Source organism: Ruditapes philippinarum, unplaced genomic scaffold, assembly GCF_026571515.1.
Source record: "Ruditapes philippinarum isolate M1 unplaced genomic scaffold, ASM2657151v2 ctg866_1_1_1_1, whole genome shotgun sequence".
Lineage (NCBI taxonomy): Eukaryota > Metazoa > Mollusca > Bivalvia > Venerida > Veneridae > Ruditapes > Ruditapes philippinarum.
In genome coordinates, this window is record NW_026855260.1 from 762122 (window position 1) to 834210 (window position 72089).

General features: G+C 30.4%; 2 protein-coding genes across 2 annotated transcripts in view; both read left to right on the forward strand.

Moving 5' to 3' along the window:
- The first annotated feature begins 5325 nt into the window (after positions 1–5325).
- LOC132742679 (gamma-aminobutyric acid type B receptor subunit 1-like) lies at positions 5326–33715 on the forward strand. The gene is made up of 18 exons (XM_060731144.1): positions 5326–5931; positions 21573–21707; positions 22338–22508; positions 23823–23924; positions 24452–24517; positions 24731–24922; positions 25242–25381; positions 25962–26067; positions 26272–26335; positions 26582–26659; positions 27179–27329; positions 27727–27859; positions 28348–28458; positions 28935–29139; positions 29689–29816; positions 30311–30439; positions 31595–31735; positions 32215–33715. The coding sequence occupies exons 1-18, from the start codon at positions 5689–5691 to the stop codon at positions 32491–32493; spliced, it is 2574 nt and encodes an 857-aa protein (XP_060587127.1). The 5' UTR covers positions 5326–5688; the 3' UTR covers positions 32494–33715.
- Positions 33716–70964: 37249 nt separating this feature from the next.
- The window catches only part of LOC132742680 (uncharacterized), an 8625-nt gene continuing 7500 nt past the window's right edge, over positions 70965–72089 (forward strand). Inside the window, exon 1 of the mRNA XM_060731145.1 lies at positions 70965–71282. The gene's annotated coding sequence lies outside the window, so the exon portion shown is untranslated. The remainder of the gene's footprint in view (positions 71283–72089) is intronic.

A 72089-nucleotide genomic window follows, 5' to 3' on the forward strand; every position in this document is an offset into this window, starting at 1 on the left:
GTTTAATATGATACTGCTTCAAATGACTTCTCGGTACGTGCGTTTTAAAATAACAACAGCTAAATGTTTCTAAAATCATTTATTTGCTTATACAATACATATTATTGATTTCAAGTAACTTCTCCTTGTTTAAACAATTTAAAGCTACAATTTTCACAATATTATAACGAAATTACATGTACTCGCAAAGTGTAAAAAAAACTATGTAATAGAAAGAGCATCGACACACGAGTCTATCTAATGTGTTTGAGGGGGGGAGCTTTTTTGTCGTCTGTATCATATACAATATTTAAAAAACGACCCGTATTTTCAAAATATGAAACCCCAGAAAACAGTGATTCATGAACGAGCATTGAATATGATATTACTATCGCTATCCCTTTCTCTGTCGTCACAATAAGTTTACTACAGAAAAACATTGAGCAAATCAATAGGCATGCTCTGGAGTGCCGCCTCCAGTTAACGCACTGTCGATGCATATGTATACGATTTAACTCAGTGTGACACGTTGTGAACGGACAGATCCCCAAATTATGATGCATTTCCGAAAAAAGAGCATTTCCGTATATCATTTCAGAATAGTGTTCATTGAGCCCTATTCAAAACAACTGTCATATTAACAGGAATATAGGTAGAACGAATTTTCTGTTATTGAATGAATATTTGCTTGTATATCGATAAAAAAATATCAACAAATTTATCTTTAAATCATTTAGTTTTTTACGTTACGATTATGCAGATGTTGCCTTCGCGAGTATTTTATTTGGAAACATGCTTTATTATGTTAATATCTAATATCCATGCTAATTAAATAATAGAGACACTTTTGATAAAACACACCCTCATACTTGCAATTAAACTGAATATGAAGTACAGTATTTGAATTTAATTCTCTTTATTGTTGCTTTAAAATCAATTTCGTCTGTATATAGCATAAAAGGTCAACGGTGACATTGCATTTTTTCGCTTGTCTTTTCTAAGCTGTTAAAGAGTAAACATTACGTTAATTGTTGTATTTAATCAACACCATCTATGAAACGCCTAACAATATTTTTTGCGTGCTTAGAAAATGTTCACATGACATTTTTAAAATTGTCACATATAATTCATTTGTCACAATTTATTTGATTTCTGCTTTGAATCATAAGTTACGCACGCTTAGCAAAATTCTTTATTTCCTCCTTATCGCCTGTCAACTAAATATCCCCGTGAGCTTATTTCAATTTGAAATGTTGCCATAATTACTTTGAAATGATATACAAGTTTTGTCAAGCGACCTTTAAGCTTATCGGAATAATGCCGATAGTCCCCTTGGTATTTTTCCTGTATTTTCTTTGTTTTTAAATTTATTATTCAATGACACCGGCAGAGAAAAACGTAAATATATAAATCCATCAATCATATTTTGTAGCTTGTATATAAAGATATTATTAGTGAGTTATTATTAAATTGTATCCATCATTTAATATAGCCATTGGGAATGTATAACTTTATCAAATCAAATTATGGAGGACATAAAAATGAAGATGATTAATATCTTTAATTTGTACTCCAGGGCTGAAAAAATTATTTTGAGTTAGAAAGAAATCAAATGACTTATACTCAAATTTTTAATATTATTTATCAACCATATTTTGCGTAAACAAGTAGAAGTCAATTGTTTTTGTAACTTATGTAGGCATCAGTGTTCCAATCTGCATACATATATTGCAGTATTTCCATTTTTCAAAGTGATCCTTTACCTTTGATTACAGTCTGTAGGCATCCATTAAAATTCACCAACAATGCATTCACAAAAATCTCAAGAGAAAACAAACGATTTATTGTTGATAAAGCAATATTACATGGATATTAGGTTTCAATAACACCATCCAACCTTATGTTGAATCAAGCTTCAAAATCCTGACGTAAAATTCCGAAATAAACAAAATCTTAAATGTCAGAAAGTATTAACATCAAGATACACGCCTTTTCTGCATAAAGAAAGAAACTCAGAATTAAACACTGAACGAAACGCACATAGAAGCAAACAAAAACATTGAGTTTGTTTCAGCAGAATACAATATCAACGCAAATAGTGATTGAATTAAGATAATAAGTACGCATCGGATAACCACTTACACTAACATTAGAAACAAAAAAGGACATGGCTGAGTTTCATTATTTGTACTTGTATGCAAAATTAAACAATATTAAGTGTATGGAAGTCTATCTGAACTAAAAATTTGATAAACGATTTTTTTTCAGAAAAAGAGGAAATGTTAATAAATCTATTATATCATTCATGATGATAAATCTATCTTTTCGTTCATAAGTAAGAAACAGAGACTACGCAAAATGAATGATTGTTCTTGCGCAAAGCTTTATAAAAATGATTAAAGGCACTTTTTGCCTCAGGAACGAATCTGTGTTATACAAATCTAGCATTCCGATAACTAGTTCCTTTAGTGTTGTAACAACTAGCAAGTGCATTTTTATCGTTTCGACAAATAATCTATGAGTTTTATGTACATTTTGTATGAAAAAATATAACTTCAGATACATTAAAATAACTATAGACCGATATATAAGTTATGAAATTTGAAATTCAGATCCATTCCGACACAACTTTAGAGACCAATATACTCAAGTGCTATAATATAAACAACCTGTTTTAATCTCAGTAAGTATATTAAACAATCTCAGGATTGAGAGATCCGATTTAATGTAAAGCATATCGATACAACAAGATAGAAGTATATTTTTTTCGATTTGTTTTCCTTGTCATGAACACTACTGCAAAAATTGTATCGATTTTTCAGAGAAAATACATTTAGTGAAAACATGGTTTAACCTTATTTATAGAATCTAAGTTGTGAACTTTGTTTCTAAACCTATCCGAAAAAAGATGGTAATGCCCTGATTGTGTCTAGACATTCTAAGCGCATTGCCTACGTTATTGGAAAAATAATCCCGAAGCACCGTAATATTATACATGTTTTGAGACTATAATTACTGCCATCAATATTGTGGAACTAAATCAATGTTTAGTCAGTCAATAAAAAAACGCAACCAGGGTTTCGGTCATAAAATATAATACAATATTATAGAGTTTCTCACTTAATTGTGAATTGTTATATCATGTGTTTGTTATGTTTATAAAGTTTGTTCCTAAGTTTTTGATTTTGATAATTTTTAAATTAAAATAGGTTTACGTTTAGATACTTTTAAATGCAAGTCATACAAAATCATTATTTAGATACAACAGTTACTTATTAGTTTTACAGTGTCTGTTCATGTTTATTAATTAAATGTAACTCTGCGCATAATTCTGGAAACACATCTAAAAACTACATTACTTGTTTGTTTGTTTTTTTTTTTTTGTTTTTTTTATTGGGTTTTACGTCACACCGACACAGTATAGGTCATTTGGCGACTTCCTAGTTTAACTGGTGGAGGAAGACCTCAGGCGCCCTTCCGCGCATAATTTCAGGCACTAACGGGCACCTGAGTAGATCCGCCAACGTTCAGTAAGCTAGCTGGATAGCTATCTCACATGAAAGAATCGGAAGTCCGTGTCGCGATTCGAACTCACAGCGGTGAGGGGCAAGTGGTTTGAAGTCAACGACCTTAACCACTCGGCCACGGACGCCCCTAAACTACAGTACTGTTGAAATGTAATAAATGAGCCATATAGGATTAATAACCGTATCATAACATAGCATCTACAGAAGCAAGAGGACACATTAAGAGTGCTTAGAGATGAAAGATGCAAGGGCTTTTATAGATACTAATACACGAACACACACAGCAGCATAAGCGCTTTTCCTGTACTACAGTATGATTTGGCATTTACTCGTTTTGTAATCAGTTTTTCGTGAACATTTTTTTTTTTGGTCACGAATTTCACGTTCTGGAGCGATTTTTACTTTGATAACTAAACTACCGAGGTCTTCAAGTCTAAACAGCGCGATTGCATCTATTGATTATTTTTCTTTCACGTTCGTGCGTTCTCAAGAATAAACGATATAAATCAAACTGTGTATGCATTTATATCTGTATTTATAATTCGTGAATAATGATTGTTTCATGTTTATGTTCAAATCACGTTTCCTATTTGGGAGACGCACGTACGACAAACTGTCACTTACGGAGATTTCTCTGCGCCAAATGACTTTACAAAACGCAATAACATTTAACGTTTACGAGAAGAACTAACGTTAGCTTTAAATTTTATCGTCACCTTGGAAATAGCTTTTGGTACATTCACATTAAAATGTGTAAAGCTTTATTTCTGATTCTCACTGTTTAAGTTTTTGAAAAACAATACTTACAAAATATTTGTTTAAAAGAGATTTGTTTATACGTATATTTCCTAAAGAACAAAATACCACCAAATTATTGCCAAATGGTTTCAATTCACTTAAGATAGCTAAATAACATTTCTTATATTTTGTTCCGGAACATTTTATTCTGTTTACGTACAAAATCTAAGTCAAAGTCCTTTTGTGTTACAACTCTTCCGAAAATCGACCATTATTCATGAAAACAAAATTCAAAACAGACAGTCTGTCGGTCTCTCCTTTTATATTAAATATGCTATCTTCAACTTTATTCTAAATTCAGAATTTAGAACCATCTAATCTTTATAATTAAGCAAGCAAATTTATCTGAATTGGACTATCTGTAATTCAATGTTACGGTAGTAAACTTTATTCTTAAAATGGCTCTACGTTTATTTTCCAAATCAATAAACAAATAACCTTTAAGTCGTAGTACAGTTATGATTCCTAGATATTTTGGTTCCTTTCGTCTTCTCATTAAATAATTGTTTAGATAATTCTAAGTGTATAATATATACAAGTAAAAATAATGGTTTAAACACATTCTTACTTGTAAAAATAAAAAAAGTCCTAAAACTAGCTTTTTTTCGAAATTAAAACACATTCGTTATCATATAAATCTTTAAAATATTAGCATTATCATTCCAATACAGGTATCCGTATAAGCCAAGCATACATTTCATTCTCAGTTATTTCAAATTTGGTAAAATCATGATGACATTTGTATGTAAACAACTTATTTCATATGTTCTTTATTAGCCTATTCTGTGCCATCTTGATCTTAAGTAAATATCCAAGTGACAAATTACCGCTCACAATTCTAGGGAAACGTAATCAAGCTGAATGCTTTTAGGGTTACAAAAATCTTTTCTAGAATTGCCCTTGTAAAGATAGAAAGGCAGAGAGCAAGAATACAATATCGACCCATAGGAATGTTCTTTGCATTAGAAAGGAGAGAATTTTCTCAATTTTAGATACACCATCATTCTGTAGAATTGGACGCTCGCTAGACGCCGCTATAGAAAATTGAATGCTGGCTGATTCCTATAGATTGATTTTCGTTTCACCGAGAATAGAACGGATATATTTTACGACGGACTTCTGTGTGATTGAATGAATATATATGTGCAGATAAGCTTTTTATGTATCTTATTTTATTTTACAGCTGTACAAATATAGTGTGTGCCGTTGGAAGTTAAATTCAATCTAGGCATTGATATGTTTGTTTCCTTTTCAAAAGTCGGAATTAGATAAATATCAAAACAAACGCGTATTTTCAAAACATTTAATATGGATTTAGAACGTTCATAGTTTAGAAAGCAAGTTACAGTTGTGCCTATTTTATAACAGAAAGAAACGGGGGAAAATGAGACTTTACACTGAAAACAGACACATTACCAAATGTATTTTATGTGTTATTTTGTTTTTCTATTACTGCGATGGCCTAAAGGATAAAAATATTACAATTGGAGGAATATTTCCAATGTCTGGAAGTTGGGCAGGTGGGCAGGGATGTTTACCCGCCGTAGAAATGGCTCTGGAAGACGTTAATTCACGGGATGATATCCTTTCGGAATATCATTTAAATATGGATTTTGACGATAGCCAGGTAAATCAATCATGGATTTTTTCCTTTAAAAATCTATATAGCCGTTATATTTGTTCTTGGACAAGACTGTTTGATGGTGAAACATAATATTAAAAGCGCCGTTCAACATTTAATCAGGATGCTTAACGTATCGACAGACGGTCATAATATCACGTTTAGGATCAATGAATGTTAAGACCCGTAACCATAGATTATACCATAGTGAAAAGTATTTTTAATATACGATTTTAACCTTTATGCCTCAGTAATTAGTTTCCCTTCCGGTGCCCCTGAAGTCCTTTTCAAACTTGCGAATGTCGAAGGAAACATCTCTGTTCTATTTAGAAGTTAAAAGTTATTAGTCATATAATATTTGCATTTTTCCATTTAGAGGTTAGAAGCTATATTTTATATAAAATTTGCATTATCATTCGCTCGCCTAAAAATATGAGGAATCCTTGACCTTTGATATTTCCTATCTCCTTTGACAGCGTTATCATTAATTTCCATACATCAATTCTAAATGAACATTCGTGCTGGATGTCTTTATTCGAAATCTAGCAACGTGAGAAAAAACATCAACTTGGTTTATTAGCATCTAATTATACCCCCTAGATACAGGGATAATGTTCTTGCTTTTGATCATTATACTGGAATTCGCGTTAATATGTAAATAATTAGATTCTCACTAAGTAAATTATGTTATTCATGTGACAACTTAGGAATGTAGTAGTTACATATGACTTTTATTCCTTTCGTAGTAGTTACATACGACATTTATTTCTTTCTAGAAACATGTCACATAAGTTACATTGAACTTTGCGAACAAAAAGAAAAAAAAGTTTTTACAATCTTAGAAATAAGACTTTTCAAATGCTGAGAAATTGCTTATTTTTAGCCGACATGTACAAGGTTTTAGTTGCATGTACATATCAGTACCAGGGCATTGACATGCACAATCAGCCGTGTCTATTAAATTATGTATTATTAATGTGTTTGTTAAAGGTGATATTTATTCTGATTAAAGTTCTCGTAAATAAGATATCCGTCAAAGTTTAAAAGTTTAACGGTCAGAGAACGGACAATGCAATATTGCAATTATACCATTTCAAATAATTTATCTTTTTATATAAGTACATACAAAACTGAAATACAATGATAACATTCCCGTTTTTAACTATAAGTACATGATTTATTTTCATTGAATGGTATGAAAATAAATAGTTCATGACTGGCGCTCGCCAAGAGTGAAATATGATAATTTTCATACCATGTTTCTGTTTATTATATACATTATCATTACAATTTGAAAGACTTTCCCTAAGAGTTTGTGTACAAGTAAAATTTGGAAGAAAGTAGTCCGGCAAGACACCAGTGAAAATACGAGAAATGTGTTTAAACTGAAGTGAAAAAAATGTTTACAGTAAAAATAAAGAAAATATAAAAATACTCATTTTATTTCATCGATATTTCTTAATATTTCATTTATAACTATAAGAAATGTGTATATTTATCCTAGTGTAAACAAAAGATAACGAGAAAGATTATTCTGTTTAAATCATAAATCAACAAGGCAGCGAATAAGAACAATACAATAAAGAAAAGGAAATGAATAGCAAAGAAAAAAGACCAGTTTTAAAATTGTCAACATGTGAGCAAAGGCCATCCAAGAGAAATATCGAACATGGCCTTCAATGACAAGTAGGCTTGATTCTGATGCAACATTTTAATTTCAAAGGAATTAATAACTGTCGTATCGTGGCCAGTTTTTGGCTTGCAGGCAAGCCATTTCATTTGGAAAACTTGTTCCGGTTAGGTGGTTTCCTGCTTACATCTGTTGGTGCATGATTGAACGGGAAACCAGATGCAATCGTGCCAATCACAACTTTTCGGCCTTTTCCGTCAGTCTTCGGATTAATGATAATAGCCGATGTAGTTCCGATTGCAATCGTAACAATTCGGGCGATTCCGTCATACTGCGGAAATCTAAGCTATTTTAGTTACTTCGGTAATCCCAGTTTGTGTATATAAATAGGATTTCTATTTTTACTTGATTTATCGGTTTAAACCGTAATAAATTATAAACGAAATTGTTCCGTTTCATTTGTTTTTCAAGACGCAAAAGTTAGTTTCTTTTATAATTGTTTTTTTGTCTGTATTAGTTTTATACAATAGAGAATGGTGACTGTAGTATTATTCCGTCTTCAAAGGGTAATCACGCATGATCGAGTTATATTTAGATCTACTGAACGCAATTCAACTTCTTGGTGAGGTAATCTAAAAATAGCCCATGCATATCATTAACCTTGCCACGATCATAGTTGATATATACATGCTTATTAATATATTGGTACCACGTAACGAAGTATTTTAGTGCATTTACTTGTCTATAAAGCAAAGGAATGATTTCGCTGCGAAAAGGGGGAAATGAGATGTGCACACTTGTTTTCCTTCAGTATCACGTTAATATTTTTACGATTGATCATTTTCTTTATTAGTTTTATACAATAGAGAATAGATTTAAATCGTTTTGACAAAAAAATATTCGGTTTTCCAAAAAAAAACAAAAAAACTAAATAAACCCTTTATGATATACAAATACCGTAATTCAAAAAAAAATGTGATAATAAATTGAAACCCCCCAAAAAAGAACAATTTTAAAGGGTTGGGATGAAGGCACAACTGTGCAAGCCTTTCCTTTTAAAAGGAAACTTTATTTAAAAGGTTATTTTTATTCGATGTAGCTTTAAAACACAGGTGTGACAGTAATCTGATGTTCTGAAAGATAAAGGATCGATTTTACATTGGATAAGGCAACGACATAACATAAAAAAAAGTTTATGATTTACCACTGGCAGTCAAAATAGAAATAAGAAATACACTCAAATGTTTGAAAACGTACAATATTTTCATGTCATAGTACATGTATATGTTGTTTTACTTACAGTGATTTTTTACCTTTTAAATCTAAAACGGTTAGTTTTGGTACAAGTTCTTTCTCTTGCAATTCCCAGGCTGCACTTTCATTCATACAATATTCTGCCTTATCAGTGTCATTGATACGTGTACGCAACTAGTGTTAATTATTAAAACCTTTCGTACACGACACAACGAAAGAAAAACACGTTCCTAGCAAATGGTCTTGTTAATGCGGAAAACATTTGTTTCAATATGTCATGATCAATTGTAGCGCAATAACGGTCCACATGGTATCACATCTCGAAATTTCCCTCTAGCAACATTGCATTACTTTTGCAATTTCGGCAAAACTCAAGAGAGATTACAACACTGCCTGACAAGCTCTAACAATAATAACCGCGGGAGAAAAAATGACAAGCTTTCCTGAATTTATTGATACAACGTTCTTATGAGTTATAAATTGTATCTTCCAATGGAATAACAGATGAATAAATTCTGTTCATTTTTAACAATCCTATATAATGTAGCATTTTATAACTGTGTTCGTTTCGGTTATAAGCAGTTGAATAAACATGATCTCTGTAAAATTCAAACCAACAGTCTTAAATAAATAAATAAATAAATAAATAAATAAATAAATAAATAAATAAATAAATCAATCAATCAATCAAAATACAATAATCAAAATAAATTGGATAAAGTAGCTGATACAACTTCAACAATATAAAAATGTTTAAATCGGTACTCGGTAAGGCAAGTGAAGTAACAGTATTCAATTGGTAAATACAATCAAATATATTGTAGTAAAAATTAATTAAAATAGATTAGGAATTTTATGTTAATATGTTTATGATATATTGTTCATTGAATCTTAAATAGTAATTAAAGGAATTAAAATGGAAACCTGAAAGGTGGCTATGCACAGTATAATGTACAATCTATCTGAAACCCCATCCCCTTAATGGCCTTAACAAAACTGGGAATTGTGATTTATTTTAGAATTTTAAACCAATGATTTTATATATAAAAAAAATTAACGATTAAGTAAGATTAAATAATGGACAATATTAATAAAGAACACAAAACGTCTAAACTATTGTGATTTTAAGAACCAATAGTTTGGAACTAATATTTCGATGATTTCATTTTGTTTTTATTTTCTGGTAATTTATAACGTCTCAGAGTGATTGAAACCTTAAATGCAAACTATCACCAAATGAACACAATCATTCTTAAATATAATGTGCTCTTACCCATCGACTTTAATTCCACATAAACCAAATAAATAAAAAAGAATGTATTGAAATTAGAATCATTACCAAATATTGCACGGTATTATAAAAATGACAGAATTCGGACTACAGTCAGGACTCATTATAACGGCACTGTTGTTTCCCAAATGATATGTCAGTATATCGAATTTGTTAGTATATTGAATTTCATCATTCATCATGTAAATGATATGATTATTCACTGGTATCTGAACATTATGTATTAGATCTATTATAAACATATATAATGAAAATATTTGTGTGTTTATGTGTTCACTTTATGATACACATTACATATCATAAAAATAATAAAACAACTTCTTTATCTAAATAGTAACAACTAAAATAGTTAAAGATTAATATGAAAATGATGAAACTTTATAAAATAAAAAGCAGTCCGTTGATGTTAAGCTGGAGGTTCTGCAATTATTTTAATTATAAAAGTCACAAGTTGGCAAGTGTGACAAAATTCAGCTGACAACACGATTGGTCTGTAATCAACTGACCAAGCTACAATACCTGCTTTTGTTCACAGCTCTATGATACGCGCGCTTGACTGACCAAGTATCAGTTTAACGGGTACTGATTGTATAGAAAATAACACGTTTGGTTTCCAATCTTATTGTGTCGGAGTTGGAATACGAATTTTCCGTTATGAAGAATTATAATAACGTTGAAAAAATGGTTCCCACTATATCACTGTCGTTATTTGAATTTGTCAGTATAATGGATTCTGATGTATTGAGTCCTGACTGTGTTTTTGAAAAGAAGCTATTTTTTGGAAATTTATATTTGTAATATGGATATTACACAAACATGCGTTTTCGCATTTGAAGAATTCATTTTGTCATCTTAATCTTGAATTTAAACCTAGACAGAATATTTTCTTACAAATTAATGTTTAACTTGTACGTGAAAACTGATCTCTAAATGAAATGTATAATTAATATCTTTTCCGCAAATCTTAATTAACAGTAGGTTTTGTTTAATCACCAATTTTAAGCTATCTCACTTATGAATGTTCAGTGCATTAGATGGTACCTGCAGTAGAACTCGTCAAACACTCCATACCTCCTGTTTAAGATGAGTTCTAAACATTGTCCGTGTGGCTCATTTATTGTAACAGCTTCATGTAATAGTCTTATGGATTTTTTAATTACGACGTGTAGCTATATCACTGTGAAACAATAATTTACTGGGAACCGGAAAAATGTATGTATAAAAGTGATTGATTTTTTGTGCCTCTTTTGTATGAGAGCACTCTTTCCAAAGTAATTTTAGTTTCCGATAATCATGGACGTTCCAATTTAGGAAAGAAAAATAATGTGACATCTAGTGACATCTAGTGTAAAGTGGTTGACAGAAATGTCTTAGGGAATGTACTGTGATATAATTATCACTTTTTAAGTTATCTCTTACCTAATAAAGCAAATATAAAAGTATGTGGTATTTGCTGAGTATTTGGTGATAGTGTCAGATTGTCCTTTATACGTAAATATTCCCAGTACTAGGGTACATTTATGCCCTTTCTTAATTTCAGATATTATACATATATAACATATTATGGATAAATCCCGAGAAACTAGCAAATGTAGTAATAGGAAGAAAAACCAACCAATGTTAAAACAGTAGTAAAAATTCAAACTATATTATTTTAAATTAATTCGAATTAGTCTCTGTTTGATAAAGACATGTAATTAACTTCTACTTTAAGACACGCGTGATAATGACTTTGATATGTCTTTCCCCTTTAGTAAACTGTTGTGTTACGGAGTGACTTATGATATTATTTTGGTAATTGAAACAGACAACGACACGTAAGATATAGCGTTAGATATAATAAAACCATGAACACATGTTTAAAGGTTATAGTCTTTAAAATTCAGTTTCAATAACTTCAATTAGACAGTGAATGTCAATATAATTTGTTTTGTTTAAGCACATCCACATTATGCTTGTGATCTTGTACGAGTAATCACTTACAAAGCCCTTGGGAGCTCTTCTGTATCATTTCCACTCGCAAATCTCTGACAGAAGTTTTATATTGCGTGTCTCTCTAGCACAACAATTACGTTACCATAATGACAAATCCTCCTAAATCCATCTTAGCACGGAAGAACCAAATCAAACTTGATTTAAAAAGAGAAGAAAAAAACGAACTATTATCATGATTATAGGACAGCAAGTTGGTCACAATCATCGTTAACCCTTTCGTTCTGTGACCTTGAGATATGCTAGTTCTTCTATGTTTGATGTTGTCTTTTATGTTTGTAAGTTACATAAGTACACAACTAAATAAGCGCACTTTCTTATAAAATAGAGAAAATAAGGATAAGAAAATAAGAATAAGAAATATAAGACTTACGATTTTCTATTATGCTACTTATGAAGTTCAAAAGGCAAACCAACAATAAATTCTGGAGAACTTATGTCCCAAAAAATGGTAAAATGGCATTTAACTGTATCTAATATTTCAGAGGATTAAGCAATAAAGAAATATTTTATTTTTAATGTTTGATTATTTGTGATTATTTGGTATTCACTATTAATGCCTTTGGACATACATCTAGCATTAACACAGCATTGACTTCACATTTGTTCTCTGTTCAAGGACAAACTGATTCATGATGTTTTGAAGCTAATATGATAATCTCTTTAAATTGTTTAACAGAGAAGTTTCAGTTTTTATTTATTTGAAAGCAAAAAATATTTCATGTTATAACAAGAATCTAAGATTAAAAACAAAACAACACCACCCAAAAGAACAATATGTATTAATTGATAACGCCCAGCAGTTGATGTTAAAACTAAATCTAAAAAGAATAATTATCTAAGACTTTAAAAGTCTTTGTGTCATACAATATTACCCTCTTAAATGAATTGAATGTATATTATAATACGGACATAATTTAATGACTTTTCGGAACACCTTTTTTTCAAGAAAAGAACAAAAAAAACCTACAACAAATAAACGTTATTTAACAGGACGTGTGCATGACGTCATGATGAAATATTGGTTTAAGTAAATATTCGTCTTATCATTTGAAAGAAGGGAGTGAAAATACTCATATTTTTTAATATTTGCTTTCCATTGTTAATTTTCCTAAACCTACACACGCCATAAGAATGCCTTAAACTTTGTTTTTTGCAGCTGAACTTATAACAGAGGTTGATAAAATCAACAATATTGCCTTTTATCACTAAATAAAAGACCGAAGTAACTTCGTTAACTAAACAATCTTTTATGATGGAGCACCACACATCTTTCAGAGTTTTGTCAAATTGTCTTTGGTTCAGAAGGACAATAGATGTATACAGGGAGAAAATGTCCGTAACTAGAGTGAATATGTACAAACTGTCAGAGATGTCAAATCAAAATGTTTGCATAATGTTCCTTCATGGAAGACAATCATAATTCATTGCACTATGCGAATTACCATAAATGAGCTTCAGGACGAAACCGTAAATACCAATAAATAAGACAAAGGACTTAAAAAAGAATGATGCATTTGCTCAAAAGCGATCATTGTTACTGCATTTTACCACTTTCTCTCACAGAAATAACTAATTAAGAGAAAAATTGTTGTTAATTAAGAAAAAAAAAGTGCAACGATTTATAATAAGAAGATGGTGAGATTTAAGATTTCAATTATGAGATTCTATTTAATGATATCAAACATCAACTGTCCTGAAAATGGTGTGTTTTTTTCCGTGTCATCTCCCAACATACGTTTTTCCTGTCTCTGATTACCCTTAACGGAAGTTTGCAATACCGTTAAGTTCTTCTAATGATAATTGCATTGAATGGTTCCTGTAAGATTTCATCACGTACACTTTGTAATATTTCAAGTCTCACTGATATGCATCTTCGCATATTTGTTATTATGTTGAAACATAAAGTATTTCATTTAAATTCTCAAAACAGCATAACCCATACCTCACATAGACGCACACATACACTTTTGTTATTTAAACATTTTTCATACTTGTTTTGTTTTCCAAATTCATTGTCTTTGTGATCTCCCTCAATTTTCTTTGCATCATAAAATTCATTATAGTTTCCTATATATTTTCGCAGAATACGAATTTTGCTACGTTTTTACTCCCTTTTGAATTCCAGTATACACTGTTTCTCGCGGTAGTAAAATCGTCATATACTATACCGAGATATTCATCTGATAGAAGTGTTTGTACGCATGATGAGATTTCTTTCTCAGGGGACAAATTGATCCGAGTTTACCCGATGCGATAAGAAAATGTGTTAATGAGGTGTTATTGACCAAGAGTGTGAACTATATCTGTAGATCCTTTATTGTAATTGGGTCAAGGACACAGTGGGTTCATTGTTTTGATAAACCTTGATTATTTATGCAACGTACACTTGCCTATCACGACTCTTGCATTAAAAATATGAAATATTGTATTCGTGAAGTCAATAACCATCTGAGACATGCATTTTAAATATAGTAAATATTCTTTTTGCCGCAAGATATTGACATAACAAAATCGTTTACAACATCTTTTTATGTTTTTTTCTTTATTTTTTTTTCTTTATCATTTTTGGGGACATATCAAATAACCCGTATTCAATGTTTATTAGAATGCTTCTGATTAGCTGTTTATTTGAGATACTATTTCATACGACATAATACATATTATAGCAGTTGTAAAATTATCTGACTAGCATAGCATTTCTCAAAATACAAACGATTGTGTATTTTCCTTTTTATATTTGAACGCTTCAAGTTCACCTTATTTGCAAAATAGTCATTTGATAATTGTTTGCTTTTCAATTATTTGTAAACTATAACTATTATACGTCTCTCCTTCCTATAAATTACACGAAAGGATGAAACAGATGACGACTTAATACTTCATTTCCCTTACCCCCATTTCTCAGGCAATATGCTAGGGTAACCAGTGCAGTTGAACACAAATTTAATTAAAATGTCAAAAGGCTATTACAAGAATTTTTTTTCTAGATTTTCTTCCACCAAAGCAGCAAATTAATTTCAAAAATACTCTTTATGTACCACTCTTACTATCTTGCGTGGAACAGTCCATCTTTTTTAGGGAAAGTTCAAATATGAAGACTTACTGAATAACGTATAATTTTGAGTGTAATTATACGGCACAACTGATGTGACCGATGACATTGGTCTGCAGTCGTCTGGTCGCATTTGTATAATTTTTTTTTTAGTTTAATAATATTTTATTGCTCTTTGAATAAAATTTAGAACATTATTTCCACAAAACAACATTTTTTAACAAAGGGCAAAAGGGTTGAACAACAAGTTCTAGCAACATTAGTAACTGTCCTTCCCTTAAGCATTATAAGAAATAGAAACGAAAACATGTTTAAACACTATACACATGAGCAATTACAAATATTAAGACGGATACAAAAACAACGTAGCAAACAGAATTCGACATCACATTTAAGAGAAAAAAAAAACAAAAAACAATTGCTTATCAATTTTTTAAATATAAAAAATAATAGTAATTTTCCTGCACTTGCAGTATGTGATGGTTTGTATGGCTGTCAAAATATGTCATTTATAAGGGGAATTAGAAGAATTAAAATTGGAACAACGATTGTTATTTTTACATGTACTTATTTCTTATTATTTAAATCTATGTGTATTTTTTATATATTTTTGAACCTCATGAAATAAAAAAGAGTTTTCCTCGACTGATAAATTTTCTTTTCCATAAAGGAGAGTACTTGTACTTAATGGATGAAAAGGGCGAGTGGAAGTGAAAAGTTGGAGTCTTTGAACACCAAAAAGTTTACAATTAAAAAAGAAATGTTCAGCATCCTCCTCGATATGGCAAAACTCACAAACAGGGGAGTGATTTCTGTACAGATCATCATTCAAATTACTACATCTATTTCTTAAACGTGCATGGTAAACAGATGTTAATCTTTCCCCAATTAAATAATATTTAGGGACAAGTGTGGGTTTGAATTTATCCATAAGTTTAGTTTTGAAAACATTTAAAGAAGGCGAGTCACGTATCTCATTATCAAGACTATTCCATGCCAAAATTGCTGAGGGTATAAATGATCTAGAAAATATTTCTGTTCGTCGTGCTATTGTTACGTAATTATCGTTAATTCTAAGGTTATATTGGCTATTTTCTGATACAAAATTTGGGAACAAAGTGTCCAGATAACTTGGAAGCTCCCCATTTTTAGCTTTATACATTATTGATAATTTTTGCATTAAACAACGATCTTCTGAAGAGACCCAACCTATTTCATGCAGAAGTCTTTCTATAGACACAGAGCGAGTCAAACCAGTTACTAAGCGCGCAGCTTCGTATTGCATTTTTTCATTTTTTTCTTTTTCATATAAGGTACAACTATCCCAAATAACACTAGCATATTCTAATAAAGGCCTCATATAGGAAATATAAATTTGATTTAATGTTGTTCTATTAAATTTGAACTTTGATAAACGCATAGAACTTAATATTTTGGACGCCGAGTTAGTTATATTATTAATACATTGTTATATGTTCATGTCAGGTTCCATCATCACTTAAGGTATGATATATTATTTGCCACCGGCAGGCTTTGGTTGCTTTTCTTTAAAACAACTCGAACGTAACGGCGAGTTGTCGTATAATCTTGACGAAAATGTAAATTGGAAACTACTATCATTTTGTAGGACTTAAAATTGGGACGAACATTTAATATGTGTTACAAAGTTTTGAATTTCTTTCATATTCTATTAAAATGAGACGGAAACAATGACCAAAAATATTTTGTTCGCTGCTATTGTTTTTCTTTCTCTAAGAGTCCCTACTTTAATCTAATAATATACGTACGTAAATCATTACTTTGCCATCCTTTGTTAAAGTTAAATCTCAAAACTTTGTTTTATTAATCAGTTGAAATTAGAGGCAGTGATAATAGTCATTTGTGCATTAATTACAAAGTTTTCTTTTTTAATTATTCGAGTTAAAACGAACAACTGTACACAATAAAACGCAAAGGAAGCACAATATAAGCTGAATGAGTATCATAAAAAAAATACTTTTATCAGTATTGATTGAATGATTGATTTATTGATTGATAAAATATTCTTATAATTATTAACGTGTCTCCATAGAAAGTGTTGTTTGCTTGTTTGTTTAGATGTTTTTATATAATTATTCAGAAGCTAGAAATTTTTTTAGCACAACAGTTCTTTTGTTGTACATTTTCTATTTCTGTTTTTTCTTTGCTAATCATTGAAAATGTCTCTGAATTAAACATTTTACCATTTTTTGATAAATGTTGATTTCTGCTAAGGCCAGTGCTATGTGGCTTGAACAGTAACTTGCTTTTGGTGGAAGAGTCCATGGACAGGCTCGATCAAACCGAACATGAATTTTCCGACGCTGATTAATCACGAAAAAATATGTAAGATTGGTAGTCGGTCAATTTCAGAGAGAGGTGGTAAAGTATCAGTACTGTAATTTTCTTTTGCAAGTGAAAGGCTACCAATCTCGAATAATTTTTGTGATCAATCAGCGTCGTTATATGAATAATCATTAGACTTAATATCCAAGTTCAGTTGTTCTAGAGAAATTTTGCCTCGCTCAGAGATCGAACAAGCGACCGCAAGGCTCCCTCTGTTGACCTTTGAGGACAGGCCGTCGCCACAGACAGAAATATCCGGTTATTGGTTAACTGCTTGTTATCTAAGCAGACCCTCTTACAAAGTACAAACACTAATCCGCGAGATAGAAGAGATGTTATTATTTATGCCACTGTTTAACAAGTGTTGTTGTTTCTAAACTTGTGTATTTGCCTTTCTTTTTATTATAGAAAATGCGATTTGGCATTGCTTTTAAATTGTCTAGCATCAAACTGTTCCCCACAGTTCGATAAACGAATTGCATTTTCATTGTAAACAATCCTAAGATTTATTTAACATTTTCTCCGTTTTAATATTGCCAAACATTGAATCGATGTTTCGTCGAGTCATAGCCTATGACAAATCAATTATGTGATGTTTTCCCAACTATTCACATTTGCTGACAGACAAATATTACTTTTGAAGGGAGAATCAGGAAACTTTATTAAAATATGTTGTTGTTTATTTGTTCAGATATATCCAATTTATATACAGCTTCAATCAAACCGTATGATACCACGATACGTTATGCAAAAATGTAAATTGTGAATTTAACGTTTTTGCTTCAATTGTGTCTCGTTGTTATGGACTTCATTTGCAACCCTTCAATCTCATAATATGTATTTCTTGTATGCAGATTTGAAAAAAAAGATTTTCCCGTGGCTTGTTACGTATTATTTTTATTGAAGTAAGCATAAGTATATACGCCTATGTTTCGATCATTAAGCACAGGCTATTCGATAGAATACCCTTAGGTTACCTTCACTAATTTTCTTTTATTCGATAGCTCTTTTTATTCAAGAAAACGCACATTAACTATGAGGCCAACAATTAAATCACTTAGACGTTTATCCTAAAATGTTAGTATATATAAGCATTACCAATCAGTAACTTCTTTATTTGGGAAACATAGAGTTTATTATTGACTGATTTCCAGACTGACCACGTTCCATACTTTATTGGTAATGCTTTTGTCAATGCTTTGGATAATCGGCGAAGTGTAAAAGATTTATGGGAAAAACACTAGGAGAACAGTTTGATTAATAGATATATCGGATGACAAAATGCAATAACATGTGATACCAATAGAGTGTGAGGCGTTAAGAAAGTAAACAATAATATCGAACGGCACAGTCCGTAGGGTGTGCCCTACTTTATGTATCAAGTTTTTATTCCAATTGAATGATAATTGAAATCTGTGAAGAACATATTTCTCGCAGCATTATATCACATATGTTGTGTCATTTGTATTATTAAAACTTCTTAATGTAAATAAAATGTATGGACAGTTATATTCTTAAAAAACTTTCTAATGGTTATACACTTTATTTTAATGTATACGATTGAACCTTTCAAAGCAGATATTTTTATTTTACATCATGCTGCAAATTTGTATCATACTGTTTTATTGATAATATTTATTAAAAAATAACAGTTTTTTTTTATTATTCCTTCCGTATTAAATGAATATGATTTCGTTTGTAAATAAAATCAAGTATCAAAATCTGTGTCCCATTTTAATGGAAAAAATGGCATTGGGTTTTAGTATTGCTTTATCTTTATTTCATTTTTTTTTTCATAATCCCCGCCCTTCTATTTCTTCTTTTTTTATTGTTTCCCTGCCAAAATGAAGAAAAGATACATTGATATATTTGTACAAGCACTTTTAGTCAGTAATTTATACTTCATACTTTAGGTTGTGATTACTTCACTCAACCTCTCCAAGAAACAATTCTTTCTACCCTGGAACTATGTCGGACGAAATTAGATTTTTTGAGATAAATGGATGACAAATGAATTGGTTAAATAATTGTCCATCTAGTACAACATGTTTCTTTAATCGAAATTTTAGATAGTGTACTCACGGATTGTCTACGGTTATGTCCAGAGATAGATTTAAACGCAATAAAGGCTATCTTTGATCAATAAATAATTATATTTCATAGTGTACGGTTTTCCTAGTGTATAATTATTTAACTTACGGGGTTTATTGTTGTACCTACTAAATTTGGAACATTATCTGTAATTAGCTTATTTTCCCGTATTGTGTTTCTAAAGTACTTGTTCTTGCTTATGTCTGTTAAGTAGCAAAATCTATTAAACAGTGTAATACAAATCATTTGGAACGTTATCAGGAAAAATTCATCTGGTTACATTTAGCGACAATGTGGATATGTATGGTTATTTCAGAATTTCTTTTATCCCCATATAGATGAAAAAAGCAGCAAATGCATTGTAAATATCACAGCATGAAATATTGAACGGTGGTACTGAATATGTATGTATAATATTTCAAAATAATAAACGTTTCTACAAGAAAATAGATATGAGATATATGTTGCAAATATAACGTTCAATTCATAATGCATATCGATAATGCCACATTTTTTTTTTCAATTTTGAAACCGCCTATTATTTTATGACATAAAAGAAAAATGAAAAAAAAAAGAAAAAACAGTTCAACGTAATTATGATTTTGGATATCAATTTTGGCATCTAGTGTTGCATATTTTTAAATTCTTAAACCATTGCGTGATTATATTACTTTCTTAAGAAAAAAATAACCTAGCGGCTTTGACAAATTTTCTCCCTAATGTCGTTTTTTATCTCTAAAATATTATCACTACGGCTAATGACATGTTCTTTTTCCCAGAGCAAAATAAAAAATCATCTTCAGATTCTTGATAGAAACCCGTTAACTTCCCTGCATTTGCTTTGGAATAATTCTTCATTAATCCTACAAAATCTCATTATTTAGAATATTTCCTAGCACAAAGTGCATTGATTTCAGATAAAAGTGTTTGCTCAGTTGCTAACTGGTCGATTTAAGACAAAATTAACAACGTTACAGGGTTCTGTAAACAAAACAGTCTTGATTCTTTTGAGACGTGTTGCTCCGTATTGCAATGTATGACTTTCAACAAGAAATAGGAATGAGAAGAAAACGCAAGTATTTTCGTTAACTTAAGGATGTATTGGTTTGTTTTGTTTTTTTCGTTTTTTGTTTTTTTTGTTGTTTTATTTTTTTTTTTTTTTTTTTTTTGGGGGGGGGGGCGTATTTTATTTTGTTTCTGTTTAATTATTGTAATCTGTCATTTAAGGGTAAGCACAAGTTTTATAGTCGACACAACCGTTTTTTCTTTCCTAATTTTAACGTGTTGATATTCTATACCAAACATTGTTCTATATTAACAAATTGCCTCATACTAAATTAAAAAAGTACACATTTCGATTTATCTTACAAGTGAACATTTCAGTAGTTTGCTTCGAAGCTCAATTACATAGTCAAAAACTCATATTCTTACATAATGATGTTAATATTTTATTACTTTTGTAACTTTGTCCCTTATAACTTATATACAAGAAATAATATATACAAGAAATAAGTTATCTTAATATAGTTTATCAACTTTGATAAAGACTGACACAGACAATATTAGACTAAGAGTGCATTTCTCTCTCAATTTATGACGACTGCTTTCCAGTCACATTTGCCATATTTTGCAATTTCATAAATCTATTTTCCAAAAAAACACTTAACTTTCGATATGCATCAGTTTTGATACTCTTGTCATCTTTTATGGGAGATCTTACTTTAATATGCACCAAGAAGGCAATGCACTTCTTTTAATCTATGGCTGACAGTTCACGTGCTGTTTTCAACATTAAATACAAGAGAACCACATTTTAATTTGTTTCAATAATCATAATTACTTTCAAACATAACACAAAGAAGAAAAGATAATAGATGCATGTACACATAAAAAGGTAAAGGAACGCTAATGATACAGGATACATTTGAAGAAAAAATATTGCTTGACGGAATGTGTATTATATATTTCAGTGTATGCCTGGTCTAGGGACGAAGGTGTTGTACGAGCTATTGTATAACCAGCCAAAGAAGGTGATTGTGTTGACTGGTTGTAGCATAGTGTCAACCTTTGTTGCACAGGCGGCAAAAATGTGGCATCTTATTGTTGTAAGTATACAATTGTACGATAAACATTCAATGCGTTGCTACTAAACTTCATATATAGGCGAGAACAAAACTCAAATTCCGTATACGAACATATTTGGATAAACATATAATATCTTTAGGAATACTTTTGAAATTTGCTATTTCCTCTTTTATTTTTTTTGTACAGATACAGACTTAAAATTCGACAACACTTACTCACAAATCAGTTTTTAAGCTAAAATGTCAGTAAAATGCACTTTTTACTTGTTTTCCCATTTTTATAAACAATTATCTTTAACTTTTTCCTTTTTAATATTTGCATTTGATAATTATATGTCAATGGATTTCATAGCATTAAATTCAATAAACATAACTGCCGGGCATTTTGCATAAAAACATATCTTATATATTTTCAAATGTTATTAAAACAACGCAATCAAACCATTTTTCAAACTTTTTAAAATATGTCCTATTGTTACAATACCTGATTATGACCATAACATTGTTCGTACTATGTACTTATAAAAAAACTGTCGAGAAAAGAAATGGAACCAATTCCAAATTAATAAATCTATAAATACTATTCACGAAGAACATATTGAAATATATTGAAAGTCACATCTTTAAAATGCCTTGTAATTATCGTTATAGCTAGCATATGGTTCCAGCTCTCCAGCGCTGTCAAACAGAGACAGATTTCCGACATTCTTCCGTACACATCCTTCCGCCACATTACATAATCCGACACGAGTCAAGATATTTCAACTCTTTGAATGGAAAAGGATTGCTACCATTCAAGAAACGCAAGAAGTGTTCACATCGGTAATATTTCCTGAGATGATATCAGTTATTTCATGATACGAATAATTTAAGTTATTGTGTGAACAAATCATGTACCTGTTTCTGAGTAGTACCATTTAAAAGATTGTGCTATGATTTGTTTAGACAGATTAATACATATTTGAGCCACGTCACGACAAAACCAACATAGTGCGTTTGAGACCAGCATGGATCCAGACCAGCCTGCGCATCCGCGAGGTCTGATCAGGACCCATGCTGTTCGCTTACCAACTCTATTACAAGTGGAGAAACAGACAGTGAACAGCATGGATCCTATTCAGACCTCGCGGATGCGCAGGCTGGTCTGGATCCATGCTGGTCGCAAACGCACTATGTTGGTTTTTGTCGTAACGCGGCTCATTTAATGTTTAAAGTTGTCTTAAAATGTTTATATTTTTAATGCGGAAGGCTAGGATAAAGCAGGTTTTCGGGGCTATATATAAATCTTATCTAGCAATGCAATTATCACAAAATTTTAATGCGATTTATTCAATACTTTAAGATACACTTTTAAACAATCGCTGTATAATTGTTTAAGATATATGCCACATTTGTGCGTTGCATACATGTAGTTCAAAGTTAATTAAACATTACTGTTACAGCAATCTGTAATATTTGACAGTTACAATGTGTTCTTTAATTGTAGAACAAAGCCGATATTATTATTCTCCCCAACTTGCAGTTTTTCACCCGTTAAAAACATAACATTACGCTTTGCGACAAATGTATTGGTGAATTGATCCAAGGAAATAACAGACTGTTAATTTATTATGTTATCAACAAAATGACATTTCCAGGAATGTGGTATAATTACCACAAAATGATATGAGACACTGAGATATTTGATCGCTTTAAAGTACATACACATGTGTTGTTTTCCTCAAAGTCAACATATCCTGGTAGTAAACACTCCAATTAGATTAATTTGAATCGATGCGAATTAAATTATCTTCGCAATATCTTATTGTTTAAGCTTAATAATCACTTTGTAGCGAACTCTTTAGCACACTTCGCTAAGCTGAACATTGAATTGAATATAACTTTTAAACATATGCTCTACATTTTATATTTACTTTTTTTTTTGGTTCATACTTTGATGCAATTGCGTTTTAAGGAATTTTCTCAAAAGGTATTAAACACAAAAACTTTATTGAATTAATTTCAAATTGTAATTTCGTCGTGGATTGTCGTCGTGATAACTGTAATTTATATGTTCTTGTTCAGATATTAACAAATTATTGACATACGTATATTATTTCATTATCATGACAAGATAATTATAATTAATCATTACAGACTGTTGAGGATCTAGAGGAACGGGTTAAAGCAGCAGGTATAGAAGTTGCTGTCCGGCAAAACTTTCTAACTGACCCTACAAACGCTGTTCGAAACCTAAAGGTATGTTGAACGAGACATATTATGCTTCAGGATTATTTTTAAATAATTTAAGAGGAGACAAACTTGTGTTTAATTATATGATGTTTGAATAATTGGACGTAAATCATACCAGATGCTCAACAACATGTTTAGGAAAGGTAGAATGTAAAACATTTTGTCACGGCAAGAAAATGTGAACACAATTTCCTTTAACTCATACGAAATACATATGTATCATTATTGTACATACTGCAAACTAGCAAAAGCAATACAGATGTTTCTCCTATGTCTCCATAAGTATGAGGATCCTAATAATAAATCTGAATATCACTTACTATGAGTTGAGAAATAGCATTATATGGACTTAATGTTCACTTGAAATAAAAGAAATCGAGATTGGAAAATAAAACAAGTTTAATTCAATAGTGCACTGTATGTAAATAGTTGAACGTTGCTAACTTTATCGATATTTGATTATTTAGATGATATCAAGAAATATAACATAAATTGAAAACATATATTCGCATTTTGATATAAACTTTTTTCAGAGACAAGATGCAAGGATCATAGTTGGTGTATTTTATGAGGATATGGCAAGACGTGTTTTCTGTCAGGTACGTTACATACATACTTTTAAACTAAGTTGGTCACAAACAAAGCCAATATAGGTCATTTGTATAGATCTTGCTGAATGTAATTGAGCACGCATTATCACTGTGTGTGTTTTTTTTATTTTAAAATGTGTGTGTGTTCTCACGTACTAATTAATTTGTTTTAAATTAAATATTATTTTGTTATGTTACTGATGTATAAAATACATTTTATAGGCATACAAGGAAAAGCTGTACGGAAAGAAATACGTTTGGTTCATAATTGGTTGGTATCCCAATAATTGGTACAAAGTGGATGATCCAAGTATTAACTGTACATCAGAGCAACTGAAAGAGGCACTTGAAGGACATATCACAACAGAAGCTGTTATTCTCCACCAGGAAAAGACGAAAACAGATACAAACATGGTATTTCCGTATACGCAATACGATTTTTATCAGTCTATACTGCATACAAATTGTAATTATAAGAACGACTGTAGGTAAATTGAAGGCATTTATAAAAACATAATATAGATAATGTTATTGTTGCTTAACTTAAGACTTGTGTTTATTTTTCACAATTACAAGTCAGACTTATATATTTACCTTCTGTTAAAATGCTTACAATAAAATCTTTAGTTAGGCTAAGGTATATACCGTTTACAAATTACACTGTGTTGACTATGAGTTTCTTGAAAATGTAAACGTTCTCTTTCTTAAGTATATGTGTTATAAATTCTATTAGACAGCCCAACAATTTAAGGAACGCTTAGACGAGAGGTTAAATGTTTCGGACACAAGCCAAGTTGGAGGTTACCCTGAAGCACCGTTGGCATATGATGCCGTATGGGCGCTTGCGATTGCTCTAAATACCACATCAGAGAGGTAAATACTTATAACAGAAAAAAAGATGTATTATGGCTGTATATCTTGTATGATTCAAACTCTCTTTGTTTTGTGAAAAGATATATATCATTGATATGACATTCATGGCCGAATGGTTAGAGGTGTGAGTTTCAAACCGCTTGCCCTTACCACTGTTGGATATTATCCTGTAATAGCCTTGGTTATTTTCAAGTGAGCTAGCTTATGATATATCGATGTTTATTTTCCAAATGTTCCTGTAAGTGCCTAAATAATGTACGGAGAGGCACCTTGAGTGCTCTTCCGCCACTTCAGTTGCAATGTCGCCACACAACCTTTTCAGTGATTGTGTAACGTAAAGCCCAACCAAAGTAAATCTCGTTGGTATAAATATGAAAACATGTACGCATTTTCTATGAAGAAAATATATTTAGTTTTATGGTTTAGGTTTAAGAATTATATGAAGTTTCTGTTTTCATTTCGAGTCTTTTTTAAGAAAAATTAACATTAATGTCTAAAAAATGACAAGGGATTATTAAAGTGTTATATGTTGCATATTCGTGACAGGCTGTTTTCGGACTTGAAACGTTTTCTTTTGCAGACTAAGAGACAGAGGTCTGAATATCGAGGACTTTAATTACTCAAACTCTGAGATTACTGACGAAATTTATTCTGCAATGAATTCAACTAAATTTGTGGGCGTATCGGTAAGAAATGAAATTTCACATATTAAACAGTCACGTGATTTAATTGTTGTTTAAATCACCCAAACGTGGAATTATTCGATACTAATATCTGATTAAAAACCCCAATTTTGAAGTTCATAAATGTTTAAAACAAATTATAATAAAAGATAACGGACTATACGAAATTCTCAGCTTTTGTTTATAATTTATTCAATACATTTTCAGGGTAACGTGGCATTTTCATCTCAAGGTGACAGAATAGCCTGGACCAAAATTGAACAGCTTATTAGTAAATATAATTTGCTTGTTTTGTATCGATAGTGCATATTCAAATTAACTTTCAATATTCAGATTGGTTATATGTTCATACTCACAAACTAGCTCTTCTTCATGCATGTGACATAATAGTCCATCTTAGTAACCTATGACGTGCTTTATTTTGATTTGACAGTCAACATACGTTAAAATGCTAACATCATGATAATTATTGACATCTTGGGAGTCTTTTTGACATTATTTATCTTTTATGTACTAGATGGGACATATTATACACTTGGATATTACGATCAAAATTCAGACAATCTCACCTGGCTGCATAAGGAAAGATGGACAGGTATATTCTTCTTCTTTGCAATTTGCTATATATATAAGACAAAATACGACACATGCTTTCAGAGCCATGCTTATTGTCATGAAAATTTTGAAACTGTATTTAAAACACATATTGAGAAATGAACAGAAAAATAAATCTACCAATTGCAAACGGCGTAAAAAGCAAATGGCGTGAAAAATAAAAACACACACAATCATACAACAACATATAGGGTCAGAAATCCAAAAATTCCCTTACTGCGTAAGTCACGTTGTAGAAATATGCACAGGCAGTCATTTTTTTTTGCAAAGAGCATGTACATTATTATTTGAATCTTGAATATTTAACTATTCTAAAATATTAGAACATTTTCTCAACTTCAATTTTCTTGAAATATTTAAACTCATCTGGAGGCATGCAAGTTTAATAATAAATAATTAAAGTAAATTATCGGTGGTCCTGAAAATAAGATTAAAAGTTGAAAAGTGCAATTAAGAAATAACAATAAACAACAGATAATCGAAACCTTTTAATTTGAAGGTGGTCATCCGCCCCCAGACCGAACAAAACAGATGCCAGTTTTAAGAGTTGTTTCCCTCGGTTTGTTTTTGTCGATGTGTGGATTGTCTACCTTTGGTATTATTGCTGGTGTTGCTTGTCTGATATTTAATATAATCAACAGTAATCGCAGGTAATTTAAAATAATATTTATCGCTTATGACCAATACGATTAAGTTAAATGTTACTCAGTAAACATAAAATCATTTTTTGTTTATCAAATATGTCATATAACTCATATAGATGCTAGTTATGACTGATGGTGTTAATCTTGTAGAAATATTTGATTTCAATAAGTCCAACCACGCTTTAGTCTTAGTGTGATACAACAATTGTCTTTTTATTAAAACAAAAATGAGCATTCAGATTTACACAGACGAGACCATCGAAATAATGATGTATTGATCGAGTGAATTACTCCGGAAGATAATATTTACAACCAAAATAAATATTATTGTTTTGTTATTATTAAAAGTAGCACTTAATCATGCCGATTGCTGTTTGACATTAATATATATTTTTTATTTTAGGTGTATCTTACATTCTCATCCAAACATGAACAGTATTGTTGTTCTCGGTTGTATACTTTGCCTTTTATGCGTCTTCCTCCTTGGTCTAGACAGTCGTTTTGTAGCAGAAGAAACATATCCTTTAATTTGCCAGGTAGCTACATCTTATAATTAACATCTTTTATATCTTGTCGAGCCATCTAATTTGTAGATTTTAGCAGCGTAAGAGCATTTTAGCTATAATTAAGTAGTTTTATTTTTGTCGACGACAAACTTTCAAATGTATTATTGCCAGCCGGTGATTTTTGCAAGGGGACGTTTCATTTGACTGTTGTTCTATGGTTGATGAACATAGACATATAATTAAAAATTCAAATTCATATTTCTTTTGATCATAAAAATATGCATATGGTGTATGACAAGATTTTTACTAATTTCAGATTTTGAAATAAATGCATTTTTCTCACTAAATTAAGTACAGTACTAGGTTGTTTTAAACAAACATTCCTTCTATTAATAATATAATAATGGTAATTGGACAAAAATGTTAATTTCACATATTTATTTAATGAGGAGACTTAATATGTTGCAAATGGGTGTTACGTTACAGTTGTGTGATACACTGCATGATGTTTATTTTAGCTTCGGGCATGGATATTATCGCTTGGATTTTCTCTTGCATATGGTGGAATGTTTTCTAAAATTTGGACAGTACATAGGCTAACTACGTCAAGCCGACAGAAAAATAAAAAGGTGGATTTTTTGTCATAATTCAGTAGCTTATAAATATTAATAAGACGTGTTTACATTATTGTAGACAATTTATTTTCAACGTTATATGACATATATGCAACCGTATATGTTACTGTGTAATACTTTATATAATTCCAACTATGTTTATAATGGTGTATTTTATCGCTATATACGCGCAATAGCACAGCACTATTTTCTGTAAGACTTTGATCAGATACATAATTATAAATAATCTAAGCATACTCATGAATTAAAATGTCCATAACAGACACGATAATAACAATCTTGCATTATCGAAATTTTGAAATGTGAAGATCAAGATGTGATTATAGTATAATATTGGAGGAAGAATGATAAATCATGATTTAAGATTATTGGGTATTATTTGGTTATTATGAAATGAATAATGATGTTTCTCTTGTAAACATAAATTGATAACTTTATAAAACAATATTATATCACTCTTATCTTAACAGGAGGTGAAAAACTGTGAAATGTATGTTGTATTAACAGCAATTATTTTGATCGACCTGATAATATTATCGACATGGCAAGCTATAGATCCGATGTATCGTTCATTAGAAATGTTTGACCTTGAACCTGCTCCTTCCACAGATCAGGATATAATGTATAAGCCATACTTAGAACATTGTGATTCCAATAACATTTCTATCTGGCTAGGTAATCAATTTAATTTCATTTGTATTGATGGCTTGGTTCTCATTATATAATTTTCTTAACAGGAATATTTCCTGTTTGTGTTCGTGAAGATTGTAAGTCATGTCGACATCGTTAACGGTCATACGGCAGTATTCCAGCTTTACTGATGGAGAAAAAATGTCAGGTGCCTCTTTGTGCATGATTTCAGGCACGAATCGACACCCGAGCTCAACAATCGACCTTTTGTAAGCAAGATGGATAGTCTACTCACACGAAATAATAAAAAAATGTATGGCTAGAGTTAAATTCACAGCGGTGAAGGGCAACTGAATCACGTCTGCTACATAAACCACATTATTTCACCCAAAAAAATCGAAATGGGAAATGCACATCTTAATAGATTGAAACATGTTTAATGATTACCGAGTTCATCAGTTTTGAGTAATCAAGTATTCATAAACAATTTGATGCCTCGCATTTAAATGTCACCAAGGCAGCTGTAACTACTTATACATACATGATCTGATTTACTTCGAAGGCGTTGTCAATAACACGTATTTTTTCATGCAGGTGTTGTATTTGGTCATAAGGGTATACTTCTTCTGTTCGGTATATTTCTATCATATGAGACTAGGAGTGTTAAATTAAAACAAGTCAACGATTCTAGATTTGTAGGGATGAGCATTTACAATGTGGTTGTAAGTATTGATTACATGTTTGATTGCGAAGTAGTTTAAAACACTCATCATTTTAATGGTAGTGTTTATTATGATTGTATAATTGCCGAAAACGGAATCTTAGCGTTTTATTGTTTCTACATCAAAGACCCTGATTCCGTATTGATAAAAGTGATTGATTTGAAGTATTTTTACTAGCAAACTATTACCAGAAAATCAATACCAAATTAAACTGTTTGATTTAAATTACGCACTTTGATCAAATGCGATTATGACATTTCCATACCAAGTGAATATTTTACGCTCGTCATTATAGAGATGTTATATGTAAACCTAGATATACTAAAACATAAACTTTAAATATACGTATCTTGTACTATAATAGAAAAGATTAGGTATTGCTGATGAACCTTTTTGGCTGTTTTTTATAATATTTTTACAATGATATTTAAATATATCTGTATTATGATAGAATTACTAATATTACTAATGATACTTATGAACTTATCTTTTAGGTGCTATGTGTTATAACGGTGCCCATAGTTTTAATAATCAAAAGTCAGCAAGATGCATCATTTGCGTTTGTTGCCTTAGCCATTATATTATGCAGTTTTCTCTCTCTTGGCTTGATCTTTGGTCCAAAGGTAAGCTTATATATGAAGCACGGATCATTTTTCGAAAATATAAAGTGATGTTTCTTTATCTTATTTAGTTTACATATGCCTTTTACATAATACTGCACTGATAGTGAGGCTAACGAAATAATGAAACAGACAGAAGAATCGTTTTTAGCTCGACTATACGAAGTATATGGAGAGCTGTTCTACTCGCCCCGGCGTCGGCGTCCGCGTCCAGATTTCAGATTAAAGTTTTGGTGCAGTAAAATATTTTTCACTATAACTTTGTTATTTCTTAAGGTATCAACTTCAAACTTCAAATATAAGTACCTTTTCATCATCCCCATCTTATGTGACAAGGTTTATAACTCTAGCACCAATATTTTTAGATTTATCTCCCCTTGAACTTAGAAGTTTCCTTAAAAAATATTAATTTTTACTGTTACTTATTTATTTCTAAAGGGATCAACTTCATACTTCAAATATATATGTACCTTATCATCATCCGCATCTTATGTGACAAGGTTCATAACTCTAGCACCAATATTGCAAGAATTATCTCCCCATAAACTTAGATTTTTTTTACTAGAAAAATGTTATTTTTTACTATAACATTTTTAGTTTTTAAAGGAATCTACCTCAAACTTCAAATACTTATTCCTTATCATCAATTACGTTTTATGTGACAATGTTCATAACTCTTGAAGCAATTTTTACAGATTTATCTCTCTTTGAACTTAGGGTTTTCTTTAAGAAATATTATATATTTTTTTACTTTTTAAGGTATCTACTTCAAACTTCAAACATATATTTCTTATCATTACACACATGTTGTGTGACAAGGTTCATAACTCTTGATCTTGATCAATTATACATAATTGATTTTTCTTTCATAGTTTTGTCCTCCTTACTGCGTCCAGTATTTTATTAGTCGAGCTTCGCTGTCTCCTGTGACAGCTCTTGTTATTTGTCTTTTAAATAAAAAAAAACAAATTTCTCGATCTTCCGGACAAAAATGTTTTAATACCAATGTCAGATGACAGTTAATTAGGAGAACGTCAGAGATATCCTAAGATAAAAAACATCTACACATCTCTTATAGAATGATTGATACAGTAATTATATGATACTGGTGCACTTTTATTCTGTTTTCTTTTTATATAACACTGTTCCACATTATAGGTGATAGAGATTTTACGAAATCCTAAGCGAAATCAACATGAAATCAGGTCATTGACAGAGTCCGTTGTTGGTAAAGAAGAAGAAGAACGTCATCAGAAACTTCTCACTGAAAATCAACAGCTGCAAGCACAGATTGCTGAGGTATGATTAGATTTGATTATAATTTGTATCAGTCAACGACTAAATATTTCATATTTACACAATGTCACGTACACACATTCTGAAGAAAAAAGTAATTGAAATTGTGTATATTTATTATTCAAATATGGATAGTTTGATTTATAATTTATGAATATTAACTCTTAGTTGAGAAAGTAGCAAATTGTAACTAAAAAGTATTTTACTCCTATTCTAAATAGTAAACCACCAGAATTGAACTAATGATAAAATATGAAGGAAGCAATTAATAAATCATATCTTCTTGATCAATAAGAACCATCCTAACAGTAACACTTTGATTAAACACAATTTCTAGCAAAATAATATATATTGGGGGCTTAACGAACTTTGGAAATAGTGCGGCTCCATGATGTTTTTATTCGTAATATTTCAATCTTAGATAACTGTTAATAAGCATGCCAGAACGTTTTTATTCACTTATCTATATATTTTTGTTTCAGATGGAAGAGAAAGTGCGAACTCTTAACAAACAATTGAAAGAGAAAATGCAAGAACGAATAAGACTTACAACTAATAAGTGTAATAACTCCAATTTGTCTGTAGATCATACATGTGTACAAAATAATAAGAAGCCTTCTACATATTCTCCATCAAAGACTGATGTTATAAAGACACCCGAGTGTATGATATCACCAGATTATTTTTCCGATTCCGGCGTACATACTTACTCTACTGTTATTCGAAGTGCAAGAAATTCGCCATCTGAAAACGAGGTTTAAAACACTGAATTGGAATAAAACATGGATATATTATGCGAAATACTGAAATCATAATGACATTTCGTTATTCAAGGCTAAACAAGTTAAAGCTGTAGAAATGCATCAGATGAAATGATGAGTGCAAAAATCAATAAACATATAATGACATACTATTTTATTATACTAAATTTTAATATTTATTATAATGTCAGACACAGGTTACAAGGTCAATCAAAATAAAGTGTTTCAGTTATAAACGCATTATCAAGACAAACTACATGGGACATACAACCGTGCAGTATTTCTAAATACAAATTAAAGGATATAATTAAGCCAAAAGCTGAGTGTTTTTTTACTATGGAAACAACTGATATTAATTCATATTTGTAAGAAAACGAATTTGCAGGAATTAATAGAAGAGTATTTACCATCGGATGTGGCTGAAATTGGTTGATTCAATAGTATTATCTATTATCGTCTTATACACATGATAATGTTTTTATTTATAAAAAAAATAAGCACATTTATAGTAATTTGATTTTATTAAATCATACACATGTTTTACCTACAAAACATGTTTGAATTCTATGATTTTAAAAGCCGAACATATTTGAAGTTTGATAAAGGCAAGTCGCCATACAACAGAATTAACAAGATCTTGGCTGTATAAGGTTGAACTATGTTTTATATATTTCAAAAATACAACATATCAAGTTTTTCTGGAATGTTGAACATAAAGTGTTTTTTTTTAAATCTCACATAAGACATAGATTAATCGGGGCTGTTGTGAAAAAAGTTTTGAATTACAACTTTTTTGTAAATTTTGAATTTGAACGTCATTATTTTTTAGATTGAGTAAACGTGACGTATTTATAAGAATTGAACGGAGTGACAATATAATTTTTTTTAAATATTATACTTTCATTAATTTTACATGTTTCCTAAAGTCATGATACGGTTCTTGTCAGCGACCAAGTGTTCTTCTTGCACACTTAGTTTTGGCTTTGACAACACAATCATAAGAAATTTAATTCCGTTAGTACTGTCAAATGGCAGGATTACATGTAAAGCTACATTCTGTGTTGCTATCTTTCTGTACGCTTATTGTCATTTGTTCATGTTATTATTATATATTCATAATTGTCAAGTCACAAAAATATCTGCTGATATCATGTATAGATAAAATAAATGCAGTAATGCTGTAATATGTAAGTTGAGTATTAATTTTGAAATAAAATTTGAAAATAAAATTCGGACATAATTTGGGTTTATTTACAAAGCCGTTCTTAGTACGGTGTAAAATGTAAAGTCAATAAAATATGAAATTATATCAATCGTTCAGAAATGGTCATAACATTGCCGTTATCGTCCATTCTAAGGTCCGCTGATCATACGATTTACGACATGCTTTTAATTCAAAAAAGTCATCATTTGATTTGAACGCGTGTGTGTATCAAGTTTTCATAACAAATTTACTGCCGTTTTTAAATATCAATAAAATAACAAGAAGTGCAACCCGCAATAATAATTTCTTAAATAAAATTGTAAAGTTGGTTACTGTTTATAGAATTGTGTGACAAACAAAATATTCATGATCATACTTCAGTTCTTGAACAGGAAATCCAATTATTTAACAAAATCAAACGCGAACTAAACAAATGGAAAGCAATACCATGGAACCGATCCTTTCGTGCAAAGCTAATTTAAAATCTGATTTAATCATGTTATCCAAAGTGTATTGGTATTTTGTTTGCAATAAATGTACTTGTATTAATTTCCTGTACTTGAAAACGTAAAATAAGAAATCGTGCTTTGGGTTATGATTATAAATACGCTCAATAAGTCGTGACAATGGTTTCTAACACATCATCGGACAGGCCATTCTATTCTTAGAATATTTGTTTGTTGATATAATATTGAAAATATATTTATGGTATTATTATAAAACGCTTATTTAGATATAAAAGTGTTGTCAACATAAAAATCATTTGATTTGAGAAATAGGACATGTAAAGATTTGCAAACAAGATCCAAAAATATTTTGCTAGCCGTCATTGTCTATACAACGGGATTTAACAGACAAGGTCGGCGATAATTGCACATAAAATAACCTTTGTTAGAATGGAACCTTAATTCAGTACTTAATATTCATTCTAAAATATGTTAACCTTACACATTATTTAATATTCCGATAGATTCCAATTATTCAAGTAATATCTTGATTTATAATAGCGTTCAAAAAGCATCATATACTACAAGTGCGACAAATGTCGACCAGCTGGCGTATCCCTGTTGCATTTTTATGTCCGTCATTCATGTTTTTAATTCTTACCTTTATATCATGAATGTCGTCGTCAAAATTGACAAGGCCAATTAAGAAGTAAGTTTGGTAAGGGTTTAAAACTATTATGGTATTTGTTGTTTGTGGCATTTGCTCTAAGCAGGAGAAAAAATTATCCATAAAATGTGAATCTCCCATTAAAGGTGAAATTGAGAAATTGTGGTAATGAAGTTAATTCACTCAATGTGTGAGATAAATAGGCAACTATATCCGTTTATTTTGTATTAGGCATCCGCTATTCATGGTACATTGTTACTATTACAATAAATAGATTTACTATAAACCAATAGTGCAATTCGTTTCAGGAAACATGTATTTTGTGCCAATAAAATGCTAAAATTATTCAAATGTTGATGTGTAAAATGTTATCACATTCTCGAATAAAAATATGTAATGCTTCTTATGCCTGACCCATTTGGACGCACTTTTCTCATGAAATAATTTCCAGACTTCCTGTACAGTTATATATCAAATAAAAACGTAATCAACTTAACACAAAATAAGCATATGCATTTATCAAAAGAAAATTCAAAAATTAAACTGATCATGTTTCTACCAGCAACCCAAGCAACCGCATTGATAGTTTCAATTTTATATAAAATATAAAATAAGATGACCGGGACTTAACCTGTCCGTCAAATACTATCTTTATGGTTGAATAATTATCTTTTAAACTATTTTAAGTGGTGTGACGGATGTTGTACTTTTTCACACAGGCAGACTAAGTCTTGTTAAATCGAAACTGCAATTGCCTGCCGCCTTATTGTTTCTTTATTTCCACTGCTAATGAATGATTTCTACTTTTCTCGAATTTAAATGAATACAAAATTGATTTTTCCTGACAGAATGAATTCTTTCAATTAAGATAAAAATTCAAATCAACTGCATCTATTGCATGTATTGTTGAATACGATTCTGAAATTGTAATTCATGCTTTTACCGTGTGACATTTTAATTAAATCCTCGTTCAATTGCACCGCTTATCCTGGCATATATTCAAAAATATGTGAAGGGGGAAATTAGTTTTCAAGAGATTACCTTTGTACATTTTCAGATATCCCTTTCAACGCAACATGGGTATGAAATTAGAAACGATACAAATAATTGACGAATACAAAGAGTTTTTATATAACATGTCCAGTCAAATGAAGTACCTTAACGATTTAAGGACCAGGGACCCCTGGTCGCTTGTCCTTAATGCTGGGCGGTGTTGGGGTTGCGTTCGTTGAACGCCGATTTTCCTTGTTCATCTTGTTTATCATATTTTTTACTTTTCTTCTTAATCGCAAGGGAATTATGAGTAAATGTTGGTAGGGAAATGTTAATCTTAATAATTGCAAATACATGTATCAAATGATAAGGATACATGTATTTCTTTATGTTAACTTGCAATATTAGCTAAGACTTATAATCTTGATCTTTTTTCCTAATTAATTTGACAATTTTTAATGACAAGTAATATATACTTTAAATGGATTTTTCTGCAAATAAATTCCTTATTCTTATAATAAAGTACCAGGTATTTTCCTTCCGAGACAAAGGGCTTAGAATATAATGATTCAATTTCCTGTACATTCTTATAATAAACCAACGTTAATGTTTGTGTATACTTTGTTTCTATATGACACGACTTGAATAAGCGGCACTTCTAAACAGTTACCTGTGCTGACATATATAAAATGTAACATAAATTTACATTTAATCAGACGGTTTGTTCTGTTAATACAATTTATATTATTTTTTAACAATCCAGTTAATTTTACAAAAGACTGTTGTTTGTACAATGCTCATTTATTTTTTTCTTTCGCCTACCATTTTTAGAAACATGACGGTCATTGACTTAATTAGAAAAAAAAATTAAGTGATAACGAATAATATGTTAGTATCGGGAAAATTCGGCTTAGTCAATGTGTATGACTGTTAAGTTGATACAGTTAACTTTGCTGACAAATATAAAATGTTGTGTGGAAAATGCGGCCTTGTTTATGTGTATAACTATCAAGATGATAAACTGTTATCATTGGTTCATCGGGATCAAGAAGGAAGTACAATTATATCAAGATAATCATATCATCTTATCAAATATACTGGGCAACAATATGCAGAAAAGATGTCATTAGATATTTCAGATTCCAAAGCAATCCTTTAAGGTCGATCAGCATATCATTGTTGTGGTGAAATTAGTTCCTTCTGTTTGACAATTTTTATCTTGAGTGGATCTTGGATACTGTAATAATCACCCTTAAGATATGTTGCCTGTTTTTAAAATTTGTCGTTTGACGTCTTGTATGTAATATGCAGGTTTCATAAATTCAGACCCCCTTTCAATATTCCATTTCCTTTAGTTTATTTTATTGATTTCTGGTTATGCGCACATGTATTGTTTTAAACTGGGACCAAACGCCGCTTTTCATGGAATGATACGAAGGTTTCACATTGAGGATTTCATAAAAAAACGACAATATTAACACAGGAACAGGCTATGTCAAACCGAGTCTGCAACATTTACAGTTTTGTCCTTTCGGGCGTTCTTTATGGATTCTGTTCTCGGTTAACAGCGCATTTAATCTTCATTTAATGAACTGCATTTCTTCGTATACTGAAACAACCGTATATACTCTCAATCTTAATATTTAACATGAATCTACAGCATGTCCGTACTATTGGCGAAACAATAACAAAGCCGTTCTCCGAAGAAAATATATTTCTAGAAGAAATGTTACATGATTAGTTTTTCCCCCACAGGAATAAAAAGTTGTATCGTCATATTTTCCCCCAAACGAATATTTGTCTTTGAATGAAGATATATATCCTTATGTGATTTGATTATGTTATTAAATAATGGGAATAACATAAGCAGTCTCTGAAAATATCTTTTTTATACATAACACTGAACTATGAACATTTTCTCCGATGTCCTTTACATTGGTTTTAGATAAAGGTTTAATTAATTACTTAACATTTTTCAGTAATTGCAATGATTATTTTACAAAATCATTATCAAAGAAAAATCTGACAGTGCAGGCCAAAAAATGAAAACAAAAATTAAATTAAACAAAATAACGAAATAGGAAACAATAAAATAAAAAAAAAGAAATGCACAAGAATGCATAGAAGTATTGCGTTGACCATCATTTTTACTATCTAAAGTCAATGCGAAGCTTGTTCATACTGACTATCATCTTATTAGGGAGATTTGGAGCATGTAACGCCAAATAAGTTATTTTCGCTTTGAATTTTTAAAGATGCTTTATGGAATATGTTTAGTACAATAAACATGTCCAGGTTTTATATTTCTCTGTATTTTTGCACTTTCTTGGAAAAAAGTAAAACTTGCGGCTTATAATAGGAAATATAGGTATCCATCTGGAAAAGAAATGTCAGACGAAGGCAATGTCAAATTTATTTATCTATCTTCTGTTAATGTCGCGGGGACGTATACATGTCTGCGCGTCATAATCGTCAGTGTTTTTTTAACTCTTAACCTGTATCAGAATAGTTTTCCGACTTTATCACAAAGTCGTAGATATAAACATACAAGCAAAGGTTCGATAATATTGTAAAGATCAGACGTGATTCATTAACGTCTGAATAAATGAAAATTTATGTCTATTGAAATGTGTAGTGGTAAAATATTGATGAATTTCTGTCATATACACTTATCATCTTTATATACTTTTTTGTCTGGTTTTCGTAAGAGTAAATACATTCTCTTTGCTCCTAGCATGTGCACAACGTTGAAACAACGTTGGAAAGGGGTTAGATTTTAACATTAAAATAACCATTGAAACAAAGTTACGGTTAGATTACTAAAGAAGAGCACCGAACGTGATTTACCATACACTATCGCTTTACATTGATTGATTTATTTCAGCACACAATTTGTTTTGTTCATTCACAGTTGTTACATTTCTTTTATCAAATTGAATGTAAAAATGGAATTGTGAATGTATTGTACAAATCTTATGCTTATGCACCGTGTTTATATTAAGGTATAATTTGTTTTGTTCTGTAACCGCAGTGCATAATTTTATGTTTCACATAGCATCCGTACTAACATTTGTAATGCTTCGGTTCGATACCGCTTAAGCCGTCTGAAATACACAGACATAAACATGAAGAATGACTCTTCGTTTGGACATAGGATAGAGAGAGAGACGCTTTAGTTTTATTTTCTTCCAGATGTATTTACTGTCTGGCTGAATACAAGTATGCTTACAATTGTGTTGAAATTGGAGTCCTGTATTGATATGAAAGTGTTAGATAGATATTAAAAGAAAATGTATACGTCTGGGTAGGAAAACAAATTACACGTTTGCTTCAGCATTTTTAAACAGGAAAGACATACAACGTGAGCTTATGACATAAAACTAAAATGTAATACATCTGAAACACTATGAACTTTTTGTATTTCTCGAGAATGTACTCGTGTCTCGGGTGTGAGATATATCTAATTTGCTTAACGGTTGATTGTATAAAAAGTAAAAAAGTTCAATGTGTGACAGCAATGAAATGCCAGCTGTTCATGTAACTCTGTTTGTGTCTGTATGATATAAGGTATGTATTTCTTTTTTTCCTGTTTTGTCAATGCATATTGCAATTCGTTTTAAAGAATAACATAGTGTCAAAATAAATAAGAAAGTAGCAGTCTGAAACTTGAACAAGCACTTCAAGATAAATAACCATTATATGTATATACATTAATGTTATTACACCACAATTGTACATAAAGGTCGCAGAAAAACATAACGTGCATTTAAACTATTAATTTGTCCTCTAAATGCTTTCATTTAACTAACTATTGATGACACTAGATTCGACATCTTCAACTTTTTGGGGCGATCAGAGATATTTCATTGGGCATATTTGTAGTTGACAATTAACACAATTTCCATGATTATGTAATGTTATATCATTTGCTCTTTTAAAGCAAATAAATATTAATATATTTCAAACAAATGGTACGACACATGTATCATAGCAGCGCACACGGGTAAAGACACTGCTTGTTGTGAACGGTTTTCTTCCTTCAATATGTACTCAGAAAACAAACTGAATATCGATCAGATATCGATACATATATTGACGATCTAATAAATCGAGTTGGAATATATTCTGTTGTTAAAAGACTTGCAGTTTACTCGAGACTATATATGAACATATCACTGGTATGTAGAATGTTAAGTTTACTTAAATATAAGAACTGATTTCATTTTAATATAATCTCATTTCACAGACATAAAAAAGCAAATGGTAGTTGAATGTAAATATTTTTTTATTGAAAAAAATATGCCTCTGGCAATATCCACGGAGATCACATACAGTAAGGAAATAAGAAACATTTGCGTAGTTGGCCAACAATTTTATTATAATAAGTGGAACAAAAGCTTGACATATGATACAGTTATAAATCATTCAGCGATATCAATGCTATCAATGTGAAAACAGTTGTAGCGTATTGATCCTGTTTCTTGTTATGAACATTAACCCCTCAAATAAATTGATTACAACAGTCACGATTTTCATTTTTTTGTATATGAGACACAAAAGGTGATTAACAGAAGATCATCCAATGTCAAAGTGCAACAAAATAATTCTCAAATGTACTTCGGAGTTAATTCTAAAAAACCTTTCCGTATAAACCGTCTGTTCATTTTCGATAATCAAATTTTTAAGGTACATATTTCTCATCTACTTGTTTCGTCATTCTTCTGAACTTACGACACTCAGTTGTTGACCACATAATGAAATTCTCCCTAGAGAGAAGAGGATCAGATTGTACGCCAAGTAAAGAGAAAATGTGTAAATGACACGTTATTGACCGGCGCAGTACATAGCTGAAATTCGTTTGATTATAGTCAGAATATGTATGTTCATTGTCTTGATTTTGCTCTCGATTCTTTACAAAACCCACACATTACAAAAACATAAAATAAATAAAACAGTAAAAGAATAACAAAGTAGAACAGGGATGATGGACTGAAGCAACAAAAAAGTTGTTGTGCAACAATTCCTTTACAGCATCGCTTGAATATTTGTTAAGGAGAATCTCCGAAAACTATCAATTATGTAAAAGACTAGATTGTTCGAGAAGCGCCGAGATGTCTTTATTATTTTACAGTATGGACGTTTTAACTCTTTTTCTAGCTTACAAGAAAACAGAATAAACGAATGCGCTTATAAAATACTTGATATGTACAAATGTATTTGTTCATGATATTTATGCACATCACAGTGATTGTATTTCACATAACTTTTACAAAGCAATTTAAATGTACAGGACTTTTTTTCTCGTATATTAAAAAATGTAATGATACTAAACTTCCTGAATACTAAAGCAGTGGATTTCTTTAACAGCAAATGTTATTAATACACTAGAGAATAAACCTTTTAGAATCAGCAACAAAACCTCTTACAAAATCGTTTTCTGAATTGTTAAAATCTATCTCATCACGTAATATTTTAACTAGTAAGAAATGGTGTAAAAATAAGTATCACTAGGGAAAAGTGTTTCATATCATAAAGGTGTATTTTTGAGTGAGATTATACAAAAAAAATTGTTGTTGTTACGATATTGTGCACTGTTAAATTATCGAAAAGTATACAGTCACCAACGCCAATATCACTTATTAGATTAAGAATGTCCTTATAATAATAATGTTTTCCGTATCTTTTTGGAGGACTGTCATTTAAAAAAATCCAAGAATCCATGTCATTTTATGATGTATCATGTGAACGCATATATCAAATAACAAATGTTTATTCTCATCTTTTTAAAAAAACACGATCCAATCATCACCATTTTACAAGCCACGTGTAGCGTTCTCTATTCCTGTTGGTACATTAATAATGTTATCATCTGTATTAACTTCTTGTCTTATCTCTAGTTGTAATATGATACATTTAAATGTTTTTTGTCCACTTTCACTTTCATTAACGTTTCTTTTCCGTGCTGTATTTTGTTCCGTATGGGATAATATATGAAGAGAATCATCCGCAAAAAATGATATACAATATGTATACAACAGTATTAAATGTATTTTGCATATAACTGATTCCGACGCAAAAAAAAGACAGAAAGAAAATCACGACAATACAACCATTCTTCAATACCATGAAGAAACCTTAAATACAAACACATTGCATATGAGAAATTCGTGATAAAGATATGTGCTTCTCTACAAAATATATACCCAATTTTCAAATCTAATTCTGCAGACAAACAAATATCTTAAAAAATGTTATGCGAACATATACACTTATGATGGTTTTTACTGTTTCTTTTAAGAAAATAAGGGACGGCAACGATTATTTTTATAAAATCAAGTGTTGTATATTTGTGCAGATGTATCAAATTTAGACGGGTTTTAAATCAGCTTAAATAATTTGATTTGCCGATTTATAGCTTATAATACCCGATAATATGTGAACATGTCGTTTGTAGGTCATATCTGATTTTTGCAAGTCTTAGGTTCCCACTCATTTAGCTATACTTGTGTTTTGCAACGTTAATTTAGACGTGATTTGCTTATACCCATTAAATTGAAATAAAGTAAACGAATGTGTGTCTTAAGAGAAGTGTCATTTTCTACCAGTACATATCGAATATGTCTGTTCAATTATCATGTAGCTATCCAATTACCTAATATTAAAAGGACCTTGCATAATCACAATAGTTTGGCTTGCTAAGTAATAATAAACTTCCGTAGTTTGCTGATCTTGGCTGACTTAAAAATGAAATAGACAATATATCATTTATAACTTTATCCAGATGTGTCCAAATCAGGTGCAACGTACTCCGCAGATGATATTGACTAGTGATGTTCCGATTGTCGCAAGTCGCCGATGATCAGTTACTGTTATGTAAAACGACAATAATCGATTCACAAAAATTTGTTCCGCGACGTCGTCGAAAATGTTTAAAGTATCGAAGGGAATTAATTTTGACGGTAATTTTCTTTTAGGAACACCTCGTAGATCGCAAAAAATCACTCGGAGACAATTTGGAGTTGAACAGGATCAATAAGTGATATGAACAATAGTAATATAAATGTGATGTGAATGGTATTATTTGACATCCATTGAAAAATAAAATCTATTTCGTAAAATTATGACTATATAAGGTTAAAACTGTGTTGAAAAGTGCTAAGTGAAGTTCATGTTACTAAATATAATCAAGTGCCTTGGTAAGAAATGTTACTTCCCTATTTTATTTTAACGCGACTTTATTCGAAAGTTATCGATTATGTCCCATCCGACTGAACCGATAATCGATTGGGACAAATTTCATCCGATTTCCATCACTAATATTAACCTTAACGTATCAGATAGTTAGGTAGATAGGTGTTGAACGGTACACTAGATGTATAGAATAGATTTATAGTATACACACGTGTAGGGATTACATATAATTCATTATATAGCATATTTTTGGAAATTTCTATTTGTAATGAATTTGATAAAATCTATTTTTAAAACCTCATTTTAGCAACACATTAATTTAATAAATATCTTATTTCCTTTAACGTTTCTTGGGTTCCAGAACAAACAGAAATTAAACAATATTATTTCACATGCAATGCAATTTTGCTAACAACTACAATTTCTATTTTAATTGGTTAATGGACAGACACTTTTATCTAGTATCTTATGTTTGTTAGATATATCCAATTAAGATTCATATTTAATGAATCCATAGAATACCACTAGCTATCACTTAATTAATTTGATTATCCGGTTTTATAGCTTCTTTTCCCGATAACACGATTGTCCCGTATGTACATTATTTCTTGGATTAGCAACACTTCAGTACCTAATTACCTAAGATATTTGCTCGCTCTCAAGTTAATTCAATCGCGTATTTTTATTACTAGCTGGGTAGTTTCTTTACATGCTAGAATCTAAAGTCCCTTGCGTAATTTGAACCTACACCGATAAGAAGCAAATAGTTTTATCTTAACTACTCGGCCACAGACGCCTAAAGAATCTTTGTCAAAAATATATCTATTCAATATAACTAACATAATGAAAGCTTTTTTAATATGTATATTATATAAATGAAATAAAAAGAAAGAGAAATAGCATAATTGTGCTTTAAAAATACTTTGTATAAATGATAATTTCGTCGTCATATTATTACGCAAATCGGAAAGGAAAAATGTTCTATAAAAATGTGTCATCAAGGTGCGTTATTCTAAGATCATTATTATAGAGGTTAAAAGAGGTCATGTCGTATTTTGCTGCTACATTAAATGCGACGTCAAAATCGACAATTTAATGTAAAACCACAAGTTATATGTTAGTTACTATTGTGTAACGCTACTTTTATTTAGATTTTTTTCCTAATTTATATATACTCGTAACGTCCAGATTGAAAACAAATAGAAGCATAACCTTAAAACAATGATACAACATTGCAATTCGTAATTGTTTCTCAACACTCCGAGAAAACCATGATCCACCACCTTTCAACACAAAAGCTTCTCCAATTTAGCAGTTGTTTGAGGCAAATGTATCTGCACGACAACCTTTTATTAAATTACTCATATACATTCTATATTACACTGTAACACATTTTTAAAAGTACACCAAAGTCATCACATTGCCATTTTGGTAAGACACGTCAGTCTCCAATCGGTAATGAGTTTAGACACAATCCCTCCCACACTGAGAGCAATATAGTTGAAACATATTCAGGGACTCCAAGTAATGCAAATATATTTTTTGACATAATAATCCATGGTGTTATAAAAGTGTGTTATTTTGTATTCGTATTCTGCAAGTGTCATTTGTGTTTTTCCCTTTTTTCTTTTATTTGTAACAGCATTAGATGTTTGGAAAATGGCTTACTATTTAAGAATAATCGTATTGATACCATAACATCTAAGGGGAAATCGGTAAAATGGACCTGTCTTATTCGACATTTTTCTAACAGCGTGAATAGCCTACTTTTGATCTCCCATTGACGAGAAATGTATAACAACTACTTGAATAATTATTATAATTATAAAAAAATCTGGTTTTATACTTTCTTTATCCTGCCTACAATGTCATAATTTTAAAATTATTCACAATTGCCTTACTATATGTAACATTCTTATAATCTTTAAAATATCAACAAACTTAATGTCTGTGTTGATGTCTCATGTGTCTCACATACATTCGTTTTTATTTAATACCATAATGAATACAAAGTAAAAAAAATAATAAAAAACACTGTTTAAGTACCCTGTTAATGAGTCTGCTAAGGAGGGAATTAATATAATATTATTTTTATCAAATAATTAAACTTTTCCCTGAAATTTTTTGACAAGGTATTACTAAGTAGAACTTAATGTCTAATGATGCCTAATGTATACTTACAAATTTTGAACGTTTCTGTTATTAAACCCATTTGAAAATATAGTTTCTTGTGATAAAATGAACACTTGAACACTAATAGTACTCCCGTAGGATAATTACGAGATGACTGTAATTTAAAGCATCCGTTTTATCACCTTCAGTTGTGTTTTTTCTTGGAAACGTAATGAGTAAACACTGTCAAAACCCCTGTGGGGTATTTCATTAAATATTTCTCACACTATCACATAAGTTTGTTATTTCCATTGATTGCGTGTCACTATGTCTCCACAATTACTCTAATGTACTCACACATTTTTGTTTAAGTCTTAATGAACACGAGATATTCAAATATACCTGATTGAAGAAGAAACATTTGCCAACATACAACGTCATTTATACACTATTAGGAGACTATATGTTTTAACATTAATGCGCAAGCGTGTTAATATAGAATATTCAAGATATATTCAATTGTTTTAAAAAAATGACAGAAAAGAAATTACTGAGTTACTACTTACCATCCTGTGCATGTTCAGCTTCACATAAAGAAAGACAAACATACGACATACAATGAAACGACTTTTCAAACTTTTGTTTCGATACTTTGATACTGTATTAGTACCAAGTGTTAGATACATGTATAATATATTGAACGATTTGAGAGGAATCAATTTCTATAAAACTTGTTTCTTTTACAATTGTTGCATGCTATTAGGTAAATGAAGAAAGAAACCATACCTTTGACTCGTTATATGTTGTCTCAATGCATGAAGTTTTGCGAGTAACGATCAATCCGTTTGGTGTTGTTGAAGACTGAGTATTATTTAAAGTTGCTTAAGTATCATAAGGATATCCTCTGCTATATAAATATGATCTTCCATTTTTTGTCAGTTTTTTTGTCGGTCATCAGAGTGCAATATTGTATATTAAATACATGCAATTGCAAGTTACCAGATATTGTATAATTATGTATATGTTATAACAATGAACTATTTTCTTCTTTTTCTTCTTCTTCTGTCTATTAATATCAGCATTAATTGCCTGTATGAATCGACGAGACATGGCTTCGATTGCTTACAATAAGCAATGAATTGAATTCTTTAGTATTTAGCTGTATTCAGTAATCTTTTTCTACATCGATTAATTGTAATTATTTCTTAATTGATATTAATTGCAATTTTTGATAATTGTAATTATTTCTTATTAACATGAATCATGGTAAGTGTTTACATTGATTTTATAAAACTTATCTTACGTTGTTGCAAGATTAAGACAATTTCAAATGGAAATCACGGATCTTCGTCACGGAAAATAATTTAATATAATTTAAAATGATTTCAAATACGAGTGTTTTGGTTGTTTGATTTACCGGATTTTACATCACACCGGCACTTTAATGGTCATGTAGCGACTGTTCAGTTTTCCTATAGGAGGGGGACCTCAAGTGCTCATGTACTATAATAATAACAAATATGTGGCAATATCGATTTACAAAATGGATGTCTACTTAATGAATTTTGCACTTTGTTAAAATGAAAGCGAACAACATGGTGATAACCGCAGCATACACAGTGTGACACCTTTAGGTTATGACATAAAGGGGCACGGTATTGCTTTTAATGTACAAATTCACCGTAGGCGTTACACTAATCTTTTCCGTAACAACTGTTTAATTGAGGATATATGAATTTGCAATTTACTTTATGGGTTATGTTCTTCACAGCGAATGAACGGGAAAATATTGAGTAAGAAATCCGTAAACATTAAATATTTCTGATTGATTGTTGTATTACTATGTGAAAAGAAACAGGCAAATAAATGAATAAATAAAAAAATAAAATAATAATAATAATAATTATTATTATTATCATTATTATTATTAGTAGTAGAAGTATTATTATTATGTCTGATTGATTGTTGTTAATTATTTATTATTATTTATTATTATTATTTTTAATAATAATAATAATAATATTTACTATTATTATTATAACAATAAAAACTATAATAATAAAAAAATAATAAAAATAATAATAATATCCTTTTCGGTACTGCTCCTAATTTTGTTTTGTATTTTGTAAAGACTAATTCCCTGGGGATATTTTCTTCTTTGTTGACATTTACTCTAATTATTATATTATTCAACACAAATTTTAAGATCTTTTGAATAATCGACATTATTCAAGAAATATCGGTTTATTTAAATTTCAATTTGTTCGGTCAAATTCGGAGTCAAAATTAATTTAATTTATTTTTACAAGTACTATGAACGTTTGTTAAAAGTTATGGTCATAACTTTTTTATGAATATGCAGACTCAATGGTAGGTGCAACATCACTTTTGCACGAAAATATAATACATTGTAACAATTCTGCTTGATATATATTGAATTTTCTTATTCTTAAAATATATTATTCTAAGGTTTATGTAATAGATACATGTTGCTAGCGAAAATACGTCATATCAATAAGTAATTTTACACATAAACATTAAATATGCTTCATGACACCGAATCTATATGCTGAAAAATTCAGACAACAGGCTTAAACACTCTGCTGATTAACTTTGACCTACAGCGACAGACGGATCAGACAGCTATAAGAGAATATGAGTCAGTGATAATATAAACCTTATTGAAGAGCAATTTGATTCTTCAAACATAATGATGATGATTTCTATCTTTTTGCAAACGCAATTGGTAGAGTAATGTTGTTAAAACCCAACTCTTAAAACTGAACCAGATGATTCTGGGATATGAATGACATTTGATACAGTTTGACCCCATAAATTAAATATAGAAACTTACATTGAAATTTGTTTGTGCAGTTGAAATGGAGTATTCATGATAAATTTCGGCAAGGTAACGGCTTCAAGTCACAAATCACTAAACAAACTGTTTTATCAGTTTGCGGGGTTGTAGAATAATGTTGACCAAAACACAGTCTTTTGTTTGTTTCTTTTTCTTGAGTGAAACAATCTACTTTAAAAAAATTGTTATGTCAGATTGTTGTATTTCGTGTTTGTAGAACACTTACTTAATTTATTTTTAACATGACAACTTTATATTTGTAATAGTGTCCAATACTTTTGTTGTCTGTGATTTAAGCCAATGTCTACACAATGGTATTCAGTACTGAAAATAAGTGCATGAACTGATTTCATATTCGATAAAATCAACACCCTTTTCTCCTCAAAATTAAAATATTAAAGTAAAAATCTAAAGAACAACATCATACGATATGAAGGGTGGTCACATACGTGCTGAACGTTTTCTAATAACATTTTTCCTGACTCGTCATTATTTCAAACATATACACATATATCCATTCCTATAAAATATGTACGGATGTTTGCTGTATGAATTGTGTTGCTTAATTCATGACCCTTCTGATATATCTTTGTATTTGTATACACACAACGTCTAACTTATACAAATATAGATTATTGTAAAACTAATCAAACTGTCATTTTTGATATATCAGAACAAATGACGTGGTTTATCTTCGGATATTGGATTTCGTGTGACTAATGAAAGAAGTGTTATATTGACCTTTATCACTTAAAACAACTCTTTCCTCTTTGTGTATCAACCGATACCTGATCATACCGTAAAACTTTGCATCAAAGTATTCTTTATTTAAAATTTCACTTTTATTATGTTTAATTGCCAAATTTTGCATTAACCGGTACAATGGGGCCGTGGCCTTAGCTTTTATTCACCACTACCGTTCATGAATCAATTTTGTTCCGGCAACATTTTTGGTTTTACCGCTTTTAGGGGTTCTTGTTGGATTTTGTTCTTTTAAGTTACCAATTAATGCACAAGAATAAGAATGCAGAAGAATAAAAAAGGAAGCAATTTCAATGATGACTTCAGAAATGCAAATGCACCTATCAACCGTGTAGGTTTTATAAAAAAAAAGAATACCTAGGACTAGAACGTTCACATGCAAGTTATAAGTATTATAAAGCCATTTTAATAGCTTTGAAATTGAAGAATAAATAAATTCACCTTAAGACCACAACTGAATTATAGTGCGTGGCTGATACAAGAAACGCAATCTTTTCATTTTTTTATCAGTATTTGTTTATTATAACCGCGATGTACTATCCTCATGACTCAAAAATGTTTCTGTGTAATGCATAATTATGGATATCTGCAGACTTTAATCAAAGGTAAATAATCACTTTTACGTATTATCAAAATACTGCTATATGTGAAATTGATGTAAACACAGATGTCTGCATAAGTAACAAAATAAATTAACTCCATAATTATATATATAATAATCATTAAAATTATAAATATTTTGATTTTACTCCATCATAATATAATTTTATCAAACTTGGAATATTTGACTTATAAAAACATTTTCATGCCATCTTTAATTATGAACTGGCCACTAGAAATGTACTTGATATTATATATATTTTCAATTCTTAAAATGAAAGACGGATACATTTCGATGATCCATCAGGAATTTTGTGGATTTTGATACGAACTTTCTTTGTTACTACATAAACAAGAAACGTTTTCATGTTTATCTATCTGATTATACATAATTTGATAAGAAGAACGCATAAACTGCATGCATGGAATCTGCATACTCTATTATCTAGTACAATTAAAACTAATTTGCTCTTTTCTTAAAAACTGCCAGTGTTATTAATTACGCTAAGTAATAAATTATTAATACTGTATTTACCTTAATTGGGAAAAGTACCAACATTATAATAACAAGTGTTGACAGCCGTTTTCTTCTTGTTGTCGAGTGATAAAATAAAACAAACAAATATAAAGAAATAACAGAAAACAAAATAAAGTAAACCACCAAAGGGCTACAACCATTGTTCTTGTAAGTTAAATGTGACTGCTTGTCAAAGTTTATTTAATATTACAGGAATTTCATGATATATTTGAAATGAAATAATCTCAAGGAGGTACATGTACTTGTGGTTGACGGTCGATAACCAGTAACACAGACCTTTGTTTGGTCCTTGTAACTGATACACAGCGGAAATCAAATAAATTGTGACAAAAAAATATGTGTCAATTCTAAATGTCAAGTCAACATTCTTAAGCATAGAAAATAAGTGATAAGCGTTCATAGATTTTTATCATGACTAAATACAGATATTGACAAAATGTACATAATAAAGAAACTCAGAGAAGTCGAAAAACAAAACAAAAATATTATTCCACTCATCGTTGACCTTGAATGTGACTTACACATAACGCTGACTATAGAGTTGTCACAGCATACATAACAAATTAAAACACATCGATACATAACCAAAATTGCTATTTATATTAGTAACGCTTTGATATTATTTGATTTTGAATTATTTACCTTTTAATTGCATACTGATTTGGTCAATGCACACAATATATTAATCTTCTATAGATTTTCTCTAAGATTCGTGAGATCTACGCATGGTATTTTATTTAATTATATCAAATAGTTATACCTGAAAAAAATACATTCATGTTTTGTACTAGGAAATACTAAACGTCATAACGCAATAAGGTTAACTACGGGTTTAAAATTTCCAAATGGCCGACGTGTGATAAGGTCCATGTTCTTTCTTTTGTATGGCTTCAACAATATTGAATAGTGTTTTTAATATATTGTGCCCTTATTTTGGTAAGTCTATATTCTTTTTATAACATGGTTTTAGTATTAATATCTAAAATTCATTCGGATTAAAATCAATAAATGTTTTTTCATTGCCGTAAAATACAATACAAAACAAGACAAAACTACGAAAGACCGGTTGTAACATTTCACGTTCACGAATTCATGATTTCAAGATTTAAATATTTCATTACTTTTAGAGTGAAATATTGAATTTTGAAATTGTGAATTCGTGAATTTATAATTTCACGATTTCTCTTAAAAAACCTGAATAAATGAAATAATGAAATCGTGAAATCATGAATTCACGATCTCATTTTTAAAATGAAATCGTGAAATAATGAAATGTAGAATTCATGAATTCGCGATTTTATAATTTCACGATTTCTCTTAACAACCTGAAAGAATGAAATCGTTAATTCGTTAATTCGCGAACTCATGAATTCACGATTTCATTTTTTAAAGTGAAATCCTGAAATAATGAAATCACGAATTCATGAATTCACGATTTCACTTAAAAAAATGAAATCGTCAATTCGTGAATTCATTTATTCACGATTTCATTATTACATGATTTCATTATTTTATTTTTTCAGGTTTTTAAAGAGAAATCGTGAAATTATGAAATCGCGAAATCATGAATTCACGATTTGAAAATTCAATATTTCACTCTAAAATATTGAAATTATATTAAAATCTTGAAATCATGAACTCGTGAACGTGAAATGTCACACCGGTCTTTCGTACAAAACAGTGTTTTAAGTAGCTTCATATCCGTACGGACAATTTGTTAAGCACTTGGCATTCAAAACATTAGTAACTTACTCCATATACTGCTATAATGTAATAATAATTGACATGTCAATACAATCAGACTATGCATAGGGTTAGAGCTTTGATAAAAAAAGCCCCAAAAGCTTAATTATAGTTCTAAACCACAAAACAATACTTGAATTACAGTATGTGTTGCTGTTTTCAAGTAAAACGCAGGGTGGTAAAAACACACACACGTTACATATGGACGAACATTTCATGCACGCTTAAACAAACGAAATACTAAGACACGCAAAACGATATACGCTAAAAAATTAAACGCTGAACGATAAACCCTCTCTTCGAATGCTAGAGAGCACGCAAGAAAATCAAAAGGTTTAATAAATGTCGTATTCATTTGTTAGTTTTTCTAACATTTACCGATTTGATTAAATGAAAGCTAGACATGTGAATTTTATACGATGCATTCAACCTGGCACGACCCAGCCGCAACAAATAATTGTTTAAAAAATATAAGATATAATGCACTAATTTTCACCACAAAAAAATTAACGGGCTGCTCTTTATGCGAACTTAAAGAATATTTTGCTTCAGCCAAGGAATCTCTTAGATAGACGATTATTACGTCGATACCGCTTCCGGCGTAACAACAACAACATCGAAAAGAATGGTAGACACTTTAGGAAATCAACGACAAAATCATCAAGTCATTTACATAGCAGCAAACGCAATTAATATTACATTTTTTTACACAAAAAGTAAAAAATCATACACTGCAGTAAGGCCGTCTAACACATTTTCAAGACAAGGGATAGATAGATATATAATACTAGGTGAAAATTACATCGGTGATATATCCACTCAAGCCATATGAAGTTTAATGAATAAGTGTACAATATTCAGAATACAGATTTAGTTTGGGTCCGAAACTGTATAATTACTATGGAACATTAAATGCCTAATACTTTTTTTGCAACAAAACAAGAAATTTAAAATTGGCCATTAAGTGCGAAGTTGATGTATGTGAATGCTTGTATGTGAATGTGTTTTTTGTTGTCTTTTTATTTACTATCCGCAAGGTTAATCGTGTCATTCCGCAGTAAATCATGCGTCTAATTCAAAATCATAAAAGACTCGGCTGCTTTGCAACTGAATAAAACGCGTCCTAAAAGGGAAAAAAAAGTATTTTGGCCAAACATTTAACGGAATGTTTCCACAAGATAGAAAGCAAAAGTCGGTAAAAACGTTTTAAGCTTTCGCTATTATAATACTTTTATCTCGCCAATTTTTTTCTTGTCAAAATTGTTGCGTGGCAAAATTGACAGCCATCAACTAAATTTTAATCACATGACATGCGTTTTTGTATCTCTATATGGAATATAGTTAGACTTAGTGATATATTCTCCTGGCATATTTATCGTTTTATTCCCCATGCATCACATGAAGTTCAATATAATACTATTTGATAAAACATCACAGTTTTCAGATTTATCAAAGATGACAGTTATATTAGTTCTACAGTGATCTGTTTAAGCTAGCCGGTTTGGCATATATACTTTACATTTCGGACTATATCATGTACACTGCAAACTTACTTATGAACTGTAACAAAATCATTTTGGAAAGAAACGGAAAAAAATCAATTTTATTGTTACAAATGTTTTACCATATTTAAGTTACTAGTCTTATATTGGAGCAGATAACTTTTTTCTTAAAGCGGTATCCATTGTAATTCACTTTAAAAGAAAAACAGAAGTGGTATCAAATGATTTAACATATTTCGTCAGAAAAGGGCCGCCAACAACATAATAAATTATTACTCGTATTTCAAAATATTTAAAGACAATGAATTAAATTAATATATATCTTTTGAATGTCTTGATTATTTTCTAGCATATTATTTTAGAGTCAACACATGCATCACAAAAAAAGCAACTAAATTTTGGTCACATAAATGCCTTTTTACATTAAAAAAACCAACTTCTACATGTAATCTATTTTGATTTGTTAACCTATTTTGCGGTTATTTATAATCATTATACTTTAAATTACTATTGAATCTCAAATATTTGCATTTTTGTGTTTGCTATTTTTACCCAATACGTTTTGTATTGATAATTTCCCAATGGCCGATGTGAATTATTGTTGATTGAATAATTTACACCACGTTACTGAATTATCTAACTGTTATGGGTTACAGAACTTCTGGCAGTATAATTCTGATTACATGGTTCACTTACTAGAAAGCAGGCGGAGTCATTGTTTGTTAAGTTTTTAATCGAGAGATTTTCTTGCGTTTTTTTTTATTGGTTGAATAGTCAAAAGGCAAAGTATCGGTAAGCAATACGGTTATTTCAGGGAACAGCAGAAAAAAATGCAAATCATTATCCAAATTAAGCCATTTACGAATAATGTTGTTTCCTCTTTTCTCTACTTGTATACGTATGACTATGTGAATTGAAAGCAATGACCTTTTCACGTTTTTAAGGGGAAAAAAGTTGTTTCTGTTACAAGTTGAAGTAAATGTCAATGTCATTCACAAAACATTTCAACAGTTACACTATTCATTTTCTGAAAGAAATCTTGATATCTATTCTAACCAATACATAACTTGATACTTTCAAACCAGTCAATATGTTTTGATTGCTAAATATATATTCCCCGCATGCACACCAGTTGATTTAAATCGATCAACAGCCACAGTCTCTAATTGTATCAAATACAGGCAGTCAATTTGTCGTGCACTTAGATAATATCCCATAAAATAGTGAATATTATCATTTTTATCATCATCCCTTGACGTTTTTAACTTTGATTGTTCAATCGAAATAATTTCATTAGTTAAGAAGGCTGAAAAAACAGTTCAGTCTCATATGAATGCAAAACACTATAAACAAATACTATGTCAAATGAGGGTTTGCTGTTTCAGAATAAGACAATTATCTTATGCGATTTGCGGATCTTATAAACAGACCAGACAGCATAACACGACTGTCTGCGCTTAATTTGGAAAACTGACATTATTGATAGATAGGCATTGAATTGTTATACATGGAGTAAATACCGATTAAGAATTCAAATAATAGAAGCGTGTTCCTTAATGTTAACCCTCACCAGCTCCATTGGGGGTATATTAGACCCCGGAGCAGTGTAAGCTTGCTCTTTAGACATTGTTTAAAAACTTGTCTTAAAGATGTATATCACTTACTATTTGTTACGCCTATACAGATCTGTGTAAAATGAAAACAGAGACGTTGGTCTACATGACCTCAGGTATGTTCAGATATTCACTTTTAACATAAGTTGTTAAAGTTCATATTTAATTTTTGTTTTTGGTAAAAGTTATTATACAACATTTTGTTGACTTGTATGATTGTTTGTACTATTTCTGCTTTAAACTCACTATTAGAATCATGTTAGTCTTGCAGGCGCCTTGTTGCATTTAAAGTTAATGCCTTTTATTTAGTAAAACAATACCCTAAACAATACATTAAGTACTATATATCACACTTTATATTAATTTACATCAATCTTAGTAAACCCGGGCCATTGTCCTGAACTCATTCTCAGATAAGCACTATCGAAACTATACTGTTGAATATATGTGTATGTTTTGGTTTATATGACTGTATTCAACACTCATATAAAACATAAAAACTACAGTAACTTTAAAATTATCCAACATGCTTGCTATGACTAACAGTTCTCATTTACCATACATATTGTATATATTGCAACTGTAAATGTATACTGGATAATTGCAACTGTAAATGTATACTGGATATTATACATTTCGGAAAATAAAACTTTATAAAATATAAATCAAAAATGATAAATGTGTTTAATATGGTAAAACCATCTGATTCATACGTCAAGATAAAAGTATAATTAAGCGAAGTGTCATTTCATTCAACTGAAATTGAGATTGTGAAGATTTATCTATTCAGTCCTAATAATATTCATTTCTTATTTCCTTTACTACGAGACACCATTAAACACTACCGTAATGATAATGAATAAGTTCTTAAGAAATGTACGCAACAATAAAATATTGTTATTTGTTACGTTTGTAAGTACATTAAACAGTGACAAGCGTATTACTATGTAGACAGTTTATTATTATAGACTTCACCTATAAAGAAGTTTTTATTGTCGATTTATGTTAAGTCTATATGTTTTTAACCTCTTTCACCATCTTGAAAACATAGCGTTTTTTTCTTCCTTATTTTTGCCTCAAATTACTCGATTCCTCCATTATACATTTATAACAATTACCATTTACTTTTATCTGCTATCATTTAGCAATTGGTGTAAAACATGTCTAAACATTTTGTACTTAAAGTATATTGGATAACACGTTTTTCTTACGTTTTGACATAATTCATTTATATCACCCCCTTTTATGATCATCACTTTAACTGAAATACGGAATTCAATGCTATATATCCATGAGACGTTTCAACATTTGTAAATCAAAGGTAAACTCAAACATTAATTTATTCTATTATCATGTTGCGTGTGTTTATCTTGTGAAATTCATATCCATATGGTAATCTTTGTTTGTTTGCCATTAAATAACATGATTATTACATATAAATGGTGACTATATTGAAATGAAAATAGATAACAAGTCATTATGCAAATGATCAAAGATCGCAATTAAATTTAAGCTTTAAACACGAGACAGAGTATCATTAGTCCATTCAAATATAATTATACACATTTTTTTACCTACAATCTAAAATAAATCTGCCTGAAGAAATTGTATATTCCTGGTATTTTAACTGATATTTTTGTGACCTTTCCTTTTTGGAAAATAATTTAAATAATTTTTAATTTGAATGATGTGGGAACGATATGTGACACTTTTGTCAGCTGAGAATTATTGTGTTTGAATCATTATCAGATTGTCTAAATTTTACAGAACACGATACTTCTAAATTAGATTTGTTGAAAAAGTGTCAATCGCACGAAATAGCTAAAGAAAACGAAAAGCGAAAGTGTGCAGTATATGTGAACTTCGCAAGAAATATGTTTCTTTTGTTTAGATCACGCGAAATAACTTAGGTTATATGGCGACGTATTCTTTGCATAAGATTTGTTGAAAAAAATCGATTAATATTAAGTAAGCCTGAACGGTTATTATTAGTACGTCACGCAACAAACAATCATATAGTCACTTTGCTCCATGAGGAATACATTTATATGCATGTTGATATTCGGACAGCAGATTCAATTATGCAGTACTAATTATTTGTCATTGAATGAAGTTTGGCCATGTCTAAAAGGTTTATTGTTACAACTTCATCGGAAATTATATATAAACAGATCCGTTGATAAGCACAGTTACTTTATTTTGGATTTATAAAACGAAAATAAAAGCCATATAAAAAGTTACAAAGCATATTGCATGCATTTTTCTGCACACTCTATAATAGAAATTGTACTTACTGATCGTATAACTGTAGCATTGTTGCATATGAAGATTACAGTAGGCTGAACGTTTCGGTTGTCTAAAACAGTGTGTTTTCGTGCGTGCGTATATCATGCAACTTGCGTTTGACAAACCGCTTTCTCAAGCGTGCGTCGTTAACAAGCGTTACATTGTACACGTTAATCGTTTTAGTGAATTGATTTTCCTTTTCGTTCTTATTGAAAGCGTGCCTCTGCTATCCCCAGAAAAGTTTAGCGTGCATCTGCGTTCGTCAAAACGTTTAAGTACAGTGTTTTGCGTCTGTTACTAGCAAGCAGCCAACGAATGTCTTAAATAGATTAATTTTGTAAATTTCACTGGGTTTCTTAAAGATCCAAAAAAAAGGTTCAGTGTCTCTTTCGAAGATGAAATTGGTCTTACCTGCCATATCTCACAAGTTCAGAAAAAATATTTTGAAAAAAAAAAGAACAGTAAGTAAAGCTGTCCCAAGGTAAGACATATAATCGCAATAAAAATTAAGGCTAAGCCATCCTTTACAATATTCGCCAAACTTTCTATTATGGTTTAAACATATGCATGGACAGTGAAATGAAAGAAGCCTTTAATATTAAGATGATTGACCTGGGATACCCCAGTGCATGGGGAATGAAATATGACTCTTTAAATGAATATTTAGATAGGTTTTCAAGCATCATGGCTTGCATGAAGCATAAACAATATTTTAAATCACCCTAAAACTACAAATTTTATACAATATCTAGAAAGGCTTTAGGTGATTTGGTTGCCAGAATAGGCTAGTCAATGTATTATCTTGTAGTTCTTATCCGTTTAAACTGAAACACTGTAAACACATGTATATTATACAGTCTCATCATGTCTATTTAACAAATATAACATGGCCTTGGGGGAAATATGCTAGTTTACAGACTGATTGGTCAGACTGAGGAAGGTGGCCCGAAACTTGCATTTTGTCCGAAAGGCCATGTTTTGTTTGTTATATTATACCGAATCATTCCTTTGTTGCTGTCAGTTTTACTTTAAATTGCTTGCAAATAATAATTTATTTGTTCAGTGTATGAAATACCTCAAACCCTAGTCGATTATTATTTTCAAGCGATACAGCAAATAAAAAATCCCCTTCTTTTGTTATTCAATTTTTGTTAATCAAATTAAACAGGCAAACAACCGAACTTGAAGATTTTAACAAATTGTATAAATAAAATTAATAATCAATTTAAAGACAAATCATGACTTTCGATCAACATGTAAACATAACAATAAATTCAGTAAAATGAATCATTTAACAACAAAATAAAATACCATACCTCATTTGCAAATGCCCTTCTATATTTAATATAACCAGTCCAGTCCATATAAGAATTAAGGACCGCCCGGCATGTATGCGGTTAATGGACCGGATGACGTCATATTAAATATAGAAGGGCATATGCAAATGAGGTATAATATATACATATAGCATTAATAAATCCAAGTATCTGTAAAACATATTGGACTAGAATAAACATTAGTACTTGGATGTAACTCAAGTTATCTAGTAGCATGAAAACTATTTTATACAATTGGTATAACAGTCAACTATCCTATAATAATGAAGTTGTGTCTAAGCATAAAATACATATCTCTTAAAAAAGAAACAAACACTGTTCTTCATTCAACCTTTCATCAGACTTAAATACTCTGTTATAACAACTGACTTTAATTTACAGACTGCATATTAATATATCATTAAAAGGGTACTTACAGAGCAGTAAAATACAGTTCCATACAAATCATACAAACATATGTGTTTATCTCTAAAAGCAACACGCACTTATACCAAACCATGGAAGACACAAACGAAACAAAATAATAATATTTTAAATCAGCACATTTTCATTAAAAGTATGCTGTTTTCGTAAGAAATAAGCAAATACAATGTGCACGTGACAATCAATTGAGTCAAAGTAAGTTTTAGATATTCCAACTTTGACAGTTTCTCCTCACATGGAATCTTTAATTTATAACTTAATTCAATTGGTCACATTTTAGTTAGCTGGAATGTCGGCTAATGTGTTAAATTATATTTTATTACTACGACTCGACATTTAGATCAAAATAAAGAAAAAAAGAAAGAAATGAAATAGTTCTATGTAACCATACAAGCTTAAATGTTTCCTTAGGTGGTATTCATTTTATTCACACATCATCTCGTCTTAACTGGGAGTTAAAGCGAATTTGTGTGCGTCGGGGGCTGTGTCCTGTGAACGTTGCCTTTGCCTTGTTCATCTTAATTCTCGTTTTCTCGTTTAATTCTCACATTTTCTAGTACAAACTCAACATAAGTGGAGTTGCTAATAATAGTTTAAAGAGGGTTCCCATCTGTGTCTGTGTTCTTTCAGTGAATGACATGTTAAAGGAAATCAAACAATTCATAGATTATATGATAGTTTCGCATACTAAACTGTTTATTGAATAAACAAACAGGATTTTATAATAAATGTTTTGCATATTTCTAAATTTGTCATTCCCTTTAATAATATAAAGCACGAATATACTGTATAACTGTATATAAACATTATTTTTAAACGTATAATTTAACTATTTGTAATTAATTTCATAAAAAAAATGAATAGAAAAAACATTCATTATAATGGTGCAATGCCATCTTTCAAAAAACGTTGTAACTGCATGCTCATTAAGTCACTCATGAAGCAAATAATAGTACCAGATTTGATTAAATGAAATAAATGAGTGTAATAATGTTGCTGGTATTTGCGGCGAGAATGGCTTTAGTCCACCATTTATAGCTATCTTTTTAATATTACGTATTTTATCACTTTGCTCGATTGACTGCTATATTAGTTTGTAATCTTAACAAAATAACTATTTATCTTAACCATAGTAAAGAAATTGTTATTGCACAGAATCCCATTTCTTAATGACTAAATACATTATACGACCCGGCTTCCAAAACGAATGACGTAGGCCAAATTGTGTAGGAAAGGTTGTCATAATTTGATGCGCAATGTCAAAGTAATAAATAATCTTTAACATGTTTGAAGGGTGAGATGTTTAGGATAAGAGTCATTTAATAATGCCTTTACATTTGTATCATTAACCTCGTTCTAAAATAAATTGACAGCAGCCATCTCATTTGACAAGAACTTGTCTTTATTAGGTTAACATATCTTTAAGATCTGGGTCAGGCGGGCGGCAATTTTTAAATGATATAACATCTTCATTTATGGCCAAATTTTATGGAGCATACCGTTTTAACTTCAAGGGAAAAGTTGATCTTATATAAAATGGAATAAGTGTTATTGAGGAAGCAATTTGTATCGTCTAATGGTATTTCATCTTGCGATAACATAACATTTAAAATAGCCTTATCGATTGAATTCCCAGAAGTTAGCGTAAAATGTTCGCATGATTTCTTTCGCCTCTTAATAAACTAATTTTGATTAATAACATAATTATATCATTTATTTAAGCACATAAAATCGCCGAATAAACAACAGAAGTATTTCATGTTAGTTCGATTGTAAAGGAAGCTGTAAGCTAATAGTAACAGTCTTTTATTCACAGTTCAGTTTAAGAAATGAGTGTAAAGTGTCCTGTACATAGAAACAACGGCTTGACCCTGACTAGATTGAAACACACGCGGGTAGCGATACTAAAGTACTTGTTACTTGGCTACAATTTAGTCCAAATCCATGCTAAATGTATCGGTTTATGAATGGCACTTTCGATATTATTACAAACATTTTTATTGTTATGAAGTCTCAAATAAATACAATCAACGTAATATCCACACATAATTTAACATGGCAATAAACAAATAATCCTATAAAATGTTGACATTTATTGAACATACTAAACTGAGGGTATCTGATAAAGCTCGGATTTTTCTTCGATGTGTTTTTGTTTGGTGTGTGTTTCGATAGATTCATGTGCATATGTGAATATACACGATCGTTATTTTGCACAAATTTATAACTCTTGTAACTTCTTGTGTAAATTAACCAACTTAGTTATTTTATAATATAAACCGTTCACTAAAATGTAATGAGATCAAAACACAAAGTAAAATGTTCTGTGGGAAAAGGTATGGTTAAATAGAACTTACATTTCAGAGCAATTCAACTAGAAATAAAATTTTATCTTAGAACTGTTCTTTACATTTCCTTTCATAATGGCAAGAACTATTTTTGCCATTTCATTTAAGAATGACCGATAAGATTACCAACTTTCAGCTTCTAATTTTAAATTGACCAATGGCAATTATTATTTTAAGTTATCCCCTTGCCTGCTACCGTATTAGTACTTTTTATGCTGGAAATTTATTTCTGCTGTTTTTGCGGTTCATAACCACAGATTTTTAGACCGCAGAAAATTAGACATTTCCCTATGTATATGTCGGAATATTTCAACTACCGGCATGCTATACATTACCATGTATTATTATCGGCCTTTGTTGAGATTTACGATTTAAGTTATTTGGGATTTTTTTCTTACAATACGACTTTCACCTTGTCAACTTTAGTTTACACGATGGTTAAAGTAATACTACGGAATATGTTTTCTGTATCTTCAATGATATCATAACGTTACCTTGATAGTCGATGAGTAATAAACTTATCGTACCTTCTTTGAAGTTAAATTCGTTATAATTATCATCTTCAAACATTGTATACACAGATACTGAACACAGACTCATGCAAACAAAATATACACTTGCAGATAGTTCAATACATATGACAACCGATACGTCATTTGCTTGATTAACTGATAAACATAGCAGCTTTGAATTATCAACACTAACGTTGAAGAAAACTAGACTATGAGTGTTAAACCATTATCTGTCTGGTATGTTTTAGTAAGTTAAACATCAATTATCTGGTCAACATTTAAGTTTAAACGCTTTATTTCTTATCGCAAATATCGGTTCGCTTTTACTAGGTGTTAGGCCCTGAGGTGTCTTAAGTAATAAAAAAAAACACACAGAAAGAAATATGCTGAAATTGAGAAATCAACAACGTTACTATTTTTCAACGCATAATGCGCTGTTAATTTGTGTTGTTTGTTGTTGTTGTTTTTTTGTTGTTTGCTTTTTATTTTCAAATATGACCAAGCAATATGTGTTTTGCAGCTTATGGCACTGAACTTGAAGAGCGACATTCAGCAATATTTTTAATTTTGAAGTTTTTAACATTGTTTTGGAACATTTTCTTTTCCGATATTTGTACACATGTTGTATACAAAAGCTGACGTTTTTTTCAATCTCACAAAAGCAGTGTGTTTAGTTTTCCCTTTAAAAAATGGCTGTTAACAAACATAAACATATTGGATATTACTTGAGTTTATACACATACTTCCTGGTATTTGTAATTTTCAGTCCTTCAAAACTGTTTTGATTTCATTATTGTAGTACTAACCTCAGTGTCTTTATATTATAAATCAGAATAAAACGATGTTATATATTTTGATATTGGACTTAGGTAATACATTAAAAAATATATGTATACCAAGACATACATGTCGCCCACCATACTACATGTATGTAATATGTAAATATAAAATGAATGGGTTAAAAAAATTATTGCCTGAGACAAGTTGAGTTAACTGTGAAGTACTCGTGATAAAGGCAGCAAAATGCAAACAACATTGTATTTTAACTTAAAAGAATAATAATTTTCTAGATCTGTATCAATTACCAAAACGTGAAAAGGGGAAAAAGAAGTATTAGGCATATTGAAGATGAGGATTGGTGAGGAAACTTAAACAGGACATACACACTTAAAAGAAATGATATCTATCAGACCTTGTGAGTCCTTAATATTTAATATATAAAATATGAGAACAAACTCGAAAAGCAAAGACGTCATTCATAAGTGTTTTCAGAAAAAAAGATACCTTGCATGATTCAGAGCTGGCTGGTTCGTGTCTCAAGTTTTATTTAAGGACTTTTAAATTCTTGAAAAAAAAAAACTAAAAAAAAAACTAAACTTTATAAACTTAATGAGAATTGGTACTATATAGACTCGATTCATTCTAAGATACGCTAAAAAAAATCTGCCTCCCTATGAGAAATTAAAGGAAATGTTTCTAGTAGTCAGTTTACCATTATATAGAGTTTGATTATAATTTCCGCAAGTATGTAGATACGGCACCGTCAAAACATGTGCTTTACATACATGATGACTACTAAATTCAATTTAACTAAACTTCTGATCTACTTATTCTTTTCTGATGAGTAACGTAAATGTTTCGCCATTTTTATAATTAGGATTTCCTGAAAAAGCTATTTTACCCATGCAATCAAACCGGTATTTTTATAGGCATTAGGAGAAGTATCAACTTACCAATATTTGTGGAAGTAAAACAAATTGTTGATTTTTAATCGAAACAAAAATGTTTGTTCAGAAGTAAATTTTAACAAACTAGTTGTTTTGGATACGTATCATTCGCCTTGGAACTAAATACACGTATATTGTTCGAAGGTATCTCAATTGACAAACATGTCTTTAATAGGTTAACATATGATACAATTCTGGGTCAGGGAGGGATGTTTAAATGATAATCATCTTTCTTCATGTCTCATACAATTTATATCGAACTTAACAGAACAATCCTAATGGAGTTATTGACCTAGTAATATTAAGTGAAATAAGTGCTACGATATAAGATATTTGTAACTTTAGTTATGCTTTGTCTTTTATTATTTACAAGAAAATCATTTTGATATATCTACAGTAACAGTGGATTTCAACTAAGTAAGCAGAAAGGTATTATGTCTTTTTAATGACTTTTGGTCACTTTTCCTTCTTCAACGTGTATACTCGTTAATAAGGACTGATATTTAACAAGTACTGATTAAGATAAAATGATGTATACAAAGAACTTATAGAAAAGTGTGTAAACAAAATTCTTAAATAACATTCACTCAGGAGAAAATGAAAGTATTTATGTAATTTGCATACATAGAATGTCATTTCAGTTCGGTTGTGAAGGTAAAAGCTATTATAACCTTATGCATGTACGCACATTCTTGTAATTGTTACTGCAACAGTTTAGTACTGAGCAATGAATGTTTGGGTCAAGTGTCTTGAACAAGGGAATACCAACCTGCCCTTGAAAGGATTTGGATGTATGCGGCTTGCTATTACGTTTAGTCCGACTCGTTTGCTATAAGATGAGAGGAACGAGTTGGAGTATTTGTTTCATTGAAAATGACTGGTATGTAGCTTATTACAATATTAAGAAAATCATTTATCATAGCACAATTCAATATACGCGGGTGGAAATGTATTATTCTACTTATAAAAGTAATCTGACCATTTGCGTTTTTCTCGACATTGAAGAATATATGATCAGAATTTCCTTAAGACAAAATGCATTAACTGAGCAAAAGATGTGTGATCTGCATTTTTCTCATTAAACAACTAACAGTTAAAAGTCATTATATCAGGGCGCATTGCAGAATTCCTGTTTAAAATTTAATGAAGCTTGACATATTTTTATATTAAAAAAATAAACAAAAACAGAATAATAAATTATATAATTTTATTGCTGTATTGTGTATAGCCTCTGATAATGATCGCTAAAAGTACAGCATGATTAAAGATAAATTTTGATACCAAGGCGGAATGATAAAACGTGATTACAAACTTAAAAATAACTAGACATGTTTTATGTGTTTTAGTAAATACAGACAGTAAAGAAATCACCGGCGTACATATAAACATGTTGAAAAAACTCTTAGTGTCATCAGTAAACTGCACAAACAAAATAATTCCTGGATGTTTTCCTTTAATAAAATACACATGGAATCTTCTAATTTATTTGAGGTTTCTATTGCACAAGACTTGGCTTACTTTGATTAGTGTAACATTATATGTTAGTTGTATTTCATAAATGTCTAAATCATAACTGCAATGTACATTTTTGTCATTTATTAATTGCAACTTTTTAAATAGTTATTGTAGATTCATCATAATAGATTATTGAAATACTAATGATTCTCATAAAGTCTTTGTCGACATAATAAGAATTGTTCCTAAAATAATAATGTTTCACATGCTAATAAAGCGTTTAATTAAACAACAATGCTATTTTTGTGAGAACAGGTATATTTAACCATGTCCTTAAATATCTGAGTCACATTGTCGTTTTGGCCTGCGCTTTTCGGGCGAGGGCGGTAACTTCTTCTTTCCAGTACCGAAAAAATCGAGTCTGCAAAAGTATATATTATCAATTTCATTTTTGGCGTTCTTCAGGTACTACGTATTCTATTCTTATGTACGAGAATACATCACAGCAATTACATTTATACCAATAGCGCCTTGCTTTATCCAACTATTATTCAAACAGGCCGTTGTTAATAACATGCTGCTATAGTTAATGATTTAAATAACATTTTCATTATTGTCTTTTAACAAACCGACCTAATTCGTATTAGGGAAACCAGGATTATCTGTAATTAATTAAATATTCCAAAAGGCAGACACATTACTACAAAGTGTTAAACCAGATATTTAAATACTTTTAAATTAGATATTAGCAAATAATTATTTGCACCAGTCCTTGGTTTATGAATATATTTAACAACTTGATTAGAATATTATCTTTACTTGACTTTGCACATAATGTGTATTATTTGAGCTTCCATGCGAGTGAAAGAACCATTCAGCGAATCTTGCTGTCTAGTCAATGACACATCAATCATAATTTTGTTCAAGTTAAATTATTGATTGAGCATGACTTGGTTCATTCAACATCATCGGATATATAATTTGTGGTCTAGACCAATCAAGCATAATTGTTTGTCTGACATAACAAAACACAACTGTCATTTACAAATCCTGCATTAAGTACACACAGAATATATATATCAGGAAATATACTGCCATATTCAATAAAAGTACGTTTCATAAATTGCTGTCTCAGATGAAATAAGAGAAGTTTGAAAATATTGCAATTAGATTAACCTTGTCAATATCATAATAAGGTGAAAGGAAATGAAATCCTTGCATTCCTTATTACCCTTTTGCTTTATTTATAGAGTATTAAGTAAATTATGTTTAAGCCTTGAGAATGTAAACAGCTATCAGCGAGAATATTATCAACTATACATTCAAGGTTTTTAAGCTCAGAGGACAGGTAAAATAAATTATGTATAACAGGCGGCGAGCACACCTTGGCAATTAAAAAAAATGATACAATCATTTCTTTATACTCTTCTAAAAGTTCGTGATTTAACAAAATGAAAACCATACGAACGAGAATATGGTCAATTCATTATCTGCACATTATATTGAATGTGATTTTGCGCAAATGACTATGGAGGAGAATTATTTTATATATAATTTCGTTTGATTTGTGATCTACTGGTTTGCTTTGACATAAAAATGTATGACTGTATGCTTTGCTTATTGGAAACTGTCAGTAGTGACAAACATGCAATATGCAGTGAATGAAAATCTAGAACTCAAATACATTATACAAGGATAGAATAACAATTTGTCTATTACATTGCTGCTATCATGCTTTTCTTCAGTAATAGTCTGCAAATAAGAAAGCATTAAGCAATGTTACCATCATGTCATTGGTAAAAGCGTATCGAGCTTTATATCTGCTGTTTAAAATACTGTTGAATGAAATAAATATAGCAGTAGATTGCCTAGTATGTCATATGCACAAAATAATTGCCAAATGGTTAATTCTATATTTTTCTTCTGTTAACGTACACTATTGATGTGTTTAAAGTTATCAAGACAGTTTATGTTACAACATTTTCGAGACTCGACCAAAATATAATCGAAACAATATAATTTTACTGTTGATAATAGTTAAAGATATTTCGTTACATATAGCTTTATAGAAAAAATCAAATTATAAATACATGTTCAGATAGAAAATACATGTTGCCCTTTAATAAGTAAACACCTACATATTCTTCGATGAAGTCAATCCAGACAATTCCAGTGACTAACAATTACGATCTTATAAACTTTTTGTGAAATTTCTTATAAATATCTTCAACATGCAATTTTGTAACTTGTTCATTTTTCACAAACAGCTTTAATTGGGGATAAAAGGCTCACAAATATTGTAAATGCATTGTGCAGAGGTTTCGCAGTTATATGACAAAATCATTATATTAAAAAGCCTTTATTTGCAGCTGCTGGAACTTTCTTTTTTCATTATATTTTAAAATAATTCAATATTCAATATTGAGTTGTAAATTTATAAATAAATACAAATCAGATATTCTAATGTAGTTTCCCATTCTCTTTTGCAATTATTTTAAAACGCTGCCCGGAAACACATGTCTTTGCATCATATTACCGTTTGCATTTGCACACTTGTTTTTTATATGATTTGTAAGAATAAAAAAAATTAAGCTTAAAATTACAAAACAACATATCTATATATTGGAAACAATGGTTTTATGTTTCAATAATAAAAAAAAAACCAAACATGTAATTCATCATTTTTGTCGAAAGTTCGCATATTGCAAATCATTTAATATTTGTTTCGGTATTAATCTTTTATATAAACAACAAAAACAAGGCTGTCTTTTGTATTATTATACTATAATAATTCACGTCAACTTTTTACTATATATAGCCTAATATGACATCATAAAGTGTTATTTCGAAATGAATATCCCCGGTCAAAAATGTACAACAATATTCTCCAAAGGCTGGTTATCTGTATAGACTAAAGAAAACGCAATGTTCTAGATCTAGTTCTCTCCCCTGACCGATTTGCTTACGTAGAATTTTTACTATATTAAAGTAGTTTAAGGTTTGATATATTAGTTCAGTATGATAAAGAAAAATACGTATCTCTTACGGTTATAGTGCACATTAGCTATCTCAGAACTGAAATAACTCCCATTCACCATATTAGGAGACACGTGTTATTTTTATGATAACATGAATTTTGCCGTTTCAGATTGATATATTGAAAAAAAAAATGTTTTTGCTATAAACTTTATCCAAACGGTCAATTATAGTATGCTATTGAAAAACATAATTCCTATATTAGAGCCGGGCATACATGAACGTTGGATGCCATATTGGATGATGCTTTGTTAAAATTGCAATCACTTCTAATGAAAAAATGATAAAAATATCTTCTGATTAAGAAATATAACGCAATAAATTAACATGATAACAACAAAAAGATAAGTTTGAGGCAGACAATCATTTTACGCGAACAAGAACAACAAAAATACAGAAATAAACAGACAAAATAAATAAAATCAAACAAAATATACACAGAAAATATTCCAAGAAAGATGCATTTATAATTATAAATCAAACATGAATACAATTATTGAAAGCATGCCCGTATGTTTATTTCATGTGTTAAATTGATAATTTAGGTTATTAAGGTAAATCAAGTCACAAACTTATATAACTAGATAAGGGATATATTTTTCAACAAGTACTTTACCGCTATGTTTTTATAAAATCTTCGAACAATGTTTACTGTAGGGTATAACCATTTGTTTGATTTATTGCGACATCGACATTGGACACAGATGATACAGACAGCCAATTGTCTATGACAAATGCTACATTATTTACTGGATTATGTTTTTATCATAACTGTGGAAAACAACAGTATAGGTTATTCAACACAACATATAAAGAATAAAAAAACAGATGATGTAGCTTATGTATTTTGTAACATAATATGTCTAATACCTAAGTACAAGATCTTGTTAAGAAAACAAAAAAAACTTTGGTCATTCTATAAGTTCACATGTCGAATTGTTTGTGTATAATTGTTATCTGCCTCTTCTCTCTTGATACACAACAAGATGGTATAGATCAGATGCCTTGATGATATTTGTAATATTTTTTTTTTTATCAAACGGTGTCTTATAACTATTATCAAGTACTTCAACTGAATACAACGGATTCTTGAACCTTTACATTATTTTTAAATATTCAGATTACAGTCAATAACAATATAATTCATAAATTAAGAGAGATGCTTTAAATGTGGTACAGTTTATTATCCACATTAGATGGCGATGCACCCATTTCAACATCTTACGGAGTATATACATCTAAATAATATTTAATTTGATTCGCTAGGGCTTGCAATCATGTAAACGATTTTAACAAACATAATATTTTCATTACTAGGCAACTTCTCAAAGAGAACTATACGGTTATACTTTACAGGGGACTATCTCAAAACATTGCTGAATCAGAATTTTTGAAAATTGGAAAGAAGAAGTTGATACTATAATTTAAAAATTCAAAAGCTGTTAGAAGACCTATCTGCGAAACAGATTTCTATGGAACTGTTATTTACAAAATGTGTTAGACTTTGGTCATAGTAACTGTTGTGGTGTTTTTGTTTTTCTAAAATAATTAAATGTTTTATAAAAGGAGGTTATGATACTCTATCAAACCGCATGCTTAGTGTTAAGCCCTTTTTCATTTGGACAATACGCTTTACGCTTCCGATAAATCTGACGCAGAAGATTTTATAATGGATATTGTTTCAGTATATTCGTCATTCTGTGGCCGTTGTTCCTTTAACGTTGGAAAATCTAGCAAAGTTTTTATAATTATAGCTAATCCGAACACTGACGGAAATAGCCGATATGTTGCTATTGTTCTCAGATGAAAACAACAAATCATTCTAGTTATAACATGATATACTATTTGCAGCGAAACATGAGCTACGGACATTTTGAAAAATAAAGGTGATGATAGTTTTTTTTAGCTTATTTACATATGGATTTTATATTTCTTACCATCATAAGTTGTTGACATTTGTCGAAAATGAGTAGTGCTTTTAGGTGAAAAAGTAAATGCACATGCTTTGATATTTTTTATCTTATCTCATATTTTTATTGTGGTGACACAAACATAACAATGTTGCACTACTGTCATGTCACATTACATTTACAATTATGCAAATTTAATTGATTTACAAAACATCCGGAATAATGTAGACTAGCATTTAATCTAAATAGATAATGGAATGATTTGGTAAGGTCTCTGTTATGAGCGCATTTTTTGCGCAGTGCTTTTCAATTGTCGCATGGCAGCAACTTTTGTACTTGAAGGAATACTGAATCTTAAGAAGCTTGTTGTTTCTGAAGAGCAAGTTGCAAACTTTTAGTGTCAGTCAATATCGGGGAAATATCGAAAAATTAGAAACAAAGCAAGCAACTGTTGAGTCTGATTATGAATACGGAATATGTCAGCCTGAAGGACTTTTTTCTTTTTGCAGCAATGGAGATCGAATGATACTTTGAAATAGAGAACATAATCTGACGCTTCTAGAAACCTAAAAGCTTGCGATTCGGTTTGATGTGGTTTGGCCGGTGGTGAAAATTGTAAGCTGTAGGCAACGCACTATCTACACTTGTTATAAACCTTAAATACAACTGATTTATTCGTAAATGTTCATGCTATTCATAACATCATTTGGGCAATACGATTGTTATATAATTGTTACAACTGGGGTCGCTTTGAAGCAATGCTTTTATGTAAGAATCAAAAGAAAAATATTTTTCCTGTGATTTAATCTCAAAATCAGTTATTATGTGTACTGATAACCTGATAAAATAAATGTCTTTACACAAAAATTTACAATTGTAGTTGATTTAGAGTTACAAGAACTTACTTGTGAATGGACTTGTTATGTCGTATCTGGTATGATGGTTATACCTGACCCATTTAAATCATGTATTTAAATTGAGGTTTGTGTATTAATATATAACTTTTGGGTTTACAACTAACTCTGGTTGTTTGTTAGTGTAAAGGAAATGCTTTTGACATAAAGGAAAGTATGATAAAACTTTATCTGCTATCAAGTTTGTAAGTTTATCAGTTGTCAGTACACAAAAGATAGACGTTTTCGTTCTGTAGTTTATTCAAACAGCAGATAACGTATCAAATATCCGCGTCCTGACTCATTCCATTTTCGGAAAATGGATGACTTAATACTACCGCTTGAAAAATCTATTTTCGAATCAAATCTTCTAGCATTTTCGGAAAATCAATAACCACATTCCAAATGGTTGTGCCCTAATAGTTGGCTGTTAGTTATAAAGTTTTGTTTAATTTTGAATGTATAAAGAATTGAGGATGTGTGACGTAAAAAAACAAATTGTTACGGTGACACCGGTTGATATTGTTGAACTGTTTTGATATTCTTTGTTACATAATGATATAACATTTAAACGAATGAAAGTTACACGACATATGTTATGTATTAAAAGGAAAATATTTCTTTTATACACCAGGTGAGAATTACATTTTTATGTACATTTAGGTTTATCTCCACATATTTTGAATTTCAATGTTTTCACAGGTTGTCTAGTTTTGATTTCCATTTTGCAAGCTTCTAAATCAGATATAATCAATGAAGTCTGAAAACCTGATGTTAGAATTATTGAGTATATTTCATGTCCCTTAACGGGGCGGAGGGAACTTTATGTTTACCCTCCGTCAGTCAGTCTGTCCGTCCATCAACAAATATTACGAAACAAGTACTGAAAATGTTGGTATCAATTTGATATACATGTATAGATATTATGGCAGTCTGAGATTATGCACATTTTAAGCTCACCTGAGCTAGCTCAGGGTGAGCTGTTAGGATCGTTGAATGTCCATCGTCAGTGGTCTGTTGTCCGTCCACCCATGTTCCTTAACTCTCTAGCGGTCCCATTTCTGCCACAATCATCATCAAACTTTGTCAGGATGCTTGTCTAGGTTTAAGCTCGGATGAGTGCGAACATGGGCCATGTCGAATGAAAAACTAGGTCACATGAACTTTAAATATAAAAATCTTGTTAACATGTTAGCGGTCACATTTTGGAATCAATCATCATCAAACTGTGTCAGAATGCTTGTCTTAGTAATTGCTCGGATGAATTTGAACATGGGTCATCTCGGATTAAAAACTAGGTAACGGGAGCAAAAAATGGAGAAACCTTGTTAACACTCTAGTGGTCACATTTTTGACTCAATTGTCATCAATTTAATCCGGATACTTGTCTAGGCAATCGATCGGATTAGTTTGAACAAAGGTCATCTCGGTCAAAGGAACT

Excerpts from the sequence above, each read along its gene's own strand:
- LOC132742679 (XM_060731144.1), top strand. The coding sequence starts at position 5,689 with ATGAGACTTTACACTGAAAACAGACACATTACCAAATGTATTTTATGT. Across the intron at positions 23,925-24,451 it reads ACGCTGTTCGAAACCTAAAG|AGACAAGATGCAAGGATCAT; the intron begins GTATGTTGAACG and ends AACTTTTTTCAG. Across the intron at positions 24,518-24,730 it reads CAAGACGTGTTTTCTGTCAG|GCATACAAGGAAAAGCTGTA; the intron begins GTACGTTACATA and ends TACATTTTATAG.